This window comes from Rutidosis leptorrhynchoides, chromosome 10 (genome assembly GCF_046630445.1).
Source record: "Rutidosis leptorrhynchoides isolate AG116_Rl617_1_P2 chromosome 10, CSIRO_AGI_Rlap_v1, whole genome shotgun sequence".
NCBI lineage: Eukaryota > Viridiplantae > Streptophyta > Magnoliopsida > Asterales > Asteraceae > Rutidosis > Rutidosis leptorrhynchoides.
In genome coordinates this window covers 325,826,597-325,898,685 of record NC_092342.1, presented here as the reverse complement: position 1 = coordinate 325,898,685, position 72,089 = coordinate 325,826,597, and the positions used below count along the sequence as shown (strand labels likewise).

The 72,089-nt window shown below is 34.3% G+C and overlaps 5 protein-coding genes and 1 non-coding gene across 7 annotated transcripts; 3 read left to right on the top strand and 3 right to left on the bottom strand.

Moving 5' to 3' along the window:
• Window positions 1–3,597: 3,597 nt before the first annotated feature.
• On the bottom strand, window positions 3,598–3,704 carry LOC139874053 (small nucleolar RNA R71). The gene has a single exon (XR_011767756.1). It is a non-coding gene; the product is annotated as a small nucleolar RNA R71 (small nucleolar RNA).
• A 37,676-nt stretch (window positions 3,705–41,380) lies between these two features.
• Window positions 41,381–45,115, top strand: LOC139871313 (secreted RxLR effector protein 161-like). Its single transcript, XM_071859039.1, has 2 exons — window positions 41,381–42,166; window positions 45,101–45,115. The coding sequence occupies exons 1-2, from the start codon at window positions 41,381–41,383 to the stop codon at window positions 45,113–45,115; spliced, it is 801 nt and encodes a 266-aa protein (XP_071715140.1).
• A 1,718-nt stretch (window positions 45,116–46,833) lies between these two features.
• LOC139872686 (peroxiredoxin-2F, mitochondrial) lies at window positions 46,834–49,259 on the top strand. Its single transcript, XM_071860616.1, has 5 exons — window positions 46,834–47,116; window positions 47,213–47,242; window positions 47,928–48,086; window positions 48,421–48,515; window positions 48,973–49,259. Exons 1-5 carry the CDS (start codon window positions 46,922–46,924, stop codon window positions 49,076–49,078), a joined length of 585 nt encoding a protein of 194 aa, XP_071716717.1. The 5' UTR covers window positions 46,834–46,921; the 3' UTR covers window positions 49,079–49,259.
• A 1,212-nt stretch (window positions 49,260–50,471) lies between these two features.
• LOC139873015 (NADPH-dependent aldehyde reductase 1, chloroplastic-like) lies at window positions 50,472–53,988 on the top strand. The gene is made up of 4 exons (XM_071860942.1): window positions 50,472–50,585; window positions 51,874–52,250; window positions 53,512–53,867; window positions 53,966–53,988. The coding sequence occupies exons 1-4, from the start codon at window positions 50,472–50,474 to the stop codon at window positions 53,986–53,988; spliced, it is 870 nt and encodes a 289-aa protein (XP_071717043.1).
• An 882-nt stretch (window positions 53,989–54,870) lies between these two features.
• LOC139872087 (protein BLISTER) lies at window positions 54,871–61,603 on the bottom strand. Of its 2 annotated transcripts, none has more exons than XM_071859897.1 (13): window positions 61,261–61,603; window positions 59,411–59,927; window positions 58,585–59,060; window positions 58,291–58,410; window positions 58,075–58,140; window positions 57,877–57,987; window positions 57,377–57,453; window positions 57,079–57,146; window positions 56,856–56,969; window positions 56,450–56,619; window positions 56,290–56,358; window positions 56,038–56,202; window positions 54,871–55,288 (listed from the first exon to the last, which is right to left on the bottom strand). In XM_071859897.1, exons 1-13 carry the CDS (start codon window positions 61,336–61,338, stop codon window positions 55,211–55,213), a joined length of 2,109 nt encoding a protein of 702 aa, XP_071715998.1. In that variant the 5' UTR covers window positions 61,339–61,603; the 3' UTR covers window positions 54,871–55,210. The 2 variants fall into 2 exon arrangements, with proteins under 2 accessions (XP_071715998.1, XP_071715997.1); XM_071859896.1 differs by having other exon boundaries at window positions 56,450–56,622; window positions 61,261–61,602.
• A 2,652-nt stretch (window positions 61,604–64,255) lies between these two features.
• LOC139872703 (E3 ubiquitin-protein ligase RHF1A) lies at window positions 64,256–67,385 on the bottom strand. Its single transcript, XM_071860628.1, has 8 exons — window positions 67,233–67,385; window positions 66,853–66,899; window positions 66,649–66,711; window positions 66,459–66,543; window positions 66,083–66,384; window positions 65,680–65,787; window positions 65,308–65,588; window positions 64,256–64,615 (listed from the first exon to the last, which is right to left on the bottom strand). The coding sequence occupies exons 1-7, from the start codon at window positions 67,383–67,385 to the stop codon at window positions 65,336–65,338; spliced, it is 1,011 nt and encodes a 336-aa protein (XP_071716729.1). The 3' UTR covers window positions 64,256–64,615; window positions 65,308–65,335.
• Between the last annotated feature and the right edge of the window lie 4,704 nt (window positions 67,386–72,089).

The following is a 72,089-nucleotide window of genomic DNA, read 5'->3' as shown; positions in this document are numbered from 1 at the left end:
AAATACATACATATATGCCACACTACTTCATCTCGCTCAACAATCGTCGTACATTGCTTGTTTAACACGATTTGCGCCCGTAACAATGGTAGCTAATCATTGTTACGCGAGCACATCGCATTAACTTGCTAGTACAACGTCCATCTCGCTTGATGATTGCTAAACACAACACAAACAAATAGCGCATGATTAGTTCACATAAACCTATGCACAAACCAATCCCTATCCGACCCAAAGTTCTACAAGTCCCGCATAACGCACACACAAAAAGTCTAAGTCTAGGCACCTATCTCAAGTCACCTAAATCCCTTAGACCATGCTCTGATACCACTTGTAACAACCCAACCCGATAACCGACCATAAACAGTCCCAAAAAAAAAAAAATTTAAACTGCTGCTCAGGTGTGGTGCGCGGCGCGCTCCACTGAAAGTGCGCGGCGCGCACAAGGCGTTCCAGGCTCTGATCAAACTGTTTTTAATACACAAAAAGATGGACCACTTCCCGACATTTTTAGACCGAACGCTTTTCACAACAAACTTATATATGTAAAACTAACACGAATCAAACATAAAAATGATATTTTACAAGCGGGGCCCACACGACCCAAAATACAAGTTTAATACAAGTTTAGAGTTTCGACCACCAAAAAGTTTAAGTTCCAAACTACACAATGAGCACGGCGTTTGGGATTAAACTACCCAACTACCGGTCAAACTCCAAGAGCTACTAAAGCCAAAAGCGTCCCCTAGCATCAAGCGGGATCTCTAGTCCAATACGATGCCCTTACCCTTGTCCAAAACCGAACCTATAAAATGGTAAACAATGAGAGGGTAAGCAAAGCTTAGTGAATGCAATAATTATACGAATACATATATAATTATACCTACTTGCATACACTTACACAAACCGCAAACATGCTAGCAACACAATTAGCTTATCGTCACATTAACAAGCTATAATCTCCAATACCACAAGCTAGCAACAACCGCATAATAATATAACTCGAAATGATATAATATGCTTACAACACAAGTAACCATGGTTGACCAATAGTACAATGGAACGGCGCTCGCGAAAACGCCATCGGTGTTCATAACATCCATTAGGGCACTTAACACCTCGCACCACTAACCCCTAGGGTGGCACCTTAACACCTCGGCACATCACCCCGAGTGGCATCTTAACACCTCGATGCAACACTCATTATTTTATGGAGTGGTGTCTTAACACCTCGACACTACACTCCTAGGTGACATCTTAACACCTCAATGCTACACCCGAGTGGCATCTTAACACCTCGATGCTACACTCTTCACGTGAAACGTGGTGTCTTAACACCTCGACACTACAGCTTTCACGCTACAACAAATAGATACATTATATACATACGCATATAATTATTCCACTCACCTTAGCAATTAGATGACAATTTCAACCTCCACAAGCTTCAAAGAAAAGTACCTAATATAATAAGTACTTGATCAACACACAAGCTAAGTGGACTCAATACTAACACTTACACATGAGCATTTAATGACTTAATGTATTAAATCGCCCATTTATAACAAAACCGCCCAATTAAAGTCAAGACCACCACTAATCACTTAAAAACTAGTGATTAAGGTCCAACAACACCAACAAATACATAATTAGGGTAATTCATACCCATCTTTCCAAACTAGGTCAATTTATTACCCAAATAACCATTTTAAGACAACACACCCATTTCGGGTCATCCACTAACTAACCAACACCCATTTACTAAATAACTAGGTGTGTTAGCAATTAACTCACCAATTAGGGTTCATAAACATCATTTAATACTTTGAAACCCTAGACTAGTCACCAATTAGTATTCAAGACTCAATTTTACCCAAGAACACCCAAAATCACCAATAATGGGTTTTGTGTTCATCATTTACTCAAACCCTAACCCTTACACTAAATCAAAGTAAGGAAAATAAAATTAGAACATACCACAACTACCACAACGAAGCTAGAGATAAGATGAACGACTTTAATGCTTGAACTTTAACCCAAAACAAGCTCCTTCCTCTTGGATTTAAGCTTTCTCTCTCAAAAATCACAATCTCTCTCTAGAATTAAAGTTAAAGTGATAAGGTTGTTGATTATGGAGTAATGGTGCTCCACAAACTGACCTATCTGTCTCTAACCCGTCCATAAGTGAATTTACCAAAATGCCCATCAAAATATCTAATTTAAAAAGCTGGAACCCGGCTACAGTAAGGGGTGCGCGGCGCGCTCCCATTAGTATGCGCGGCGCGCACTAGGCTCAGCTCACTCAGTGACTTCTGTTTAACTGCACAACATCACCCACACTCTATGTAACATATTTACACTGATGTACAAACTGATTAGGGTCTTACATTAGGCGCTTTGGAATTTTACAGGTCACTTATCGCTTTAGTATTTAAGAGATTTTAGTGCCTAATTAAGTTATTGCCGTTTTGGATACAGACTTCTTTTAAGCTTTAATACCTTTAAACGTAAGTTTAATATTTAGTTTTTAGGCTTTTAAGTTTCGACACTTTACTTTCTTATTATTATTTTTCGACCTTTTATTTTTGACGTTTTTCGACGCACTCTTTTTCTTTCTCGTTTCTACGCTCTAGTTTTTAGGACATAGATTTTATCTTCAAAATTTCGACAAAAAAAAATTTATTTTAAGCGGTTAAATTGATAGACATTCAAATTTTCTGGTTCGTAGTAATAGTTGGATTTGTTAGTGGCGAGTTGTGAGTTTCCGATTTAAAGGGTCCTGGCTACCTGCTGCATCTATTAGCTATTCGAAACGTGGGCAAAATTAGAAAAGTCTATTAATTTGATAACTTATATAATTTTTTTTATTTTTATAACTAATAGGATATTCATTGAATGCACCGAGCAAAACGTTCACCACCTTTTATACGTTCACTACCTGTAACTCGATCAAGACATCTAGCCAATATTGTCGCCGTTGATTTTTCTTTAGAATCATCAACTAGTCGAACAAGTACTCCAATTCAAATTTATGATAATCCATTTTTTGAACCCGACCTCACAATTGAGAACACGAAGGATATTCAAGGACAATTCAGAGATCCTGAACCACTAATTATTCCTCCTGAACCACAAATCATACATCTATAGATTGTCGAGGAAGAAACCATTAAATCAGAATCCCCTAGTGATTCAGATTCAACAAATTCAATCATGGAAAATCAGGAACCTCTAAGTATGGAAGACCGAATGAGAGCTACACGCACTGGCCAAGGTCACGCAATTACTCAACCAGACATTAATGCGTCAGATTATGAAATCAAAGGACAAATCCTACACATGATAACTAATCAATGCCAATTTAGTGGTACGCCGAAGGAAGATCCAAACGAACATCTTCGAACCTTTAATAGGATTTGTACTCTATTCAAAATCAGAGAAGTTAAGGATGAACAGATCTATCTCATGTTATTTCTCTGGACTTTAAAGGGAGAAGCCAAAGATTGGTTAGAATTGATACCTGAAGGGGCGATTGACACATGGGATGTCTTAGTTGAGAAATTTCTTAAAAGATTCTTTCTGGCATCTAAAGCCGTGAGACTTCAAGGAGAAATTATTAGGTTCACACAAAAGCCAAATGAAACTTTATATGAGGCGTGGACAAGATTCGGAAAGTTGTTGAGAGGACGTCCTCAACATGGTTTAGACACTTATCAAATAGTACAAATATTCTACCAAGGATGCGACATTACTACACGAAAAGACATCGACATAGCAGCTGGTGGTTCCAATTATGAAGAAAACCTCAACTGAAGCTTACAAAATTATTGATAACACAGCCTCCCACTCACATGAGTGGCATCAAGAAAAAGACATCGTTAGATCATCTAAAGCAGCTAGAGCCGATTCTAGCCATGTCTTTGATTCCATTTCTGTAAAGATAGATGCTTTCGAGAGACGAATGGAAAAGATGACGAAAGATATTCACGCAATACGAATTAGTTGTGAGCAGTGTGGAGGACCACATTTGACAAAAGATTGTCTCAGTATTGAACAAACAATGGAACAAAGAGAGAATGTTTCATACATGAACCAAAGGCCTGGAAATAATTATCAAAATAATTATCAACCGCTAAGACCAAACTACAATCAAAATCAGAATTATAACCGAAATGTTCCATACAACAACCAACAAGGTCCTAGCAATCAACAAGTATCTAATAATACTTACAACCAGCAAAGACCTATTTTTCCAAATAAACCACCACAAACCGATGATAAAAAGCCAAATTTAGAAGATATGATGTCGAAGCTAGTTGAATCTCAAACGCAGTTTTTCACATCTCAGAAACAAACTAATGAACAAAATGCTCAAGGATTTAGAAATCAACAAGCTTCAATCCAAAATATGGAACAAGAAGTGAGCAACCTAGCAAGGTTGATAGGTGAAAGAAAACCGGGGAGTCTTTCTAGCGATACAAATGCTAACCCCCGAAATGAAATAGCTAAAGCCATTACCACAAGAAGTGGTATTACACTTAAACCACCTGAAATTCCTGTAATTTCTGATGACTCTATTCCTACTACACAGAAACCACAATCTGAGCAAGAAAAGGAAAAAGAACCGGTAGTTGAAAAGGTTAATGAAGATAACACAGTTAAGGCAAAACCTTATGTTAAACCATACCAACCACCACTTCCTTACCCGAGTAAAATGAGAAAAGAAAGACTTGAAGCCGAGCAATCCAAATTCTTGGATATGTTTAAACAAATAAATGTCAATCTTCCTTTCATTGATGTGATTTCAGGAATGCCAATGTATGCTAAATTCCTGAAAGATCTAATCACAAATAGAAAGAAAATGGAAGAACTCTCGGCCGTTACTATGAATGCTAATTGTTTTGCAGTGCTGTTGAATAAACTACCAGAAAAACTCTCAGATCCAGGAAGTTTCATAATTCCATGTTTTCTGTGTAGTCTTAATTCAATAGAAGCATTGGCAGACTTAGGTGCTAGTATAAATTTAATGACGTATTCATTATACGCAAAACTAGACCTTGGAGAATTGAAACCAGCACGAATAAGTATACAACTAGCAGATCGATCAGTAAAATATCCTAGAGGGATAATGGAGAACATGCTAGTTAAAGTTGGTACTTTAGTATTTCTAGTAGATTTTGTTATTCTGGACATGGAAGAAGATTCTCGAGTTCCTCTCATATTAGGAAGACCATTCTTAAACACGGCTAAAGCAATAATAGACGTGTTTGGTAAGAAACTGACCCTAAGTATAGAGGACGAGAGTGTTACCTTTTCTATTGACGGAGCCATGCAACAACCGAAATCTGCAGATGATACATGTTATTATATTCAAACCATAGATTCACATGCAGAATTGTTACAAGAATTTCCAGAATTACAAGGAACAGGAGAATGTTCTTTAGGAGAAGGAACTGAACCGATTGATGAAGTTGAAATGTTCGATACACTCATGGCTAATGAATACGAACCAACAACAGAAGAACTTCAAATGTTAAAAGAGGAAGACAGATATCGATACAAATCATCGATAGAAGAGCCACCGATATTATATTTAAAGCCACTTCCAAACCATTTGGAATACGCTTATTTACATGGTGAATCTGAATTACCTATAATAATATCGTCTTCTCTTACGGAAAATGAAAAATCTCAACTCATTTCTGTGCTAAAAGCTCACAAACCAGCTATTGCATGGAAGATTCATGACATTAAAGGCATAAGTCCTTCGTATTGCACACATAAAATCCTTATGGAAGAAGGTCATAAAACATATGTGCAACGCCAACGAAGACTAAATCCAAATATGTAAGATATTGTTAAGAAAGAAATTATTAAACTGCTCGATACAGGTTTAATTTATCCAATCTCTGATAGTCCATGGGTAAGCCCAGTTCAATGTGTACCTAAGAAGGGTGGCATGATTGTCATCACAAATGAAAAAGATGAGCTTATTCCTACTAGGACTGTAACGGGATGGCGTGTTTGTATTGATTATAGAAAATTAAATGACGCCACCAGAAAAGATCACTTTCCCATACCTTTCATTGATCAAATGTTGGAAAAATTAGCCGGAAACAGTTACTATTGTTTTCTTGACGGTTTCTCCGGATACTTTCAAATTCCGATCGCACCCGAAGACCAAGAGAAAACCACGTTTACGTGCCCTTATGGTACTTTTGCTTACAAACGCATACCATTTGGACTTTGCAACGCCCCTGCAACCTTTCAAAGGTGCATGATGGCGATTTTTCACGACATGATAGAAGAATGCATGGAAGTTTTCATGGATGACTTTTCAGTCTTCGGTGATACTTTTGAAACATGTCTAGTTAATCTTGAACGAATGCTTATTAGATGCGAGCAATCAAATCTATTTCTTAATTGGGAAAAATGTCATTTCATGGTTAAAGAAGGCATCGTTCTTGGTCATAAAATTTCAAAGGAAGGAATTGAAGTGGATAGAGCTAAAGTAGATGTAATTGCTAAACTTCTACATCCCACCAATGTTAGAGGAGTTAGGAGTTTTCTAGGGCATGCCGGTTTTTACCGACGTTTCATAAAAGATTTTTCTAAAATTGCCACTCCTATGAATAAACTCCTAGAAAAAGATGCTCTATTCATCTTTTCAGATAAATGCATCAAATCTTTTAATACTCTTAAAGAAAAACTCACTAATGTGCCGATCATGATAACTCCAAATTGGAATCTACCATTTGAACTCATGTGCGATGCAAGTGATTTTGCAATAGGAGCCGTTTTAGGACAAAGGATTGAAAAACGATTTTAACCTATTTATTATGCTAGTAAGACATTATAAGGAGCACAAACGAATTACACAACTACTAAAAAAGAACTCCTTGCTATTGTCTTTGCTTTTGACAAATTTCGTTCATATCTCGTTCTAGCTAAAACGGTGGTCTATACTGATCATTCTTCTCTTAGATACCTATTTTCGAAACAAGATGCCAAACCACGATTAATCCGTTGGATCTTACTCTTACAAGAGTTTGATATTGAAATTCGAGACAAAAAGGGAGCAGAAAATCTCGCCACTGATCATCTTTCTCGCCTTGAAAATCCTGAATTAGAAGTTCTAAATGAATCGGCCATACAAGACAACTTTCCTAATGAATATCTATTGAAAATCGATTATAATGAAATTCCATGGTTTGCAGACTTTGCAAACTACTTAGTATGTGGATTCCTTGAAAAAGGGTTGTCGTACCAAAAACGAAAGAAATTCTTCAGTGATATAAAACACTATTTTTGGGAAGATCCACATTTATTCAAAAGTTATCCCGATGGAATAATACGCCGATGCGTATTCGGAGATGAAGCTACTCAAATCTTAAACCATTGTCACACAGGACCAACAGGAGGGCATTATGGGCCTCAACTAACAGCAAGGAAAGTTTATGGCGCTGGATTCTATTGGCCTACAATTTTCAAAGACGCACACCTTCTTTGTAAATCCTGTGATGCATGTCAAAGGGCCGGAAAAATAAGTCAACGTGATGAAATGCCACAAAATGTCATTCAAGTATGTGAAGTATTTGACGTTTGGGGTATTGACTTTATGGGTCCATTTCCAAAATCTCATAATAATCTCTACATTCTCATTGCCATTGATTATGTATCTAATGGGCGGAAGCACAAGCTCTCCCAACTAACGATGCACGAGTTGTAGTCAACTTCTTAAAACGTCTTTTTGCTAGGTTTGGAACACCGAAAGCTTTAATAAGTGATCGGGGTACTCATTTCTGTAATAATCAACTTGAGAAAGTTCTCAAAAGATATGGAGTAACTCATAAAATCTCCACCGCTTATCATCCACAAACAAGTGAACAAGTTGAAAATACCAACTGAGCTTTAAAACGTATTCTAGTGAAAACTGTAGGATCAAATCCGAAGGAATCGTCCATGAAATTGGAGGATGCACTCTGGGATTTTAGAACAGCCTACAAAACTCCAATTGGAACCACACCTTTTAAACTTGTTTACGGAAAAGCATGTCACCTTCCAGTAGAAATTGAGCACAAAGCATTTTGGACTTTGAAGACATGTAATCTTGATTTACATGAAGCCGGTCGTCTACGATTAAGCCAACTAAATGAATTAGAAGAATTAAGACATGATGCATATGAAAATTCGTTAATCTATAAGGAAAGAACAAAGAAATGGCATGATAAAAGAATCAGAAGTTCAAAAGAATTTAAGGAAGGAGACAGAGTTCTTCTTTTCAATTCACGATTCAAGCTATTTCCTGGAAAATTGAAATCAAGATGGTATGGACCATTCATAGTCAAAAGAGTTTTCCCATACGGAACTATAGAGTTAATAAATTCAAATGGGATTGAATTTAAGTTAATGGTCACAGAGTTAAACATTACATACATGATCCGATGGAAATTGACAATGAAGTTAATCATAATTTCACCGCCCAAGAAAACCCTCAGAATGAAAACATAAATATGTTGTCAATGACATATGAAAAGCCAAAATTGGAAGACGGGGAGGCTTCAAATTGGAGTGATGAAGAAGAATTTCTATATAAACCTCCCATTCCAAGAAACGAAGAAAAATGTGAACAAGAAGTTCAAGTAGAAGTGAAAGAACTAAGAAAAGATCACCCGAAAAAGATTAACAAACTAACTCTACTTACTAAAGTAAGAGACCTAGGTGAATTTATCATTTCATGCTTCCTTGATGATGGTGCTATGTATAATGGGCTCGCAGATTTAGAAGCAAGTGCAAACGTTATGCCTCTTTTCTTATACAAAAGATTAGGTGTGGGTAAATTAAGACCAACCAGAATAGGTGTTCAATTATTTGATCAAGCCATTAAACACCCGGTTGGAATAGCCAACAATTTACTTTTTAAAGTGGGAAGTTTGACCTTTGCTGCAAATTTCATAGTTATTAATATGGAGGAAGACCTTGATATTCCTCTAATTTTAGGTCGCCCATTTTTAGCAACCACCGAGGCATTCTTTAATGTAAGAGAAGGTAGAATGACACTTAGGGATGGTGATAAATCGGTCACCTTTGTGAATCGAAAGTTTCAATCTCCACCAACCAAAACTGTTGAACCAATAAAAACGCCTAAGTGTGGGGAAGATGAAGAAACACCTAAAGATGACCAGATAACAAAGAACCCCGTTGTTGATACGAAATTAGATGAACCCGTTTTTAACAGTTCAACAAAGAAACTTTATAAACGGATTCAAGATGCTAGGATTAAGGGGAACTTTAAATTATGTAACCGATTAGTATCCAATTTGCCGCCTAAAGAAAAGGCAATGTTAATTGAATTTGTGAATGTTACAGAGGAAATCAACAAATGGCTTGAAGCAAAAGTCAGAGATATGCAAGTTGTTGATGTTCCAATTGAAGTTAATGATGAAGTTAATCACAATTTCGACACCACGGCTAGCTAAGTGTAGGGAGATTCAAATGTTTTAAAGGATAATATAATGTTGTCTAGAGTTAGATTTTCTGTTTTTGTGTAGTTCTCGAGAATGGAATCCGAATGGTCTTTCCCTAGCAGACCCTAAAGAACTAGTCTTCTCCCTCCATTCTGAATTTTTATTTCTTTTAGGTTTTACGAGATGAAGAATTCCTTTGATCTGAACCATGATCTACTAATACATGCTATGATTTCTAAACGTAATAATAACATCTTCCCGAGTGAACTGGTATCATTCATAAGAGGCAAAATGGATGAAGTAAGGAGAGAACTCAGGAACAATCATAATAAGATACATTTAGGTAAAGGAAAGTCAAAATCCGCAACAAAAAGAAGAGCACGACACCTTGAAAGATGTCATAAATGCGGAAAATGGTCACACGAAGGGAAATGTTTGAACAATCAAATACATTCCAATACCGAGTTCGTTACTTTATCCAGAGAAGGACCGTTCATATGTTTAGAAGAAAAGTTATTGAAAATACGAGGTTACGCTTATGTAGCTATGGAAAACCAAATCGAACGACTTTCCTATGAGTCGACTAAAGCAGGTCTCTGAAAATTTTATCTCATAGGTAAGTATGTACATTTTTTATTTTTATTTTATTTTATTGCTTTAAACCTTTTGATAATAAACGCTGAATCGTTCGCTATAAAGTATTAAATTGATATTCAATAAAATTAGGTATAATAAACCGAAATTATTGATATCATACAAAAATTTAATTCATCACTGCGAAATTTACCGTTTATTCATAAGGTATAAAAATCTTTAATCAATCAATCCAAAATATTTCAGAAATTCGTCAGGAGTAAAATTAGGTAATATAGTCGAAATAAATTTACCCAAAAGAGGGACGTATATTTTTGTTAATATTTGATTGATTAAAGTGGGATAAAAGACCAAAAAGATTTTTAATTTACTTTTACTTTGTTTTTTAATTAATATATAATTATATTATTTTAAACATAAGTTTGTAAAACTAATATATTTAAATATTATTAATATTTATATGAAATTTTATGCATTTTAAATTTAAGTTTGGTGTGAATTTAAAAAAAAAATTACTTTATTCCATTAAGTTAAAAAATTGATTTCTAAAATTCTTCGTGAGTTGAAGACTAGGTCGTTGAATGGAAATTGCTTTACCCAAGGGCGAGACGAGAAATTTTGTTATCGTTATTTTTAATCTTATTGAAGTAAAGTATGCCAAAAACATTTTTAAAAAACCCAAAAATCTTTGCTTTTAAAACAATCGCTTTAAAATGACAAATTTTAAAATTTTGTCGAGGGACGGACTAGGTAAATGTACCGAAACGCCCTCAATCTAAGGAAACAAAATTTTAAAAATTAATTAATTAATTGTTTTAATAGTTAAAGGATTTATAAAAAATAAAATAAAAAAGCCGCACTCGCGGAGGTTTGTGTGACCCCACATCCGCACTCGCGGAGCAAGAAAAACCCAAAACAGATTAAAACTAGTCAACAGACCAGTCCCCATTTCCATTCTCCATTTTTCTGCGAAAAAAAACCACGAAAAACACACACAAACTTGCGATTTTTACCCATTTTTCACCAAATCTTCACTAAAATCATGATGAGAAGAATCTTACCAAGAAGTTTTTCAAGAAGAACGGTAATTTCTACACACAAACACTCTTTAATTCGTATTTATAGTGTTCTTGAGCAAAAATTATACCTAATTTGATTTTGATGAATTCTAGCTTAATTGTGCTTAAATTGTTTTGTATATTATGCTTGTATAACCTAGATTGATGCTATTTGACATGATTAAAAGCCTTAAACTTCAAATTTTGAGCAATCTAGGGTTTGTGTTCTTGAGCAAAATTGGGGCTTTTTGATATAAACGTGTTATGGCCGAATTTTGCTATTAGTTCATGCTTAATTAAGTAGTGTAACATGTTTAGGTTACTAAATGATCAAAACTTTGATCCTAAACATTATTTTTGAGCAAGATTGTTGACTTTTTAGGTCAAAAATGCATGAAGTTGATTAATTTGATATGAATGCCATTTGAAACTTGTTTAATTGCTATAATGATTATTTTTGACATGTTTTAGAAGATGAATGCTTAGAAACATTGTATACATTTTCATATATGTTTATTTGTAAAAGTGTAGAATTGTTAATTTTATGAAATTGTGTATAAGTTTAATATTGTTTAAATATGTCATTATGATTGTTTTGATTTATAATTTTGCTAACACTAATGCATATTTGGATGCACAAAAATTGTGTTTAATGTGTTTTGCAGACTGAAAGGGGTGAATCTTCATCCGCTTCCCAGGCTCACAATTCTCCTCCTGAGAATGCAGACGAATAGGAGATTAACGACCAATACAGACAAAATCTACCGCATCAATTCATTTCATATTCAAATATACAATTGGCAGATTTACACCCTAATTTAAGATTTGACAAACATTGGATAGATTATCCAAAATATCAGAGGAACTTACAGATTCTTCAGTCAAAGGATGTTGAAGTACCCAGGGTGATAGATTGGGAACCGCTAGAAACAGTGGGATTAGCCGAACGAATCAAGGAATTACTTTACCAAAGGTATGGTAATTCTACTTTTAAAGATTGAGAACGTTTATTCACCATACGTAGGCCTATATATAGAGAATGGTGTGTAGAATTATTAAGTAGTGTTGAAATAAATGATCGGGTAACTAGTTTAACCGATCGGAGTTTTATTAGATTTTTGTTGGGAGGTGTGATGCGCCATATGTCTCTACTAGATATGGCTCAGGCTTTGTGTATATATACGCCTGAGGAATTAGCATCTACTGATTGTCAGAGGTTAATAAGTAATGGTAGAAGGGTTGACGAAAATTTTGATATGAATGGAATATGGAGTAGAATGACTAGCCATAACCGATTTCGTAGGGGATATTACTCTTATGCCGATATTAATAGAGCTGAGCATAGAGTGATCCATAGGTATTTAGCAAACTCGATTACACAGCGAGGTAGGAATAAAGAAAAGGTGAATGAAAATGATCTATTTTACCTCATGTGTATTCGAGACCCACAGAGCGTTATGAACATACCTTATTGTGTGGGTTATTATTTACCGGTAATGGTTAGGGGTATGCGACCTAATAGTATAATAGGAGGTGGTATCTTTATTACTTTAATTGCTGAGTATCTCAATGTGGATAGAAGTCAGGGGGGATTATTAATTGCAGTACCAGAACCCCGTGATAGAATAGATTTACGCGTGTATCATGGTGCAAAGGTTTTAAAGAAACGTCATAACGCTGCAGTACCATATGATGGCGCACATACACAGGTAGAAAGAAAGAGATCAGGAGCAAGGTAATGCGGGAGGAGGGAATCAGATGACAGAAATGCAAATTTTATTGGCCCAAAATGAGTATGAAATTGTAACGACCCAACTTCGTTTTACCAAAAACACGCCTAATTTTTTTTTCTGATTTAGTACATCTGGACGGCGTCCAGTATCGAAGGCCAGGACGGCGTCCAATCAATTGGGACGGTGTCCAAATGAACTGTAAAATTCTGTCCCCGAGGTCCAACTTACGCGAACGGAAAACCCGCTTCCCGACACTTTTAAACGAAATGACTTTCACAACACATCATATTAAGTAAAACTAAGATATTTTCACAATAATAACAAGTTTTACTACACCGGGCCCACAACGACCCGTCTTACAATAATATAGCGATTTCGACCCACTTATATCTTTAGACGGATTAGGACTCTACAACCCAACCCGATACCAAGAGCATAATCCCGAGGACTACCAAACCCCCAATCCGCATTAACATATCCAAAAGCTACCCCATCGAGCCCAAGCGCTCCTAAGCATCTAGTCTAACAACTAGTTAGCTTCAAAACACGATACCTGTAAAAAGTAAACAACGAGAGGGGTAAGCATAAAGTTTAGTGAATGCAATGATTATACATATACATATATAATCTACTTACTTGCAAACACTTACACAAATACCGCATACATGCTAGCAATCTAATTAGCATACCATAGCAAGTATAAAGCTAATAATCTCCCATACCACAAGCTAGCATAACCAATAGCATATATCCATCACAATATTAAATGCTAAATAAACAACACACACAATATGGTTAACCATACCCACGATATGGTGCTACCTGCTCTTTGGTTCACACCATACGTCACATGCTATGGCGCTACCGGCTCTTTGGTTCACGCCACTACGCATTTGTCATGAATCTACCGGCTCTTTGGTTCACATCATGACATTGAGTCATACTCACGCTAAGGTGCTACTGGCTCTTTGGTTCACACCCTAACAACTCATACTATAGTGCTACCGGCTCTTTGGTTCACGCTACAACACACGTACTATGATGTTACCGGCTCTTTGGTTCACATCATAGCACACTCGCACATGCTATGGCACTACCGGCTCTTTGGTTCATACCATAGCACACAAATAAATACACTATATACATACACGTATAATTATTCCACTTACCTCGAAATGCCCGCACAAGTCATGTATGTAAATCGCCTCCAAACGCAACCGATCAAACCTTTTACCTATAATACGCATATAGATATACAAACAATCAACATACATTCTCTACGAGAGAATTCGACTCCAACACCCTTAACCAAGGGTTTATACCTACCTCCACAAACCGTCCATTTAGATACCTAAAGTGGACTTCACCAATTACCACTACGGGTGGTAATTCCAACCCATCAAGCAAGTACAATTTAACCTAAATTATACTTGAAACCATTTAAACCAACCCATAAGTGCAATTTGACCCAAATTGCACTTAACCACTAAAACAAGTCAAGTTCGACCCTTAAGCACCATTACTAGTGATTATGTCATAAAATCACCAATTTAACACTTAACACAAAAGTTTGACTTCCCATTGACCAAATTAGGTTTAATTCACTCGACTTGTCAAATTACACCCAAAGTACCTACAATCACTAACAACTAGTGATTGTATCTCAAAATCATCATTTGAAACTAAACTTCAATAACACTTGACCCATTTCAACACAAAACCCATTTTGACCCATATTAGGGTTTACACCCCAAAATCAAGTCAACACAACACCAAAATCACTAGTACATAAGTGTTCTAAGTTTTAACTAACACATGCAAGCCCCAAACTTACAATTTCATCAATCGAAACCCTAAGTCACCCATTTAGGCTTACTTACATGAATCTTACCCAAAACCCCCAAATTTCACAATAAATAGGTTTATAACTCTAACTAACACAAACCCTAACTCAAACAAGAAATCAAGCACTACAATTCGGATTAGGGTTTACCTCAAGCACCAAAACGAGCTCTAGTAGTTAGAAACACCAGCAAGCACCAAGAACCACTCCAATTTGGGCAAAATCACCACCTTCATCACCATTTGAAGCTTCCTCTCTCTAGAACTCTCCTCTCTCACTCTAAGATGTGATGAGAGAGTTGTGGATGTGAAAATGATCTAAAAGTGGATCTAAACTGATATTAAAGCCACCAATCAGTCCACAAGTGAAAAGACCAAAGTACCCCTTTTAATTTGAGTAAATTGCAGCTGCTGGCCTGTCAGGTCAGTTGGACGGCGTCCCAATGAACTGTGACTGAAATTGAAACTTGTTTTGGCCGTAACTTTCAATCCGTAACTCCGTTTTCGATGAATCAAGTATCGTTGGAAACGTAATGAGATTTACAATCCAATGGTAAGGTTTTGGAACATCAACTCCAACTTTATTTGGGATCCAAATATACGCTTACATGCCTCGTAATTCGAATGACGTCTAAAACAACGCGTAACAGAAAAACGGGGTGTTACAACTCTCCCCCACTTAAATTGGATCACGTCCCCGTGATCCTCATCATCTACCAATAGTTAAGTGCTCCAAAGCCTTCTCACATTATTATAACAAGGAACCACGCCTCACGATCCTTCGAAACACTAACAAGCCCGTCATCCTTGAATCTTCCGTTAATCTGAATATCTCACCAGACGCTAATAATCACTAGCGTGCATTACCGCAACCAGTGGTATCTCATACACTCAACGTCAAAATACGAAAAACACCATTATCCCTGCAAGTTCTCTCGACTAAAACCCGTAACAAGCTACATCCATAACTACATCACCCAATGCGATCTACTAGGCCCACTACGCCGTGAACCAAGTCTTGCATTAATCCAAATCGAGAAGGATTCATGCAGCGTCGAAACTCAGTACTTTCAATGGTTCATAACCGTACCACTCAACGATCGCACATTCGCTTATGTGCAAGCATTTGTTTTCCACCCCAGAAAACTCGTGATTCGCAATTTTACAAGTTTATGCCAACGGGGCAATCGACACGCTCCTTCGACGAGTACTTCTTACAGTCACCCCAACCGGGTTATTCCTTCAATGACGAAATTTCGGTACCGCCAAATAATTACACTAGGAACACAAACTTTCCCATCAATCGATCCGCACACAACCACCAGTCTCTGGATTAATCCAGGACGACATTAGTACACCACGAACTAGGAAAAACATCAACACTCGACACAAGGCTTCTCCCTTAAACCCTACAACACATCCATACACTACGGCTTCCTAGTACTATCATGGAAACTATTTGTGTACTAGAATCCCGTCAACAGCGAATTATCAACATAACAATTCGCAATTCGCCACTCAACCCCATTCAATTATACTATCCGAGTTTCAAGTCAACCCAGATTTTCACTACGAGAGCACCTGCAATGACAGCTTCATTCTCTCGCTTCCGTTATCTCAAACTTCACACTTGGTCTCATACCGCACCTTGGTGCTACATGACCAACTTACATAAGAAGTCTTACGCTTCATTTGATCCCGTCATCACAACTTCGCACATAACATTTCAGAATCGTAACCCACAATCGTAACGCACGATCTCGAGTCAACATCAACAACCCGTCACTCTTCCTCGTTAGGAACTCCGAATCCCTATTGAGGCCTAGCACTGTACACTCCGATACTTCGGTATATAATACACCACCGGATCTTCCTCGGGCGGCAGTAAAAACTCCTCCACTTAGGAATCATCTCCCCATTCTCACCGCCAAGATGATAACATCCAGCAGAATCGCAATTCCACGTCACACATGACCATTCTCACTGTTGGTCATAAACACCAAATCACTGCAAATTCACTTTAGGCTCTCAGAGCCGACATACACAATCACTTGAGATGTCATACACGCGACGATATTGCACCTTCATACCACGAATCACGATTTAACAGCTCTTCATCATTCGCAAGGCGAACTCCATCAAAGTCCCACATACGCCTCTAAGCCTAGGCATATGCCACTCCGCTTAATCAGTCGTGTATCTCAGTCGAGATCACCCGACCTTCCACTCAACGGACCTTTATCAACAATTGCTCACTCTCATGGAGAAGAGTGACCAATCCAACACAATAATTGCATCGACCGCACTATCAACACCTCATCATAACCTTCGGCCTAACCGACCATTAAGTCAATCACCGGCTCACCGGTCATCTTTACCCGTCTATCACTTAAGAGCATCAAGTTTCGCTTGTCTGTCACTTCATAAGAAGTATTTACCGCAATTCTCTTAAACTTCGACTTTCATATCCGTCGAATTACCATCACCCGTCGATTACTATTGTAGTCTTCGCTACTTCCAAGGGTATCCCAAGGGCACCCTAAGCGCAAAATGATCACACCATCACCGGAGTTGAACATTACACTAGCAGGTATAAGAAGGCACCTGACGCCGTGTCATGCAGACTCCCACCACAATCAACCGAATTTTAGAGACTCGATTTTTAGATTCCATACACCCGATGTCGCCAATCTCTCTATAATAATGACCCGAAGTCATTCCTACCCGACAGTCCTCACGGTTTATTGTCTTATCGAAAGTTCCTAGCGATCACACGCTACCCGCAATTTCCACAAGGCCAACGATATAGCCTCACAACACCTTTCATCTAACACTAAAGAGATGCTTGAAAACACCAAGTCTTACACCCTTCCGTACATCGACACATCCACCACTACAAGGGATATTCCGTTAGGAATGTTACCCTATAACCCACAACATGCTAACATACTAATGCAATCACTGTCATACGGGTCCCACTCCCATGAGTTTAGTGACCCAAAGACTCCTCGGTTTACCGATTCCAAGGCGACTCACAACTAGAATCCTTACACGATTCTCTAACCACACACTCTACCGAGTGTAACCTAATACTTCAAACATTAGACTTGTCGCATTCCGTTACGGAATTCAAGTCCTCGACGTACACACATACACACTAATCGGTTATCCTGGTTACGATAGGTAACTACAACCGATAACAATCTCAATAGTGCACCCACTACTTAGGGTGACTAGGTACGCACCGAACTCGTGAGTTTGCTTACTCACCTTAACTAACCGAACCCACCGTAGCACTTCCCGACTAATAAAGAACCCGATGTGACAACAAGCACGTCACCCGAGACCACTATATCCTAGGAATCAATAAAAGATTCCTAACTCGTCCCGATTCTACCCCAACCATGCCACGTTTCCTCCGCTCGTTACTCGTCATGTCATGCTTGGTGCCAAGATACACGGTTGTAATAATGGTGATCAGTCACTATTACAATTGCGTACCTTACCATTTTCACATGGTCACGCAAAGTACTTTACCCGGACTGGCACAACATTCACACAAGATAATACGCGATAACCCCTAGTACCCGAATGACCAAAGTCCTTACCGTGAACTTGATCACTCAAAATCGCCTAGCATTCGAATCTCTCCAATAGATTCATCCCTAGGACACCGTACCAAATAGATACTTGTATATATACACCTATATACAATATAACAATAAATGTACACAAATACACCGCAACAACAAGTCAACCTACAACTTAGGTGGCTATCACTAAAACAATGTCCAAGTTCACCTACTTACACTAGGCACTATCTGTCTAAGGCACTAATTTACACACGAAATAAGGCCTCACATAATCACACATTGGACAAATGCAAGTCCTAGTTAGTCACCTACTCTAAGGCACTAACAAATCTCAATCCGACCCGTATTCCTACAAGTCCCGCAAATAATGCATAACCGCCAATAAGTCAAAGACAATGCACCTATTCCAAGGTCACCTAATTCCCTTAGACTATGCTCTGATACCACTTGTAACGACCCAACTTCATTTTACCAAAAACACTCCTAAATTATTTTTTTTCTGATTTAGTACATCTGGACGGCGTCCAGTTATCTGGACGGCATCCAGTATCGAAGGCTAGGACGACGTCCAATCAATTGGGATGGCGTCCAAATGAACTGTAAAATTCTGTCCCCGAGGTCCAACTTACGCGAACGGAAAACCCGCTTCCTGACACTTTTAAACGAAATGACTTTAACAACACATCATATTAAGTAAAACTAAGATATTTTCACAATAAAAACAAGTTTTACTACACCGGGCCCACAACGACCCGTCTTACAATAATATAGCGATTTTGACCCATTTATATCTTTAGACGGATTAGGACTCTACAACCCAACCCGATACCAAGAGCATAATCCCGAGGACTACCAAACCCCCAATCCGCATTAACATATCCAAAAGCTACCCCATCGAGCCCAAGCGCTCCTAAGCATCTAGTCTAACAACTAGTTAGCTTCAAAACACGATACCTGTAAAAAGGTAAACAACGAGAGGGGTAAGCATAAAGCTTAGTGAATGCAATAATTATACATATACATATATAATCTACTTACTTGCAAACACTTACACAAATACCGCATACATGCTAGCAATCTAATTAGCATACCATAGCAAGTATAAAGCTAATAATCTCCCATACCACAAGCTAGCATAACCAATAGCATATATCGCTCTTTGGTTCACACCATACGTCACATGCTATGGCGCTACCGGCTCTTTGGTTCACGCCACTACGCATTTGTCATGATGTTACCGGCTCTTTGGTTCACATCATGACACTGAGTCATACTCACGCTAAGGTGCTACCGGCTCTTTGGTTTACACCCTAACAACTCATGCTATAGTGCTACCGGCTCTTTGGTTCACACTACAACACACGTACTATGATGCTATCGGCTCTTTGGTTCACATCATAGCACACTCGCACATGCTATGGCACTACCGGCTCTTTGGTTCATACCATAGCACACAAATAAATACACTATATACATACACGTATAATTATTCCACTCACCTCGAAATGCCCGCACAAGTCATGTACGTAAATCGCCTCCAAACGCAACCGAGCAAACCTTTTACCTATAATGCGCATATAGATATACAAACAATCAACATACATTCTCTACGAGAGAATTCGACTCCAACACCCTTAACCAAGGGTTTATACCTACCTCCACAAACCGTCCATTTAGACACCTAAAGTGGACTTCACCAATTACCACTACGGGTGGTAATTCCGACCCATCAAGCAAGTACAATTTAACCTAAATTATACTTGAAACCATTTAAACCAACTCATAAGTGCAACTTGGCCCAAATTGCACTTAACCACTAAAACAAGTCAAGTTCGACCCTTAAGCACCATTACTAGTGATTATGTCATAAAATCACCAATTTAACACTTAACACAAAAGTTTGACTTCCCATTGACCAAATTAGGTTTAATTCACTCGACTTGTCAAATTACACCCAAAGTACCTACAATCACTAACAACTAGTGACTGTATCTTAAAATCATCATTTGACACTAAACTTCAATAACACTTGACCCATTTCAACACAAAACCCATTTTGACCCATATTAGGGTTTACACCCCAAAATCAAGTCAACACAACACCAAAATCACTAGTACACAAGTGTTCTAAGTTTTAACCAACACATGCAAGCCCCAAACTTACAATTTCATCAATCGAAACTCTAAGTCACCCATTTAGGCTTACTTACATGAATCTTACCCAAAACCCCCAAATTTCACAATAAATGGGTTTATAACTCTAACTAACACAAAGCCTAACTCAAACAAGAAATCAAGCACTACAATTCGGATTAGGGTTTACCTCAAGCACCAAAACGAGCTCTAGTAGCTAGAAACACCAACAAGCACCAAGAATGTAGTGACCCGAACTTTTCCATGTTTATATATATTAATTGAGATTGATGTTTACATGATTAAATGCTTCCAACATGTTAAGCAATCAAACTTGTTAAGACTTGATTAATTGAAATAGGTTTCATATAGACAATTGACCACCCAGGTTGACCGGTGATTCACGAACGTTAAAACTTGTAAAAAACTATATGATGACATATATATGGTTATATATATAGTTAACATGATATTATGATAAGTAAACATATCATTAATTATATTAACAATGAACTACATATGTAAAAACAAGACTACTAACTTAATGATTTTGAAACGAGACATATATGTAACGTTTATCGTTGTAACGACATTTAATGTATATATATCATATTAAGAGATATTCGTACATCATAATATCATGATAATATAATAATTTAAAATCTCTTTTGTTATTATAAACATTGGGTTAACAACATTTAACAAGATCGTTAACCTAAAGGTTTCAAAACAACACTTACATGTAACGACTAACGATGACTTAACGACTCAGTTAAAATGTATATACATGTAGTGTTTTAATATGTATTTATACACTTTTGAAAGACTTCAATACACTTATCAAAATACTTCTACTTAACAAAAATGCTTACAATTACATTCTCGTTCAGTTTCATCAACAATTCTACTCGTATGCACCCGTATTCGTACTCGTACAATACACAGCTTTTAGATGTATGTACTATTGGTATATACACTCCAATGATCAGCTCTTAGCAGCCCATGTGAGTCACCTAACACATGTGGGAACCATCATTTGGCAACTAGCATGAAATATCTCATAAGATTACAAAAATATGAGTAATCATTCATGACTTATTTACATGAAAACAAAATTACATATCCTTTATATCTAATCCATACACCAACGACCAAAAACACCTACAAACACTTTCATTCTTCAATTTTCTTCATCTAATTGAACTCTCTCAAGTTCTATCTTCAAGTTCTAAGTGTTCTTCATAAATTCCAAAAGTTCTAGTTTCATAAAATCAAGAATACTTTCAAGTTTGCTAGCTCACTTCCAATCTTGTAAGGTGATCATCCAACCTCAAGAAATCTTTGTTTCTTACAGTAGGTTATCATTCTAATACAAGGTAATAATCATATTCAAACTTTGGTTCAATTTCTATAACTATAACAATCTTATTTCAAGTGATGATCTTACTTGAACTTGTTTTCGTGTCATGATTTTGCTTCAAGAACTTTGAGCCATCCAAGGATCCATTGAAGCTAGATCCATTTTTCTCTTTTCCAGTAGGTTCATCCAAGGAACTTAAGGTAGTAATGATGTTCATAACATCATTCGATTCATACATATAAAGCTATCTTATTCGAAGGTTTAAACTTGTAATCACTAGAACATAGTTTAGTTAATTCTAAACTTGTTCGCAAACAAAAGTTAATCCTTCTAACTTGACTTTTAAAATCAACTAAACACATGTTCTATATCTATATGATATGCTAACTTAATGATTTAAAACCTGGAAACACGAAAAACACCGTAAAACCGGATTTACGCCGTCGTAGTAACACCGCGGGCTGTTTTGGGTTAGTTAATTAAAAACTATGATAAACTTTGATTTAAAAGTTGTTATTCTGAGAAAATGATTTTTATTATGAACATGAAACTATATCCAAAAATTATGGTTAAACTCAAAGTGGAAGTATGTTTTCTAAAATGGTCATCTAGACGTCGTTCTTTCGACTGAAATGACTACCTTTACAAAAATGACTTGTAACTTATTTTTCCGACTAGAAACCTATACTTTTTTTGTTTAGATTCATAAAATAGAGTTCAATATGAAACCATAGCAATTTGATTCACTCAAAACGGATTTAAAATGAAGAAGTTATGGGTAAAACAAGATTGGATAATTTTTCTCATTTTAGCTACGTGAAAATTGGTAACAAATCTATTCCAACCATAACTTAATCAACTTGTATTATATATTATGTAATCTTGAGATACCATAGACACGTATACAATGTTTCGACCTATCATGTCGACACATCTATATATATTTCGGAACAACCATAGACACTCTATATGTGAATGTTGGAGTTAGCTATACAGGGTTGAGGTTGATTCCAAAATATATATAGTTTGAGTTGTGATCAATACTGAGATACGTATACACTGGGTCGTGGATTGATTCAAGATAATATTTATCGATTTATTTCTGTACATCTAACTGTGGACAACTAGTTGTAGGTTACTAACGAGGACAGCTGACTTAATAAACTTAAAACATCAAAATATATTAAAAGTGTTGTAAATATATTTTGAACATACTTTGATATATATGTATATATTGTTATAGGTTCGTGAATCAACCAGTGGCCAAGTCTTACTTCCCGACGAAGTAAAAATCTGTGAAAGTGAGTTATAGTCCCACTTTTAAAATCTAATATTTTTGGGATGAGAATACATGCAGGTTTTATAAATGATTTACAAAATAGACACAAGTACGTGAAACTACATTCTATGGTTGAATTATCGAAATCGAATATGCCCCTTTTTATTAAGTCTGGTAATCTAAGAATTAGGGAACAGACACCCTAATTGACGCGAATCCTAAAGATAGATCTATTGGGCCTAACAAACCCCATCCAAAGTACCGGATGCTTTAGTACTTCGAAATTTATATCATATCCGAAGGGTGTCCCGGAATGATGGGGATATTCTTATATATGCATCTTGTTATTGTCGGTTACCAGGTGTTCACCATATGAATGATTTTTATCTCTATGTATGGGATGTGTATTGAAATATGAAATCTTGTGGTCTATTGTTACGATTTGATATATATAGGTTAAACCTATAACTCACCAACATTTTTGTTGACGTTTTAAGCATGTTTATTCTCAGGTGATTATTAAGAGCTTCCGCTGTCGCATACTTAAATAAGGACAAGATTTGGAGTCCATGCTTGTATGATATTGTGTAAAAACTGCATTCAAGAAACTTATTTTGTTGTAACATATTTGTATTGTAAACCATTATGTAATGGTCGTGTGTAAACAGGATATTTTAGATTATCATTATTTGATAATCTACGTAAAGCTTTTTAAACCTTTATTGATGAAATAAAGGTTATGGTTTGTTTAAAAATGAATGCAGTCTTTGAAAAACGTCTCATATAGAGGTCAAAACCTCGCAACGAAATCAATTAATATGGAACGTTTTTAATCAATAAGAACGGGACATTTCAGTTGGTATCCGAGCGTTGGTCTTAGAGAACCAGAAAATTTGCATTAGTGTGTCTTATCGAGTTTGTTAGGATGCATTAGTGAGTCTGGACTTCGACCGTGTTTTCTTTAAAAATGATTGCTTAACATTTTTGTTGGAAACTATATATTTTTAACATATGAATATTATGTGATATATTAATCTCTTAACGTGTTTGATATTATGTGATAGATGTCTACCTCTAGAACAAGTCCCATTGACTCACCTAATAATAATGAAGAGTCAAATGTAAATTGGAATGATTTGTGGACTGATTCACAAGTTCCCGAAGAGGAACCGGAAGAAGAGTCGGAACCGGAAGAAGAATCGGAACCGGAAGAAGAATCGGAACCGGATGAAGAAATAGAACCGGTGGGGGAAATAATAAAATGGTTAAGTAAAAGAAAATCCTCAACCAACCGACCAAAGTTAATTATGGTCAATGGTGTTTCCGCCAAGGAAGTAAAATATTGGGAGGATTACCAATTCTCCGATGAATCGGATTCCGACGAGAATTCCGATGATGTTATAGAAATTACCCCAACTGAATTTAAAAAGGCAAAAGAAAATAATAAGGGAAAGGGCATAAAAATAGAGAAATCTAATTCCAACCCCGATGAACTTTATATGTATCGTCAACCCCCGAAGTCCTTAAGTTGTAACAATGACCCGGGAACCTCTAAACCACCAGGTTTTTCTAAACCAATGTGGACAACGACGGCTCGTATTAGGGGAACATCATATATCCCTAGAAACTTGGCAAAACGAACCAAAACTGAAGAAGAAGAAACGAGCGAGTCGGAATAAGATAGTTGTATTCGTGTGGTGTAATATATGGAATATAGTGTTCTTATGCTTTATGATATATGTAAAAATTGCTTGTATTAATAAGTATATTTTTTATGAATCTAACTCTTGTCTATTTTACAGTTTAAAAACACAAAATGGATAGACAACCCAATATTTTAAGAGACCTACCCGGAGACATGATTGATGAAATCTTGTCTAGAGTCGGCCAGAATTCTTCGGCACAACTATTTAAGGCGAGATCAGTTTGTAAGACATTCGAAGAACGTTCCAAGAATGTCTTGGTTTATAAGAGACTTTCGTTTGAAAGATGGGGGATATCACATTGGGAAACCCATAAGTTACGATGTGTTTACTTTGACGCATATATTGCGGGGAACCCAAATGCTATTTTACGCAACGGGTTAAGAAATTATTTTGACTCAATATATCCGAATATTGGACTTCGTGATTTAGAAAAAGCGGCTAACATGCAACATAAAGAAGCATGTTATGCTTACGGATTAGTAATGTTCGCTTCTCACCAAAGTGAGAACAAGAACATCGGGCTACAACTATTAAACAAAACGTTTCCACAAGTGACGGAGTCGGTAATTGGGGTAAGAAATGAGGTTTTTAGATTATTACGGGACTGTTGGACATTACGTAACCCTCGTCCCTTTGATGATGTTACAACACGCTGTCTTATCAACGGCCATAACGGTTATGTTGCACAAGACCAAGGATGGGAAGTAGTCCTAGTAAAACCAGAATGCATGACTTGTTTCTGGACGTATGAATTACGTGTCTTTATTGCCTTTGCTGAACGACTTGTGTACTAGCTAGAATTGTCTTCACAACTATCTTGTATCAAAGTTATTGTGTGCTATATTTCATGCTTTATGTAAAATAAGCGGTATTGTAAGTTTGTAAAATATTGTATAAAAGTTTGAACGCGAAATATTATTATAATCAGTTTTTCATATAGAATTGTAGTAGTTGAATTGTATATTAGCTACTAAGTATGAACTTAACGGGTAGGTACTACCCGAATTTAAACTTATAAAACGCTAATATGAAGAAAAAGCTTTTATAAATGAGTTCATATTATGCTACGAAATACTATTAACTACTCTTAATATTCTGTATGATTAACTTGTTCCATTTAACTATTTTGAAGGAAATGGCACCGACTACTCAACACACCGTGAATATGAATGAAGAGGAATTCCGTACTTTTCTAGCTTCAAACATAGCCGCAGTACAGGCTGCGCTACATACCAACAATAACCTTGGATCTAGCAGTACAGGAAATCGTGTAGGATGCACCTACAAAGAATTCACTGCCTGCAAACCTTTGGAATTTGATGGAACCGAAGGACCGATCGGATTGAAACGGTGGACCGAGAAGGTTGAATCGGTGTTTGCCATAAGTAAGTGTACTGAAGAGGACAAAGTGAAGTACGCTACGCATACCTTCACAGGTTCTGCGTTAACATGGTGGAATACCTATCTAGAGCAAGTGGGACAAGATGATGCGTACGCACTACCGTGGTCAGCATTCAAGCACTTGATGAACGAGAAGTACCGTCCCAGAACCGAGGTCAATAAGCTCAAGACAGAACTTAGAGGGTTACGAACCCAAGGATTTGATATTACCACGTACGAAAGACGATTCACAGAATTGTGCCTATTGTGTCCGGGAGCATTCGAAGATGAGGAAGAGAAGATCGATGCGTTTGTGAAAGGATTACCGGAAAGAATCCAAGAAGATATAAGTTCACACGAGCCCGCCTCCATACAACAGGCATGTAGAATGGCTCACAAACTAGTGAACCAGATTGAAGAAAGAATTAAAGAACAGACTGCTGAAGAGGCCAATGTGAAGCAAGTCAAAAGAAAGTGGGAGGAAAACGGTGATAAGAATCACCAATACAGCAACAACAGCAATTACAACAATAATCGCAACAATTATCACAACAATCGCAACATCAATCGCAACTACAACAAACGGCCCAACAACAACAACAACAACAACAACAGCAACTACAACCATCATCCCAACAACAATAATAACCGCAACAACAACAACAATCAGAAGCAGCTATGCCAAAGGTGTGAAAAGAATCACTCGGGGTTCTGCACCAAATTTTGCAACAAGTGTAAAAGAAATGGTCATAGCGCGGCGAAGTGTGAGGTCTACGGACCAGGGGTTAATAGAACGAAAGGAACAAATGGTGTCGGAACGAGTAATGGCGGAGCAAGTAGTGTCGGAGCAAGTTATGCCAATGTAGTTTGTTATAAATGTGGAAAACCAGGCCACATTATTAGAAATTGCCCGAACCAGGAGAACACGAATGGACAAGGCCGTGGAAGAGTTTTCAATATTAATGCGGTAGAGGCACAGGAAGACCCGGAGCTTGTTACGGGTACGTTTCTTATTGACAATAAATCTGCTTACGTTTTATTTGATTCGGGTGCGGATAGAAGCTATATGAGTAGAGATTTTTGTGCTAAATTAAGTTGTCCATTGACGCCTTTGGATAGTAAATTTTTACTCGAATTAGCAAATGGTAAATTAATTTCAGCAGATAATATATGTCGGAATCGAGAAATTAAACTGGTTAGCGAAACATTTAAGATTGATTTGATACCAGTAGAGTTAGGGAGTTTTGATGTGATAATCGGTATGGACTGGTTGAAAGAAGTGAAAGCGGAGATCGTTTGTTACAAAAATGCAATTCGCATTATACGAGAAAAAGGAAAACCCTTAATGGTGTACGGAGAAAAGGGCAACACGAAACTACATCTTATTAGTAATTTGAAGGCACAAAAACTAATAAGAAAAGGTTGCTATGCTGTTCTAGCACACGTCGAGAAAGTACAAACTGAAGAAAAGAGCATCAATGATGTTCCCATTGCAAAAGAATTTCCCGATGTATTTCCGAAAGAATTACCGGGATTACCCCCACATCGATCCGTTGAATTTCAAATAGATCTTGTACCAGGAGCTGCACCAATAGCTCGTGCTCCTTACAGACTCGCACCCAGCGAGATGAAAGAACTGCAAAGCCAATTACAAGAACTTTTAGAGCGTGGTTTCATTCGACCAAGCACATCACCGTGGGGAGCTCCTGTTTTGTTTGTCAAGAAGAAAGATGGTACATTCAGGTTGTGTATCGACTACCGAGAGTTAAACAAACTTACCATCAAGAACCGCTACCCACTACCGAGAATCGACGACTTATTTGATCAACTACAAGGCTCATCTGTTTATTCAAAGATTGACTTACGTTCCGGGTATCATCAAATGCGGGTGAAAGAAGATGATATTCCAAAGACTGCTTTCAGAACACGTTACGGTCATTACGAGTTTATGGTCATGCCGTTTGGTTTAACTAATGCACCAGCTGTGTTCATGGACCTTATGAACCGAGTGTGTGGACCATACCTTGACAAGTTTGTCATTGTTTTCATTGATGACATACTTATTTACTCAAAGAATGACCAAGAACACGGTGAACATTTGAGAAAGGTGTTAGAAGTATTGAGGAAGGAAGAATTGTACGCTAAGTTTTCAAAGTGTGCATTTTGGTTGGAAGAAGTTCAATTCCTCGGTCACATAGTGAACAAAGAAGGTATTAAGGTGGATCCGGCAAAGATAGAAACTGTTGAAAAGTGGGAAACCCCGAAAACTCCGAAACACATACGCCAGTTTTTAGGACTAGCTGGTTACTACAGAAGGTTCATCCAAGACTTTTCCAGAATAGCAAAACCCTTGACTGCATTAACGCATAAAGGGAAGAAATTTGAATGGAATGATGAACAAGAGAAAGCGTTTCAGTTATTGAAGAAAAAGCTAACTACGGCACCTATATTGTCATTGCCTGAAGGGAATGATGATTTTGTGATTTATTGTGACGCATCAAAGCAAGGTCTCGGTTGTGTATTAATGCAACGAACGAAGGTGATTGCTTATGCGTCTAGACAATTGAAGATTCACGAACAAAATTATACGACGCATGATTTGGAATTAGGCGCGGTTGTTTTTGCATTAAAGACTTGGAGGCACTACTTATATGGGGTCAAAAGTATTATATATACCGACCACAAAAGTCTTCAACACATATTTAATCAGAAACAACTGAATATGAGGCAGCGTAGGTGGATTGAATTATTGAATGATTACGATTTTGAGATTCGTTACCACCCGGGGAAGGCAAATGTGGTAGCCGATGCCTTGAGCAGGAAGGATAGAGAACCCATTCGAGTAAAATCTATGAATATAATGATTCATAATAACATTACTACTCAAATAAAGGAGGCGCAACAAGGAGTTTTAAAAGAGGGAAATTTAAAGGATGAAATACCCAAAGGATCGGAGAAGCATCTTAATATTCGGGAAGACGGAACCCGGTATAGGGCTGAAAGGATTTGGGTACCAAAATTTGGAGATATGAGAGAAATGGTACTTAGAGAAGCTCATAAAACCAGATACTCAATACATCCTGGAACGGGGAAGATGTACAAGGATCTCAAGAAACATTTTTGGTGGCCGGGTATGAAAGCCGATGTTGCTAAATACGTAGGAGAATGTTTGACGTGTTCTAAGGTCAAAGCTGAGCATCAGAAACCATCAGGTCTACTTCAACAACCCGAAATCCCGGAATGGAAATGGGAAAACATTACCATGGATTTCATCACTAAATTGCCAAGGACTGCAAGTGGTTTTGATACTATTTGGGTAATAGTTGATCGTCTCACCAAATCAGCACACTTCCTACCAATAAGAGAAGATGACAAGATGGAGAAATTAGCACGACTGTATTTGAAGGAAGTCGTCTCCAGACATGGAATACCAATCTCTATTATCTCTGATAGGGATGGCAGATTTATTTCAAGATTCTGGCAGACATTACAGCAAGCATTAGGAACTCGTCTAGACATGAGTACTGCCTATCATCCACAAACTGATGGGCAGAGCGAAAGGACGATACAAACGCTTGAAGACATGCTACGAGCATGTGTTATTGATTTCGGAAACAGTTGGGATCGACATCTACCGTTAGCAGAATTTTCCTACAACAACAGCTACCATTCAAGCATTGAGATGGCGCCGTTTGAAGCACTTTATGGTAGAAAGTGCAGGTCTCCGATTTGTTGGAGTGAGGTGGGGGATAGACAGATTACGGGTCCGGAGATTATACAAGAAACTACCGAGAAGATCATCCAAATTCAACAACGGTTGAAAACCGCCCAAAGTCGACAAAAGAGCTACGCTGACATTAAAAGAAAAGATATAGAATTTGAAATTGGAGAGATGGTCATGCTTAAAGTTTCACCTTGGAAAGGCGTTGTTCGATTTGGTAAACGAGGGAAATTAAATCCAAGGTATATTGGACCATTCAAGATTATTGATCGTGTCGGACCAGTAGCTTACCGACTAGAGTTACCTCAACAACTCGCGGCTGTACATAACACTTTCCACGTCTCGAATTTGAAGAAATGTTTTGCTAAAGAAGATCTCACTATTTCGTTAGATGAAATCCAAATCAACGAAAAACTCCAATTCATCGAAGAACCCGTCGAAATAATGGATCGTGAGGTTAAAAGACTTAAGCAAAACAAGATACCAATTGTTAAGGTTCGATGGAATGCTCGTAGAGGACCCGAGTTCACCTGGGAGCGTGAAGATCAGATGAAGAAGAAATACCCGCATCTATTTCCAGAAGATTCGTCAACACCTTCAACAGCTTAAAATTTCGGGACGAAATTTATTTAACGGGTAGGTACTGTAGTGACCCGAACTTTTCCATGTTTATATATATTAATTGAGATTGATGTTTACATGATTAAATGCTTCCAACATGTTAAGCAATCAAACTTGTTAAGACTTGATTAATTGAAATAGGTTTCATATAGACAATTGACCACCCAGGTTGACCGGTGATTCACGAACGTTAAAACTTGTAAAAAACTATATGATGACATATATATGGTTATATATATAGTTAACATGATATTATGATAAGTAAACATATCATTAATTATATTAACAATGAACTACATATGTAAAAACAAGACTACTAACTTAATGATTTTGAAACGAGACATATATGTAACGTTTATCGTTGTAACGACATTTAATGTATATATATCATATTAAGAGATATTCGTACATCATAATATCATGATAATATAATAATTTAAAATCTCTTTTGTTATTATAAACATTGGGTTAACAACATTTAACAAGATCGTTAACCTAAAGGTTTCAAAACAACACTTACATGTAACGACTAACGATGACTTAACGACTCAGTTAAAATGTATATACATGTAGTGTTTTAATATGTATTTATACACTTTTGAAAGACTTCAATACACTTATCAAAATACTTCTACTTAACAAAAATGCTTACAATTACATTCTCGTTCAGTTTCATCAACAATTCTACTCGTATGCACCCGTATTCGTACTCGTACAATACACAGCTTTTAGATGTATGTACTATTGGTATATACACTCCAATGATCAGCTCTTAGCAGCCCATGTGATTCACCTAACACATGTGGGAACCATCATTTGGCAACTAGCATGAAATATCTCATAAGATTACAAAAATATGAGTAATCATTCATGACTTATTTACATGAAAACAAAATTACATATCCTTTATATCTAATCCATACACCAACGACCAAAAACACCTACAAACACTTTCATTCTTCAATTTTCTTCATCTAATTGAACTCTCTCAAGTTCTATCTTCAAGTTCTAAGTGTTCTTCATAAATTCCAAAAGTTCTAGTTTCATAAAATCAAGAATACTTTCAAGTTTGCTAGCTCACTTCCAATCTTGTAAGGTGATCATCCAACCTCAAGAAATCTTTGTTTCTTACAGTAGGTTATCATTCTAATACAAGGTAATAATCATATTCAAACTTTGGTTCAATTTCTATAACTATAACAATCTTATTTCAAGTGATGATCTTACTTGAACTTGTTTTCGTGTCATGATTTTGCTTCAAGAACTTTGAGCCATCCAAGGATCCATTGAAGCTAGATCCATTTTTCTATTTTCCAGTAGGTTCATCCAAGGAACTTAAGGTAGTAATGATGTTCATAACATCATTCGATTCATACATATAAAGCTATCTTATTCGAAGGTTTAAACTTGTAATCACTAGAACATAGTTTAGTTAATTCTAAACTTGTTCGCAAACAAAAGTTAATCCTTCTAACTTGACTTTTAAAATCAACTAAACACATGTTCTATATCTATATGATATGCTAACTTAATGATTTAAAACCTGGAAACACGAAAAACACCGTAAAACCGGATTTACGCCGTCGTAGTAACACCGCGGGCTGTTTTGGGTTAGTTAATTAAAAACTATGATAAACTTTGATTTAAAAGTTGTTATTCTGAGAAAATGATTTTTATTATGAACATGAAACTATATCCAAAAATTATGGTTAAACTCAAAGTGGAAGTATGTTTTCTAAAATGGTCATCTAGACGTCGTTCTTTCGACTGAAATGACTACCTTTACAAAAATGACTTGTAACTTATTTTTCCGACTAGAAACCTATACTTTTTTTGTTTAGATTCATAAAATAGAGTTCAATATGAAACCATAGCAATTTGATTCACTCAAAACGGATTTAAAATGAAGAAGTTATGGGTAAAACAAGATTGGATAATTTTTCTCATTTTAGCTACGTGAAAATTGGTAACAAATCTATTCCAACCATAACTTAATCAACTTGTATTATATATTATGTAATCTTGAGATACCATAGACACGTATACAATGTTTCGACCTATCATGTCGACACATCTATATATATTTCGGAACAACCATAGACACTCTATATGTGAATGTTGGAGTTAGCTATACAGGGTTGAGGTTGATTCCAAAATATATATAGTTTGAGTTGTGATCAATACTGAGATACGTATACACTGGGTCGTGGATTGATTCAAGATAATATTTATCGATTTATTTCTGTACATCTAACTGTGGACAACTAGTTGTAGGTTACTAACGAGGACAGCTGACTTAATAAACTTAAAACATCAAAATATATTAAAAGTGTTGTAAATATATTTTGAACATACTTTGATATATATGTATATATTGTTATAGGTTCGTGAATCAACCAGTGGCCAAGTCTTACTTCCCGACGAAGTAAAAATCTGTGAAAGTGAGTTATAGTCCCACTTTTAAAATCTAATATTTTTGGGATGAGAATACATGCAGGTTTTATAAATGATTTACAAAATAGACACAAGTACGTGAAACTACATTCTATGGTTGAATTATCGAAATCGAATATGCCCCTTTTTATTAAGTCTGGTAATCTAAGAATTAGGGAACAGACACCCTAATTGACGCGAATCCTAAAGATAGATCTATTGGGCCTAACAAACCCCATCCAAAGTACCGGATGCTTTAGTACTTCGAAATTTATATCATATCCGAAGGGTGTCCCGGAATGATGGGGATATTCTTATATATGCATCTTGTTATTGTCGGTTACCAGGTGTTCACCATATGAATGATTTTTATCTCTATGTATGGGATGTGTATTGAAATATGAAATCTTGTGGTCTATTGTTACGATTTGATATATATAGGTTAAACCTATAACTCACCAACATTTTTGTTGACGTTTTAAGCATGTTTATTCTCAGGTGATTATTAAGAGCTTCCGCTGTCGCATACTTAAATAAGGACAAGATTTGGAGTCCATGCTTGTATGATATTGTGTAAAAACTGCATTCAAGAAACTTATTTTGTTGTAACATATTTGTATTGTAAACCATTATGTAATGGTCGTGTGTAAACAGGATATTTTAGATTATCATTATTTGATAATCTACGTAAAGCTTTTTAAACCTTTATTGATGAAATAAAGGTTATGGTTTGTTTAAAAATGAATGCAGTCTTTGAAAAACGTCTCATATAGAGGTCAAAACCTCGCAACGAAATCAATTAATATGGAACGTTTTTAATCAATAAGAACGGGGTGTTAAAGAAATGGCTAGACAACGAGCATTTGCAGATTGGCAATATCATCAAAGCCAAATCATAAGCCATTGTGCCTACATAAATACAAACTACATTCCTACTCAACCGGCCATATTTCCTACCTGGACTATACAGACCCGACCACCGTTCCCTACATATAACCCAGCTCAAGCATTCTACATCACTTACGGCTATGAATGGAATCCCTACTGGAACCATCCTCATCAACCGTAATTTTCTTTTATTCCTATTTTTATTTATTTTGTAACTTGTAATTTTATACTTTTAATACTTCTTTTGATACTGTAATAGTTTTTATAATTTTCTAACTTTTATTATTAGATTTTAATAATTTTTGAATGTGGGGTGATATACCCAACTTCAAAAATATGTATATATATGTTTGTAGTTTATCTCATGTACAAAACAGGGTAAAACAGTGCACTTTCAAAGACTGGCATTAAGTTCAGCAAAAGCAACTAATTTTGACGACAAGATGAAAAATAAATGTGATATAACAACTGCAAGAATGAACAAATGATGTGCACCATTTATCATTCAAACAAACAACAATGTGTTTGAAAATGTTGGTAAAATTTAATCATTTTTCTACGCTAATCACCCTTAATAATTTAAATTGTTACTGATTTCTTGCAAATGAGGGCATTGCAAGATCTTAAATGTGGGAAATGATTAAATTCTTTCGGTTTAAAAAAAAAATTTGACTTATACACTTGGTTTAGTAGCCACCGTTAAACTTTGCTAGTAACGCAATAGTTGTATTAGAATCTAGTGCTCTCTGATAATAAAGAACAGCCCTAGTCTTATATACTGACTACCCACTTCTAGTAAAATTTTTAAAATTTTTTAACTAAATGAACTCAAAATCATGTTTATACATATTTATGAACGATAAAACTAGGTGTTAACACCGAAATTATTGTTACCTCGGAAAGGACATAAATTGAGAAACAACCCAAAACGCTTGAATTCATTTAAAATGGAATAGAAGAAAATAAAAAGGCAAAGAAAGAAAAATAAAAGCCAAGTGTGGGAAAAATTTGCCAAGTTATTTAAAACATATATCACATATTTTTGTACAAATAATTAAAGATACTTTTGTTTTGGACGATATTAATCAGTTTTACCCAGTTTATTGTAATATATATGAAATTTAAAAGGAAGTAAAGTCTTTCGAGAAAAAGACACGCGCTTCTTGATTTAGGTCAGGAAGTTGTCGTCCAGACCAGTTGTAGAGTCTACGAAAAACCTTGAAAAGTTTTCTCGAAAATCAGCTGGAAATCTACGGACCTCGGCATCAAACATGGTCGCAAAGTGGTCAGACTTATCCTAACCATGATAGAATCTGTCTCGTACAATGGGGGGCACCGTGAAAATTAGCTTATAAGACTAATGAATCAGATCCCCAGAAAGGATAATCTCCTTAAAAGATTAAAAATCAGCATTTAAGCCTAATATTACTCAATCCTTGAGTTTGGCCTTAAAGATTGAGAATTCAAACTCATGAAATTCGATGATATCTAAACTCGAGCTTGAACGAGAAAATATTTTGATCAAAATTACAAACCGATTTGTTTTCTGAAACACTATTTTCAATGCGTTCATTACCATTGAACGTAAAATCCTAGTAATTCACCTGGAATTCATTAGGTCACCTGAACCAAATCGGGTGTCAACCATAAGAACGGTGGTTGCATAGCATGGTCGAAGACAGGACCTTGTGCCAGACCGAAAAACTATAGGGTGATCTTTACTATTGCTCCTACAAGGGATAGTAATTGCATCCGACACGTTGTGGACCATGAACATCTGCATGTCATTAGACATTGCCTTAACAGTTGCTTGTTCAACGCTTTCCTTTACAACCGGACGGTAGTTTACCAAAAGGTAATATACAGAACAAGTAAACTGGACGTATTGCTTTCCTAATACAAGCTTAGTAAGTGGGTGACACAAAACCATAAGTTTTGAGCTAAAATTTTAAAATTTGAAACCCACAAAAATATTTTGCAAACACCGATGAAGGGTTATTCCGGAAAACTTATCTAGGGTAAAAGCTAGATTGAATTTTAAAAAGATCAAATGTTTTCATAAAGATCAAATATTCTAAAGTATCTAAATTTTTATAGTCATGTGGGACTGTAAACCACATCGTTATTACCATTGTTCATACCGCCGTATTAAAATCACTGATGTACAAAGTGTGAAGAATAAAGAAGTGATTCTAGTAAAGTTATATTCAAGTTATATATTGCTTGAGGACAAGCAACGCTCAAGTGTGGGAATATTTGATAATGCTAAAAACGAACATATATTTCATAGCATTATCCTTCAAGAAAGACAAGATTTTAGTTGCAATTGTTCTATTTACAAGTGATATTCGTTTAAATAATAAAAGGTGAAGACAAAAGATAGATTCGACGATTTGAAGACGCAAACGTCCAAAAAGCTAAAATCCAAGTGGTTCAAATTATTGATGAGAAACGTCTAGAAAATACAAGAGTACAAGCCGCAAAACGCAAAGTACAAGATATTAAATCATACGAAAAGGCGTTTGAAAATCCAGAAACAAGACATGAACCAACTATCAACGTACGACTCAGCGGACCTGAAATTACAAGTTAACTATGCACAAGAATATAATATAATATATAATTAATTATATATATATTATATTATAAAATAATCAGCAGCCCACGTTTTAAATCAACAAATGAGCTGGAATCCAAAGCTCCGCGACTGCGGAGCTGTGAGGAAGAGAAATACTACAATCGCAGAGCTGCACAGTACAAAATGGGCCTATAAAAGCCAGCGCATTATGCTCGATTCAATCATCCCTTTTTCTTTCTTTCTATCTACGTAATATATATATATATATATATATATATATATATATATATATATATATATATATATATATATATATATAATTATAATTTTAATATTAAGTTAATAATAATAAGGTTATAGTGGCGAATGTTTTAAGTTTGTAAGTCGAAATTCTGTCCGTGTAACACTACCCGATTAATACTCATTGTAAGTTATGTTCAACCTTTTTAAATTAATATCTCATAGCTAAGTTATTATTATGCTTATTTAAGCCGAAGTAATTATGATGTTGGACTAAATATTAAGACGGGGTTTTTGGGTTTTGGACCATAATTAGGGTTTGAACAAAAGACGGACACTTGTGGAAATTGGACTATGGGCTATTAATGGGCTTTATATTAATTAAATGATATCTCGTTGATTTAATATAGAGATTTATAATTTGACGTATTTATATATAACCACATACGCTTGACTAGGTACGGTGGGCGGTGTTACATCCCGCCTTTTTTCGTTTACTTTCCGTTTATTTATTTTAAAGTCCGTTATATATTTATAACATCTCCCGTTGATACGCGTTTTAAATTATCTCGTTTAGGTAATTCATGCACCCGAATGAAAGTTGAGGGACCAAACTCGCCAAAGGATCAAACCTTTGACTAGGTCAAAGGGTCAAACCCCTCCCATCCATTCATTATCATCTCTCTTATTTTACTACTTCCTCCATTTTCTCTCAACACCCAATTTCAAAGAATCATCATCTAAATCTGAGCTAGCGGGTGTTTTACAAAACAAATTACATTTTTGGAATCCTTGCAACTTCCTCTTCGATTCCATACTGATTTCATTACATTTGGGTAACTTTCTAAAATCACTAGATTTTTGTCTTCTTGATGTTTTTAACTTATAAAGTTGTTAATTAGTGTCTATGGCTCAAGTCTAACATGAATATATGATTTATATGCTCGATCTCGTTGTTTTAGTGTAACTAGCATGAACATGAAAAGTGTGTGCTTGATTTTGAGTTTTGGATGATTTAATGTTGTTGTTATGATAAAGTGCAAGTATTAAATGTGTTCCTAGTATCACTAGCTTCAAGTTGATGTGTAGGTTGCTTTAGAAAACTTCATGAACTTGATTATTGATTTTGGTGAATTTGGGTTAGGGTTTGATGAACTTGAAATGGACTTTTGATGCTTTGAATGACATGAGATGTTATTAGTAAGTGTTAGGTTGTATTGTATGCTTGATTACCTTCGAAACGGCATATCATTCATGTAAATTGGTTGCCGAATCATTTATTTGCATTTATGAATTTGAATGCATTAAATGATGAGCTTTGAATGTGATTTTGGTTGTTGTAAAGGTAAATGTGATTGATGAAATGTGTTTAGATATTTTCCTCGTCAAAATACCTTTCCGATGATATAAGATACTTGTCTTGTTTGTTTGCGGGTCATAAATTAGGATTGTTTCAGTTTTGGTTCGTGCACTTGTGTGTTTTCAGCAAAATGTTTTCTGCCCAGATGTTTGGACGTTGTCCAGCCTTTTGGATGCCGTTCAGGCTTTCACACTTGGACGCCGTCCAGGCCTTTTGGACGCCGTCCAATTTGCCTATTCTGTGCTGTTTTGATTTGCCATTTTACAAAAAATGTTTGCTATGCTACGCACCTCCGATTCACATGTAACTTGTTCTAACATGCTAATATATGATTAAAAACCTCAGAAAAATAGTTCGGGACCCGACCCGAACGTGTTGACTTTTTCGTTGACTTTGACCCGACCAAAGTTGACTTTTAACCAAACTTAACCAAATACTTATGCAAGCATTCTAACATGCTTTTATACTTGTACCTTACATGAAACATGACAATTTGATTCACATGCTATTATGATCGAGTCTTAACGAGCCATAGGACTAATTGAACACTTTGACCTATCGTGTTTACCGTTATTGATACAAACCTATTTGTTTAGGTCAAGACTAGCATTCGTTCTTGCACACGTTTACTTGTTGAAGTACTTTTACATACGTGCACTCAAGGTGAGATCATAGTCCCACTTTTACTCTTTTTGAACTTACATTTGGGATGAGAAAACTAAACGTTTCTTTTACTAAGTGAACACAAGTACAGAAAAACAAACATTCTACATACGAGTTTAGAACAAAATCCTCAATTCGATTATCATTAGTTACACTTGCTGGGTGTAAGCGAGAACTTATGTTGTATGGATCCATATGGGTTTGACAAACCCTCATTCAAACGGTTCGCTACCGTTTACGAATGGAATATATTTTCGAGAAACAGTGTATGTTCTAACACTATTGTGATGGGGTTCTATGGAAGGAATGTTAAGCATTGATAATTGGGTGCTCGTGAAACAAACTTTTGGAATGTATTACTATTATATCAATGTTACAAATCTTGTGGTTCACTTGTACTTACTTACTTAAACCTATGATTTCACCAACGTTTTCGTTGACAGATTTCTATGTTTTTCTCAGGTTCTTGAACATTTTGTGATACATGCTTCCGCTCATTACTTTTGATACTTGCTTGGATGTCGAGTATACATGCATACATGGAGCGTCTTTTGGCTACTTTCAAATTGTGTCGCATATGTTTCAATTGTACTTTAAACTTTGTTATGTAACTAGTTTTCGAACTACTTTTTAAACCTTAAAACATCTTTACTTTTGAAATGAATACGACATACTTTTGGTCAAACATTGTTTTAAAGACTTATGACCACGTAACGGGACCTAAGTAGACGGCGCCGTCAATGACGATTTTGTCGGGTCGCTACAGGCGGGATATTTATAAATACTAATAATTATTCATTTGACCGGACACAGGGATGGATTAATAGTCATTGGACTCATTAAAACAGGGGTAGATTACATTCAAGGGTAATTGGTGTAATTGATAACAAAGTATTAAAACCTTGGATTACACGCAGTCGATATCCTGGTGTATTCATTAAACAAAGTATTAAGACCTTGTTACAGTTCGAATCCCCAATTAGTTGGAATATTTGACTTCGGGTATAAGGTTAATTTGGCGAAGACTCTCGCACTTTATAATTATGACCGATGGACTATTATGGACAAAACCATATGGACATATCGAATAATCCAGGACAAAGGATAATTAACCCATGGTAATAAATTAAAATCAACACGTCAAACATCATGATTACGAAAGTTTAAATAAGCATAATTCCTTTAATTTATATCTCATCGTACTTTTATTTATCGTCATTTTATTTATCGTCATTTTATTTATCGTACTTTAAATTATCGCACTTTTATTTATCGTCATTTACTTTACGCTTTAAATTAAGTTGTATTTATATTTAATATTTTACATTAGGTTTTAATTGTGACTTATGACATAAAATCGACAAATCGGTCACTAAACGGTAAAACCCCCCTTTTATAATAATACTACTACTACTTATATATATATATATATATATATATATATATATATATATATATATATATATATACATATACATACATATATACAAATATAGTGTTTAAAAATATAGCGTTAAACTCAGCTAGCTCCCTGTGGAACGAACTGGACTTACTAAAAACTACACTACTCTACGATTAGGTACACTTCCTATAAGTGTTGTAGCAAGGTTTAGGTATATCCCATTCTATAAATAAATAAATAACTTGTGTAAAATTATATCGTATTTAATATTATTTCGTAATAAAATATAATAGTATTTCGTATTACCCCTCGCACACATCAAGATCTATCAAATGCATTTTTGTGGGATACCCCCAAAGGATTCTATGGGATATTATTTCTACAATCCTACCGATAACAAAGTGTTTGTTTCTAGACACGCTACTTTTCTAGAAAAAGAGTTTCTATTAAATAAAGCAAGTGGGAGAAATGTATAACTTGAAGAAATTCAAGAACTACAAAATATCACACCTGAGGTTGGCACTAGCTATCAACAAACTGTTGAAGAAACTGAACAATTGGTTGCTCAGGAGCCTGAAGTAACACAAGACATTCGTAGATCTAGTAGACCTCATCATAGTCCCCAAAGATATGACAACATTTTCTTAGTGGATCAAAGTGAGCCCACTAACTACAAAGACGCTACATTAGATCCTGAATCTAAGAAATGGCATGAAGCCATGAATGAAGAGATGCGGTCCATGTATGACAACCAAGTATGGGACTTAGTTGATTTACCTCCTGACAGCAAGGCTGTAGGGAGCAAATGGGTTTTCAAGAAGAAAACTGATATGGACGGAAATGTACATACATTTAAGGCAAGACTAGTGGCGAAAGGTTTTACTCAAACTCATGGTATTGACTAGGACGAAACTTTCTCTCCAGTAGCCATGCTAAAATCAATTAGAATACTCATTGTCATAGCCGCATATTATGACTATGAGATATGGCAAATGGATGTCAAAACCGCATTCCTTAATGAACACTTAAGTGAAGATGTCTATATGGAACAACCAGAAGGTTTTGTAAATCCTAAGTATCCTAATAAAGTGTGTAAACTTAAAAGAGCCATTTACGGATTAAAGCAAGTATCTAGAAGCTGGAATCTTCGTTTTGATGAGAAAATAAAAGAGTTTGATTTTATCAAAAATGAAGATGAGCCATATGTTTACAAAGGGCTAGTGGAGCATAGTAGTATTTTTAATCTTATATGTAGATGATATACTACTTATTGGAAATGACATCCCAACTTTACAAAACGTCAAGTCTTAGCTTGGGAAGTGTTTTCAAATGAAAGACCTTGGCGATGCTGCTTATATTCTAGGAATAAAAATTCATAGAGATAGATCAAAGCGGCTAATCGGCTTGAGCCAAAGTGCATATATTGAAAAGATTCTAAAAGGATTCAAGATGCAAGATTCCAAACGCAGATTTTTGCCAATGTCACATGGTACAATATTGAGCAATTCTCAAAGTCCTAGCACAAATGATGAGCTTAGACGAATGAATGGAACTCCATATGCTTCTGCAATTGGATCCATTATGTATGCCATGTTATGCACAAGACCATATGTATCGTATGCTTTGAGCATGACGAGTAGATATCAACAAAATTCGGGTGAAAGCCACTGGATGGCTGTCAAGAACATCCTAAAGTACTTGAGAAGGACTAAAGATATGTTCTTGATTTATGGTGATGTGAAAGAAGATCTTACTGTAAAGTGCTACACAGATGCTAGCTTCCAAACTGATAGAGATGATTCACGATCACAATCTGGATATGTCTTTATCTTGAATGGAGGAGCTATAACTTGGAAAAGTTCTAAGCAGAAAGTAGTTGCACAATCTACTACAGAAGCTGAATACATTGTTGCATCGAAGGCAGCACAAGAGGTTGCGTGGATGAAAAAGTTCATTGCTGATTTAGGGGTGATGCCAAGCATAGAAGACATCATAGAAATATTTTGCGACAACAATGATGCTATTGCTCAAACAAAAGAACCTAGATCGCATCACAGCACCAAACATATCCTTAGGAGATTCCACTATATACGACACATAGTGGGAAACGGAGATGTTTGTATTCGCAAAGTTCATACAGATTAAAACCTTGCTGATCCTTTTACAAATGCCTTGGCACAATCAAAACACGAGGGTCATGCTCGGTCCATAGGACTACGTTATGAATGTGATTGGATTTGTTTGTAATTTATGTATTTGAATATTTGGAACATTTATGTAACATTTATATTAAATGATATGATGTATTTGGAGATAATCATACTCATTAATAATTGTTGTGTTCTTTATTAGTATGTTTAAATCCTTGAATAACATCGTTATTCTAAAACGTCCATAGTCGATCACAACTATGGGAATAGTTGTGAGTTAAGGCTAATGTGAATAAGTTAGTTAACTTTCATGGAGATGAAAGGGGAGCAAGGGAGTTGTAGCCAAATTCACGTGTGTTTATTAGAGAATAAACATTGGACATGACCCGCTTTCAAGATCACTTCATGGATCGATGTCATACGTGATTCTTGAAAATGGTAATATCTTTATATCCTTAGACCGTAGATACATATTGGGTCTTAAGTGTGAGGATTGTTATACATTGACATAGTCAAACGTTGTTGTTTAGCCAGACAATCATAAAAGCTATTGTTAAGTATAATATGAGACACATGAGAGACGTGTGTAGTCTAGACGGAATTTGTTCCTTTCATCTGGATGAGAGATTGACATCTATGGGCCCCTCGATGATTTAAATTGATTAAGATGCGTGGCCACGCTCAAACTATATTGATGTATTCAATGGTGTTTGTTTTATCACTTTCAATCTTGATCGAGTAGCATAATGTATGAGCTAAATATGAGATTGATTACTATCCATGTCTCATGCTCAACGAGATGCCGGTAACAAAGGGATAACGGATACCTTATCTATATATTGATTTGAAGTTTTAACTTGAGAATCAATGGATGCTCAAAATGACATTTTTCATGTGTTGTTAGGGGCAGTGGCATGTTGCTAGACGTTTACCACTGTCTGTGTTGACATATGTTGAATCTTGTGCAAGTGGGAGATTGTTGGTTATTAATGCCCAAGACACAACTTATGTCTATACTACTAATAACATTTGAACCTATAGGGTCACACACAATGAGCAAATAAATATCAATTACATATTTGAATATGATTCTTATATTACAACCTTATTATACATATTGTGTCAATGTTATTTAATAGAAATAATAATACTACAATTATATATAAACAAATATCCATACATATGTATAGAGATGTCTATGTGTTGGATAACAAGTAACATCCAACAAGTAACCTTTGTTACTTGTTTCTATCTTGTAATTTATATAAAATGTACAAGTATACATTATCAAAGACATTATTAAAAGCTATCCATACACATTGTTTTATTCAATATGTTTAATAAATAAATGTGCATTATAGACTTATAATGGAAGTCATTATGACCTTACACTAATTGGTGGAAGAAAAGAAAAAGTGAAATGATGAACCATGATGGTTTAGTTGTTGTAGTTTTCTTTAAAATGTAAGAGAACATACGTATACTACTTACAAGTTAGAAAACACATACACATTTACAAGTCTCAAGATGTTATCTTTCTTTATTTAAAAGGTTCTAAGTATTCTTTCATATTTGAAAGATTAATAAGAAAACAAGATAGGATTAAAACAAGAAATAATAAAGGTTGTTTTTTATACTTATTTTCAAGGATTGTGAAGGACTAGCATCCGGTTGATATTGGAGTTTGATTTCGTGTGGATTACCGATAGAGGGAGGCTACTTTGGTTCCTAAATTCTTAGCATCCATAACTTCTCAAGTTCAAAGTCTTTAAAGGTTGTAGTCTTTAAACTCACTGTTTATTATTTAGTTTTCTTAACAACATGCAATTGGATCCTTGGTGGGGAGTTTTTGAAAGGTTTAAAAATTGTTGTACATGCTTCCGCTGCTAAATAGTTTTATGAAATTTCATACAAACCCCTTCAATCACACCTATATATTATTCCGTATATATATATATATATAATATATATATAACTGCTCATAGATACTTGAATTGTACGTATAGAGTTGTAATCACTTGAATCCAATAATTTGCTTGAAATCTAACGGACCAATTAGAGTGTGACATGTGACGCGACAATCACATGTGATTAAAAAAAAAATTAAAAATTTTAAAAAAAAATTTTGAAAAAATTTGAAAAAATTATTTTTTTTAAAATTTTTTTTTAAAATTTTTTTTTTAAAATTTTTTTTTTAAAATTTAGCATGTCAAATCCAATCACATGTAATTATCAAACCCAATCACATGTGATTGTAAAACACAATCACATGTGATTGAAAAAAAAATTTCAAATTTTAAAAAAAAAAAAAAAAATTTCAACAGGAAATAGACTTTAATTCGGTAATTTAATTAAGTTTGTTAGCGTTTCGTGATCATATGTTCAAAATTTCAGACTTTAATTCGGTGATTTGATCAAGTTTTGATCAAAAACTTGGTGTTTAAAGGTTTTTAGCACAAATTTACTGAAATTCAAAATTTTACTAAATAATTTTTTTTTAAATCATATGTGATTAGATTTGACATGCAGAATCACATGTGATTGGGTTTTACAATCACATGTGATTGACATGGAGAATCACATGTGATTTACTGCATGTCAAAATTCAATCACATGTGATCGGAAAAAAATTCGAAAAAACAAAAAAAGAATTCGAAAAAAAAAATTTATATTTCGAAAAAAAAAAATTTAATTTTTTATTTTTCAATCACATGTGATTATTGCGCCACGTGCCGTACTCTAGTTGGTCCCTTGGATCTCAACTTAAAAGTTGATTTCATTTGAATATTTCTCTGTACGTATAAAAGATGCATATAATTTAGAAGTGTACACTTAAAATTTTCTAAGAGTAATGTTGAGATCTTTTTTTTTTTTTTTTTTTTTTTTTTTTTTTTTCCAGGCGGAACAATTGTAAATGGTTAGTAAATCCTTATAATGAGGTCCTTGAATTTCATAAAATTTATAAATGTAGTGAAGCATATGTACCTATAATAAAGTGATTGAGAACCGTTGTAATAGAATGTTGATTATCAATGTAACCCTAACAATCCATTGCGATTAAGCCTTTCAAAAAAAAAAAAAAAAAAAAAAATTCCATTGCGGTTAAACTCTATTAATCGATTATGATAACTCTATGTATTTTGCATATCACCGTGATTAGAAACCGTTTTATATTCTAATGTATAATATATTCTTCATACTACACATATAACGTGATACTTCGTTCTATTCATGTTCCTTTATTACTCTGCGATTAATCTAAGACATAAACAATTTCAATGACCGAGCATCATGGTTAGATTTCGGAAAAAAATAAAGATTAATGAAAGCTTACACTTCGAGCACAACAATAAAACCTTCGACCTGGATTCTTTGATGTCAACGAAGTACGAATAATCGACAGACTACCACAAACACAATACACAATCATTTTGAATTAGGATTGAAGGTTGATTTAAGGAAGTTTTGTATGAGTATAGAACGAAGACAAACTCAATTAGGGCTCCCTTCATTATACTACGTATATATTACTAGTGGCGGATCTAAGATTGGTGGTCACTGGTGTCACCAGTTAATACTCAATTTTTTTCTACTAGATGTCTTATTTCAGTGGTGTTACACAAAATAATTTACACTATCAACTAGTATCACTAGTTAAAGACCCAAAAAAAAAAAAAAAATTCACTATATCGCATATTTCAGTGGTGTCCCGTGTAACCACTAGTAACACTCTAGATCTGCCCATGTATATTAGGTAGGGGTTTATAATCACGTGATATGTACGAGCCTACATTAACAGACAATTTAACCACTCGTTAACGCAAGAACTAAATTGTGACACATTTACGCTATTAAGGATGAAAATTGTAGTTTTTAACAAACAAGAATGAAAAGGGCAAAAATGGACAAATATGATGACTATATTAGCAATTTTGTCTTATACAATATCTATAGTTTCTATTAAAATCCTATAATGATGATGTTATTATTAGGTTTATTCCTTTGTTAAGAAAAAATTTAAAAAAAAAAATCTAAACCCTTAAGGTGATGTCATTAATCTAATTAATGACTAATTAAATTAAATCTACTTATTTACTTATTTAATTTTTTTTTTTGGAAAAAATCCACTCTCTTTATTTATTAATTATATTATTATTTCAAATTCAAATATGAGTTCTCTTTACGAGATTAATTACGTTATATATGTATGCAAAATACACGTTTCAATAAAAGGTTCTAATGTAGGCTTTTATGACAAAGAAAAATAGTAATTGTGATGAAAATTAGAAGATGATGGTGAGAGAATAAATGTAGTTCATATATCCTGACCAAGTTAAGTACATCAATGTGTTTGTAAAAACAACGAGAAGTTTCTTAGTCGGAATCCGTCGGGTCATTAAACTAAATGACTTTAGCGCTTAAATTCACTTAATACTTAAAATATATCATTAAACTATTTCAGTTAAACATACTCGTGGTTTTACGGGTCATTTCACTAGTTTATTTATATATATTTATATTTATATATTTATATTTATATACTCGAGCTACTAATATAATGGGCTCTGATATTTTAAAATGAAGCCCATATTTTGAGCCCAATAGCCTCTACATCACATCTTCTCTGTAAAATCACGCCCTAAATCTATCTGCCAAAACCTCAACCTGAAACTCTCTGTAAATTATTCTGTGTGGACTAATACTAATACCATCAATCAAAATGGCGTACGCTGTTATGAAACGCTCATCAATGATGAAGTCAATCGTCGGTCAATCATGGAGGCAGTTTGCTTCAGTTGCAGTTGGGTCGGATCTTGTTGCAGCCGCACCAAATGTTTCTCTTCAAAAAGCCCGTTCATGGGATGAAGGTGTTTCTTCACAATTTTCTACAACCCCAATTTCTGACATTTTCAAGGTCAATTTTTTTATCTTTTTTAGCTTATACCCATGAATATTATAAAATTAGGGTTTATGAGATTGATGACCATGATTTGTTTTTTATATTATTCAGGGCAAAAAAGTTGTCATCTTTGGGCTTCCTGTAAGTTAATTTTTGTAATTGTTTTAATTTCAGCAAGCACTATATTGTTTTTGGATTGAATTTATTTGGGGATGACATTAAAACTTTAATTTTACACTATGTGTTAAGGATTAAGGTATGTATGCAATATAAAGAATTAATTATGCTAAGCATTAGTAGAATAAAACCAACTTAATTTCACTAACTGAACTATTCTTACTATTAAGATAATATGTATATGTATATTTTGGATTAATGTCATTAATTTCTACTATGAGCTACTTTTTACTCTTATGTTGCTACAAAAAAGTGTCAGTTTTATTTTCTATCCAAACTATGATTATTTTCTTGCTTAGATTATCATACTAGTAAGGACTTTAGGAGTAGATGCAATAAACATGTGACACGGAATATTATACAACATATTATAGAAACTATTTGATTAACATGTTAAAGACTAATGATTATAAATAATAACAACTCAGTTAATCTTGGTCAGGTGGTCTACTGTTCTAAAATAAATGATTTTGGTTTGTCTTAGTAGTTTGAAATGCTAAAAAGCAAGCTAATAAATTACTTAAAAATTTTTAAGGTTTTGGTGGCTAAGCTAAAAATAAAGTAGGATTACGCGGTTATAGCATATGAGCCTTGATCTATCACTGTTTTGGTAAATTGGCATTACTTTGGGAATGTGTTACATGTGCAGGGTGCATTTACTGGAGTTTGTACCGCTCAGCATGTTCCAAGTTACAAAAAGAACATTGATAGATTCAAAGCTAAAGGTGTTGATTCAGTAATATGTGTATCTGTCAATGATCCATATACCATGAATGGCTGGGCTGAAAAGCTTGAAGCTAAAGATGTTGTAAGTTGTTCCTTACATTTTGTCTTTATACAAAACACAAAGTAGCCATGAGCCCATGATACTTTGCTCCACATAATTTTCTAGTATGTTATTATCCTTGCAATTGTCGGTTACAACTCGTGTGATATTTCGAATATTAACAATGAAAGAAATGATAAAGATATAGTACTCGTGTGACGTCTCTTAATGGGACTTGAGTTAATATAAGGGCTGTAGAGATCCATTGATACCGTTGACCAAGAGCCATTATTTGTATGTTGATCATTGCAATAAATTAAATAAGCGTCAAATTACCTTATTGGATAACTAAATGTTTGGTGATATAATCGTGCAGATTGAATTCTACGGGGACTTTGATGGTAAATTTCACAAGAGCTTGGACTTGGAGTTAGATCTCAGCTCTGCTTTGCTCGGACGTCGCTCAACTAGGTACAAGTCTGATTTTCGGAGTTCTTTAGTCTGTATATATTGATATTACTATTACTATATCCATTAAAAATGAACCTAATTTCATTTTCTTTGTCCAACTAACACTTTTTAAATTTAAAATTTATTCTAACTTTCTCAATCCCGGAACTTTTAATGTCCTGTATTGAATACCTCGTGGTCAACGTAATAAAATTCCTTTCTTGAATTTAGTTTGTTTATAAAAAGTTGGTTTTATTTCTATTGTAAATTGTAATTGCATAGGTTTTGTGTCATATCTAGTACTTTTTACATTTAATAAATGGAGAAAAAATGGTTTTGGGTCCGACAGTCAGACTACCCATTTTACTCCGAGTAATTTGACCTATTTTGACCTTAACCCAGTTTAGCACATTTAATCATGGGGGAGAGTGATTCTTAAAAGTGGCTGATTTAAATATTTTTTGACATAAATTGGCAGATGGTCGGCTTTCGTTGAGGATGGCAAGGTCAAGGCTTTGAACGTGGAGAATGTTCCTTCTGACTTCAAGGTTTCAGGGGGTGAGGTGATATTGGACCAGATCTAGAGCGAGTGCTCGTTTTCTGTAGTTTTACTGTCGAAAAACTTCAATCACTGAATAAGGCAAATTATTTGCTGTCATCCATGTTATTATATTATCTTTCTTGTAACAAATGGGATGTAAATTAACAGTCTTGAGTGTAAGAATCAATGGACTAGGTCCTAAATTGAAGATACTTTTTTAACTAGTGTTATCTTATCCATGATTTGCCACTTTTGTCTAACCATTAAATCCGGGAATGAGTTTACATGATTGGAGCATATATATGCCGGATTGGTCGGGATTTCCTTCAGGGCAGTCGTTGAGGCGAGTTATGCTACTGCGGGAGATGATCGCGTGAATGGTTTAGTCCCCCTAACCCAATCTGTTTAAAAAAAAAAAAAAAAAAGGAGTAGCTGGTTACATCTGTGAGTGCATAAGAGGCCCGAGTTTGCTGTAGATGGGCTGGGCTATAGTAGGCCTGAGGCAGCCCACTTTAAAATTGAGCAGGTCCAACAGCTGTACTTGGACTTGGATTTTTGTGAAGGCTGGTGGTATTGATCTGTAAGACCAATTTTAACCATGCGTCAGTTAGGTCCGTCAGCTTACATGGGCAAAACTGAAGGAGCCTAATGGGGCGTCAGTCAGTTTCGTCAGCTGGACTTTCGACGCAAAAACAAAATTCGTCACTTTTGCCTTCAACCAATCAGATTTTTTGCTGATTTAATAAATATATAATTTTTTTATTATTTATTTTCCGATCCAATTTCCAATCAGATTTTACCAAATCACCCTATCCAATATTTGACAAAAAAACTGACACAACGGTTCAAAAATGTCGAAAACTACACTGCCTAATCACATACTGTATTCACATGCAGTTTGCACTTTTTGACCAAAAAATGCATAAACCGCCCATGATATCACATGCATTGTTGAAAATTGTCTAAGTCATTAAAAAGTAGTGGTGAGTATTTGTTTGCAATAAAGAGTTTGGCCATGATCGGTATGATCGGTTGTGAAGCTGTATTAGTATCATTTTTTTATGAATGTGCAATATATATGCACAGAAACCTTTTTCTACATTCATAAAAATAGTAATATGTCAATTTAATGAAACGGGAGATACACATGCAACTGATAAAATATATCCATCCGTTAACACTTCTAACACGTGCATCATAAAAGAATGACACATGTATCGATCAAGTTCTGTTCATTAACATCTTTGTTTTTTCACATTCTTCATCAACATGTCACGCGGTACCACCACGTGTCAATTGCACACCCACTGCATCCTTTTATATACCATGATGATCATACTACTCGAATCGACATATTCTTTCTATCGTTTGATCTCTTTGTTTTACCCATTCATTAATTGAAAGTTGAGTTTGAAATTTTGTAGTTTGAAACAAAAATGGCACAACAATTTCTACCTCAGAGACAAGAAAGACAACCAGGAAAAGAATATGTCATGAATCCAACCCCACAGTTTATTAACTCTAATTACAAACCTGCTGATAAACTCAGAGTAATTAATTTTCTTCTCTTTTCTTGATTTTGTTTCTTCTTGTTTGCTTCTTTTCATCTTTATGAAAGTTCCTCGCAGTTTTTTGCCAAAAAAATATTAATATACGAATTGAACAAAATGAAATTAATATATATACTTTTCTAAGATTGATAATAAAATTGTTTGACTTATATGCATTCGAAATTCATATGATGAATGTGTTTGCAATTGAATATCATGTTTTGTATATATTTAAATACTCGTATATGCATATGATGTTCGATGTGTTTGCATCCGAATTACATATATGCGTAAGGTGTAAGAAAATGGGTATGAGATAGATTATCTGGATTGTTCCCGAATCGTGAAACATTTTTCTAATTAAGTATTTCGCCCTTCAAAAGTATCGGGTTTACACGAAATCCTAATTGGGATAGGACAAGAACGATTTTGTTTATAGGCAAGAAGAAATCAAAATCAAGTATTAGAGAGTTGTATGTTTTTGTATGAGTTTTCTATGTGAATGCAAAAATGCCAAAAATGAAATTAAAACTAGTTAATGGGAGTTAACATGAAGCGAGGCAACCCTTCAGTTTTGGCGGAAAACCGGTTGACAAATAGTCACACCTTTTTGGCGGGAAAAATTGTTGGAATGCACATTTTCCTTAAAACGAATAGTGTCTTTCAAGGAGCGCCGCCCCTTGAGGGGCGCGACCTGCCTTGACAACCGCAACTTCCGCGACAGTCGCTAGCCAACTCTTACGATACACTCTCCGAACTCGTTACTAAGTATAACCAGCTAACTCTTGCAAAGTAAATTTCAATCAACTAAAATAAATAACAAAAATAAATGTTAGATCCAGCGTAATCGCCAGCATAAGGAAGTAGCTTTCTTAGGGCAGGGAGAGAGCTATGCCCTCAATAGTAATGAAATTTGTATCCCTTTCAATTTGGGCATTTAATTCAAATAAATCAGAGTGTGTATAATGACGAAAACGGTGGCAGTTTATTATATATTTCGTATGTAACATCAATCAAAAGTTCACTTTATTATCTTTTGGACGTAAACTAAATTATAAACTAAAAACATATCGAAAGTTTATGAAATTAACGTAATATGTATATCCGTATTTTTTTTAAGGAGACCGTAGTATAGTGATATTGGCATGTCTTTATATAGGTGTCAAATAGTTATTCTTACCAAATACTAAAACAAGAATCTTCTTACATGATTACACTTATATATTCTTTTTTGACTAATATATCATATGTCAGTTTGATTGATTATTAATTAGTGTTTTAAACATAGGGTAAAGTTGCGTTGGTTACCGGAGGAGATTCGGGCATAGGACGGGCAGTTTGCTACTCCTATGCTAAAGAAGGAGCAACAATTGCCTTCACTTATGTTAAGGGTCAAGAAGACAAAGATGCAGCAGACACTTTAAACATAATTAAACAAGCCAGAGTGAAAGACTCGCAAGATCCTATTGCAATACCAACCGATTTAGGATACGATAACAACTGTAAATCGGTGGTTGATCAAGTCGTTGGACAGTTCGGACGTATCGATATCTTGGTCAACAATGCAGCTGAGCAGTACCAATCTCGTTCCGTTGAAGAAATCGATGAAAATTGGCTTGATAGGGTGTTTAGGACCAATATTTACTCCCACTTTTTCTTGACGAGGTAAAAATCAAGTATTTTTTAACTTAAAAGTTGATAATTTACTGATGTTTTTGGCCGAGTGGTTCACCTACCTTGAGTATCGGGTGGGTAGAGGTCATGGGTTCAATCCTTGGGTCTACCATGCCTCCTAAGAAGTTTCAGTGAGAGGTTTTACCATTTTGCATTCTGAAATTCGGCCTGGGCCACATGCCCTAATGGTTTGATTATCGGGTCCCTATCATGCGGTTCGGGTTTTCGTTCCCTATCATGCGGTTCGGGTTTTCGTTCCCTGTCATGCGGTTCGGGTTTTCGCCTGAAAGCGTGCGTGCGTGAAAAATGATCGATTAGGTGGTTTCTATCCCGTCAGCAGGGGCGAATTTAGAGGGAGGGCAGGGGGGCGCCCGCCCCCAGTCGATTTCGAAATTTTAGTGTAAAAATTTGGATTTTTTTCATTTTGCCCCAAACACAAAAGCCATTTGCCCCAAAACCTACATATTTTGCCTCAAAACCTTCAAATTTTGCCTCAAAATCTTCAAATTTTGCCTCAAATTCTTCAAATTTTGCCCACAATTCTCTAAATTTTGCCCCAAAACCTTCAAATTTTGCCCACAAACCTTCAAATTTTATCCAAAAACCTCAAAATTTTGCCTAAAAACCTCCAATTTTTGTCCCAAAAACTCAGTATTTTGCCCAAAAAAGTTGCTACGGTATTAAAAAAAAATTTCGCCCCCGGTGAAGAAAAATCCTGCTTCCGCCACTGCCCGTCATTGATTCCAAACCTTGCCTTTTTGTTAAAAAATAAGATTCAATATATTTTATAAAATAGTACTATCGGTTTAACTATGACAAATTTTACACGGCTTAAGATAATTGTATTTGTTTTTTTATTTACTTTTCAGATTTTATCTCTTTTTTTAAAAAAAAGGCAAACGTCACACACAATTCACACGATTTTACATGAAAATATACATAATAATGTCCAAATGTCCACATCAGAACTTGACTTTAGACCAATGACTTCAAGGTCAGAATGAAACCTCAATACTTTAAGGTTAAATAGAATTTTTTTAATCTGAAAATAAACAATTAATTGAAATGAATCAAAATGAAATACTGACAATGAATTTGGGCAAAGAAAATACTAGTATATTGTTTAAGATACTTTCACTAAAAGGGCAAAAGTTGTCACTATTTACATCCTTTGTGATACCTTATTTTCACAAATTATAGAAAGTACAACTCAATAATTACACGTTCTAATATTGTTGCATTATACATGTAGGCATGCACTGAAGTACATGAAAGAAGGAAGCAGCATCATTTGTACAACTTCTGTTAATGCCTACAAAGGTCATACCACATTGTTGGACTACACATCAACAAAGGGAGCCATAGTGTCCTTCATTAGAGCTCTAGCATTGCAATTGGCCGAAAAAAACATTCGAGTGAACGGGGTAGCACCGGGACCGGTGTGGACCCCTCTGATCCCGGCCTCTTTTAATGAAGAACAGATATCAAAATTCGGGTCCGAGTGCCCGATGAATCGAGCAGGGCAGCCGTATGAAATAGCTCCGGCTTATGTGTTTCTGGCTTGTGAGGACTCTTCTTATTATACAGGCCAAGTCCTCCATCCTAATGGTACATTTTTGGTCACTAATTAAAATATATGATCTTTTGACATATTTTTTAAAAATATTTGTGTTGCTAATTGTTTTTTCTTTTTCTTTTTTTGGTAGGTGGAATGATTGTGAATGCTTGAAGACGTGACAAATAATTAAATATGGGTAGTTTATGAAGATATATACATGTGATGCAGTGTTAATTATGATATTATTTATGATATAATAATAATAACCAATAATAATATATAATATATAATTATAATATTTTAGTAATGTACATGCTATATGAATGAAAACTGGAGACTAGCTTTACAGTATTGGTATTCGTTAAGAGCTTTTGTTATTTCCATGGACCATGATACTAGAAGCAACAATAAAAGAACGAGTATAATATAATGATTAACGTTAATCGGATTGGTATAAATCTATTAAGATGCTATTTTTCTTGAAATGGGCACTAATAATCAGGGGCGGAAAACAATTCCAGGTTCTGATGTAGTTTGAATGTGCTTTAACTACTCATCCACTTGCAAATTTAATATAAATACATGCACTACTAAAAATGAGAATCAGATATTTCAGGGGGCAGATGCCCCTCCTAGCCTTCACTATGTTCCAACCCTGGCCGATTTCAAGGGGTCCCGAATTTTTTCCAGTACTAATTATATTCTCAATGCTATTTTACTAGTTGTAGTTAAATTTAGTGGAGCATATATATATATATATATATATATATATATATATATATATATATAATTTAAAATAAAAATAAAAAGGGTCCTGTAGTAAAATTTTTAATATCCGGTGACCACACACTCGCCGGTGCTTATGACCCTACTAACAAAAAAAAAATGTTAAATCTTTCATAGCTTTGCGCCTTTGCACTATGCATCAAGAAAACCATGAATAGTTCGATGAGTAAATCTGAAAAACACTACTATACATTAAGTTGACATTATCATCTTTAAAATATTATGAATGAGCTTTGTTTCCAAAGAAGAAAAGAATAAGTACACATCTGACAAAAACAATGACTACCTTAAAAACATTCCAAGATAAACTCACTGTCACACATTATAAACATATGAAAATTACCTGTGTAATCAAAAAAGAAAACGGATTTATATCTTTAACAAAATAAAAATATGATTAAAAAAAACATCGATGTTACACTCTTCTATCAGTACCAGTGTACTCACTTTGTAATCCCACATCCATAATAACATGGAAACACTCTATTTGCCAGATTTTTCCAAGGAGATGAAATTGCATCTCCATTGATTATGACCAACGGAAAAAAGAGTTCTGAAGCGTGACACGTCAAAACTATAATGACCAAACCTTTTGAGGTGTCGAGACTCAAAGATGCTTAGTTTGCCGCTTTGATGGCCCTCCGGGAAAAAGCTTCATTATCCATCCTAAAACTCTTTCCACCACCTACGCACAAAAAGAGTTAATCGAGGTGTGGTGATTATTAGAAATAAAGTCACTAGAGGTTCCAAAATGGGTCACACCCGTTGACCCAACAATTATGTTCAATACATTATATGATATGTAGATTATTATAAATTATAAAGACTATATTATTACACAAAAATATATAATTATTATAATTATTAACTTATCGTGAACAAAAAAGATTTGAGAGGTTTCTTCCACTGAAAATACCCTTTACCAATCTACTTTCAAAACATTTTTTTTTTTTTTCATTTTACCCACTATTGTAAAAAAAACCCGATCACTCCTTTTTAAAAACAGTCCGTTCCAATTTTCATATTCCGTTTAAATAACCGTCAACATTTGTTAATGGGTCAAAATCGGATCTGTTGGTCAAAGTAAAAATCAGTCAACATTTTAACATGAATATAAACTAAAATATTATAGTTTTTAAATAAAATGAGCGTTTATATTTACGTTCTTAGCCAATTATATTTAAGTTTATGTTTATGTTTTTCCTTCTATATTTACACATAATTTTGAAATTTATTATTTAAATATATAAAAAGCCCAATCCGGTTAACCCCCGAATTGCCGATTATTCCCTCCAAAATCCCAACCAATTACTCCCCGAGCAGCGAGTTTTGCAACTTTGATGTTACCGCTATACCGAATCGACCATATGTAAATGGGTCGAAATTACCACCTTTGGATCTAACAATTTTTGTGAAAGGGCAACGTTAATGTACCTCATCACCTTCATCAGCATACGGAGTGTTGTCAACCACAGGGTGAGGAGTTGACTTTCTTGATGGGATATTATTATTATCACTCATCACCATACTCTGAGAAGTCAATAACTCTAATCTTTGCGTTTGAACTTCAAGTTTATGCGATAATTCCTTGTTCAACTCCTTCATCACGAAAAAATTAAACATTAAATTATTAATTGGTGGATTACAAATTCATACACATAAGATATCAATTTGACTACACCTTACCTTCAACTTGGAACTTAGTGATGATTCAGTTGACAACGCTTGCATTAATTCTTCTTTCTCCAATGACAACTATTACAAAACAAATGTGATAAATTAAAATGTATAGTAATAAAAAAGTTTGTATATAAATAAGATCGATTTTAATGAATAGAGCAACTACCTCAGAAATTAATGTGTTGATGTTATGAATCATTCTCATCTGATCTTGTGGTATACTTGAAGATGTAACATCAAAACCAAGATTCCTATTTAGTATTATACCAGAGGCATCACTTTCACCAACTGTAGCTTGTACGTTCGTGGTACCAGCTAAAGTATCTTCGTTCTCATCTACTGTATCAAGAACAATGTATGATTAACCGGTAAATAATAAACAACTAGGGAAACATATGTTTAGTTGTTTACTATAATATCGTTTCTTATAAGATCTTTTTCCTTTAATCATATTTATATAATTATTCAGTATTGTAATTTTCTTATTCATTTTGTAGTTCATACACTGATATATGTGATCAATTTATGAAAAAATAAAGTAAAATAGACCAGTATCGCAATTGATCACATACCAAGATCGTCTGTAGAAGTTGATGCTTCCTTTTTAGCGGCAAAACTCTTTTTAATATCTACCGAATTCCCAGTTGCGGGTACTTTCCACAACTTGGATTGCATTAGCTTTTTCTCTATGCAAAGTGGAAACAAGAAAATCATCTCAAAATGCCAACTTACGATCATAACTTGTGTGCTTTATCATGTCAAAATAATAAAAACATAAAATTTATAAGTGTATACCTTCTTGTAAAGCTTCAATAGTGGACTGGAGATCTTGACGCTCCTTTTCCAGGCTAGATATTCTTCTCCTAAATGTTTTATAAATACAAACTTTCAACCAGGGTGACACAATAACAGTAACAGTGAATATATAAATAAAATCCGATGATTTAAACCGAAGAGGTTAGACAAGAAAAATTAGATATTACTTTATTCCTAGTCATTAAACAATATTGTTATTTCTTCAACTAATACAAAAATGTAATACTAAAATATTAATAATAGAATAGTACTTTAAAGTTATAAGCTCAGACCGTACTTCTGTGAGGACATTTCAGCTTCTAAGTTCTCCAACTGTCTCTCCAGTTTCAGCTCGTTAGACCTCAGTCTTAGTGCCTACAAAGAAACAAGGGTATAAATAACAACCAATAAGTGCACTTCATCATTAATACAATCCTGAAAACTAGATAAATCGAGAAGTATGGAGATATCAATGTCAAACTAATTCACTTATAAATGGGTTGATTCAGGTTATGTTTTATCTTTAATGGGACATTGAAAACTAGCTCACAAGGAAATGAATGGATTTGTTGAACGTCGCCCAAAGTGTATTTCAAGGCCTGAAAACTCCTAAATCATTTCAAAGAAACTCTTTTTTACTTCTTTATATCATATTGCACAAGTGTTCAAGGTGAATCTAACCCTACCCATTTTGACTATTACCAAAGCAACAACACATTTGACTAGTTACGCAAACCTGCTTGACCCGCCTATTTTGCCATAACTGTATGTTGATAAAATAACATAGGTGTATAGTACCTTCTCTTCTAAACCAATAACTTCAGATGCTAACAACTTGGCACGTTCATCAGCTGCACCACATTCTAACTGAGCATTCCCGTACTCAATCCTCATAGCCTCAAGTTCCACCTAGTCACAAAAAAAACATGTGCTAACGAATTAAAAATATATTCAGCTCGAAAAAGTTAATATTATAATATTTTACAACATACTAACCATCTGAGCCTTAATTTCTTCCTGCAATCTCTCCATATCAGCCTTTAATTGGTTGACAACACCTCCCTGCAAGCAAAAGAGAAGTCATAGATAAATTGAAAATAAACAAATAAATAAAAGAAAAATCAATGGAAATTAATGAACTTTCTTTAAATAAAGTAATGCTTGCAAATCGACAAGAGTTGTATCAAAGAATGTCGCAGCTAAATTTAAAACCTGTTGGTTATAAGTATCGGTGAGTGCTGAGTTCTCAGTTGCTAAAGACTCTGCAAGAACTCGTGAAGCCTCCAAAGCTCGTTGCAAAGAGAACTTTTCTTGAGTTAGGTCTTCAATATGCTGCTCAAAGAAATGGAAAAAAAAAATAAAGTAAGTAATTGCATGTACACGTACAAAGTTTGCAGCTTTATGACATATAACAAGTTAAATAGACCATCAAGGGATAATTAATAGCCAATAATGAAAATAACAATGTTACAGTTTAGGTGATAAGAGCTACTGAAAAGATGAAACCTGTTCCAAAGCAGCAAAATCTTCATTCTGTTTGGTAGAATTAAAATCGTTCCTCCTATCGATATCAATTTCATTCCGCCTAAATGGGTCACTGTGATTAGCAACCGAAGAGCTCATGAAACTTTGTGTGTTATTATATGATGAAACAGGAGCATCCACAGGGTAAACTTTTGAACTGAAAGGATTTGCTTTATCTGTTTCTGCATCTGAAAGAGAATTTGAAGAGTTTTTGGACACATTGAGAGAATCAAGGAAAGATGGACGTGATCTTCCAGCTAAGCCTGATGACATGGACGTCTGATTAGCTTCAGATCTAAAGCTTGTTGATATAGACTCAGGTGTCCATAAAGATGAGCTACTTTCAATGGCGGGTTGATCGAAAAGGTTCTTATGGTTCCTGTTATCCATTGAAGATATTGGTGGATAACGATTTGCCAGTATATCTTGTATAGATTTCCTAGATTCAGATGAAGAATCTGAAAGTTGAAGGTATATGTGAATTACAAGTCAAACGGTGTAGCTTTATAACGAGTCAGGTTGGGTTTTTATGAAACAACTTTTGTCTATAAAAAGGTGTAACATTTCAAACAATTCATAAATCATGTAGGGCTACACAAACTATATTGTCAACATACACAATATCTTATGATTAAAACAGTTTTGGAAGTTTTATACATTTAAAAATGTTTTAGGCAAGTTTTGACCCCTTTGACCCATTACTTTTTACCTGATAGATATAATACATAACCCAGATTGACACTTTCATAAGTAAATAGGTTAAAATTAACACGTCTATATGTACCATGTACATAGAAAATTGGATTACCTCTGTATGTTGGTCCATTTGCAGGTTGATCATACTGACCTAAATTGCTAGTAACTGAAACTTGAGTTGTAACAGGATTTGCATGAGTAAAATCCTTTAGATGACCTTCGTTAATATTTTTAAGGGCATCTTCAAGCTTCGTACTACTAAAATGATTGGAATAACTATCAACTTTCTCTTCTGAATTATTAAGAGATTTACTTTTTTCGGGATCCACCGCATACGGTGCATCATGGCCCAACTTTCCATCAGTTAAATATGCCTGCCCTAAACTTGCAGAAGAGTTATTGAGACTGCTTATAGGATTCAAATGAGTTTCAGCTTCATTAACATCCATTGTTATCTTTTCATTTTTTCCAACTTGAAAATCTAAACCTGAATCAGATGTAGTATCTGGTGTCTGAATAGTATCAGAAACTAAAGATTTGGTCACTTTTACATCTCCGTTAGAAGAAGAGGCGGGATTACTTGAAGAAGCTTTTTTGGCTGCTGCTTTCTTCTTACGGAACTCCTCAAGCTATAAAAGGAAATCAAGCATACAGCTTAAACAAGGGTCAATTAAAATAAATAAGATCACAACAGAAATGATTATCTATAACTAGTGACGAAACCCCTATAATCAGAAACAGAATCTGTTTGACCATAAAAGTGTACACTAGTTATTGTGATTTCAAGTCAAAGTAATCAGATAACACAAATACGAACACCCACTAATAAAAAAACCAGTAAAGCGAACTACATTCAGTACATCAATCACAACTATGTTGGCAACAGAGTAGAGCATAGAGTAGCTTCTCAAAGCAAAATACCATTGCACTTGAAATATAATATGCCCAGAAAAAAAAAAATTAAAGGATTCCATGCACCGAAGAATAGCGTTACCTTCTTTCATTTTACACCGATCTAAAATAGCTAAATGTGTTGGATTAAGCTGTCAAGAATGTGATACTTTCACTGATGTAGTATAATGTTGTATCGTTCAGCTGTTCAATAGAAATGGGATGAAAAGGCATACAGAAACTACAATTAAAATTCATCCACTGAACCTAATTTCGTAATGGGATTGGTTGACATAACAGTGTCAAAAAAAAAAAAATTAGGTTAGTGGAAGTGTGGGACTTTGTACTTAGGCAGGAGAGTTTATTCTGGTACTTGTTATCTTTCTTCGTTACTAAACTCTATGTACTAAACTTGTATTATATGACCTTGCAATAACTGATTACAACAAAAAATTTAGTCTCATAATCTGACCCACTTACAGAAACATAAGATAGAAAAAACCCAAAGCAAATCATCACCCATCGATCCATCCATCCATCAAATTAAAAGAAACGTATATATAAATAAGTCTTGTACTTGGTAGTTGGCACTCATAACATAAACCATCAATATCACATAACTAGAAGAAAAAGTAAGATCCCTTAATTCTATATATAAAAGACTGTTAAAAGCTTCTTCAAGATAAGGCTACTTCAAAGTTTAAAGTCACTATCTTAGTAAAGCATAAAGCTTTAATCAATACTTTAACACTTAATTGAAATCTGAGCTAATTCAATATGCAAACCAACTTCTTCACAGCATGATCATTCATCATAAAAAAAAATGTGTACACCTGAAAAACTAAATTTTAAGTTCACATAACATGCAGGTTTGTATTAGGTTTATCCCATTTCAGACCCAATTTAACTAATAAACTTCAAATTTTAATTAACCTAAAAATATTTATAAAAAAAAATTAAATTACCAAATGAGATAATCAAACATCACAGAATGTCCAAATTAACAACATACATTCAGAATCCAAATAGAAAAAGAGTAACCTAATGCAATTAAGAATCGATACAACATACCCGCTTCTTCCCAGCTTCCAATTGTTGTTGCTTTTTAGACGAAGCGGTTGAATTAGGCAGTACCTGATCGGATGCCATTAAATTGATGATGATGATACAACGACAATCGACCTAATTATGGATTTATATACACATAAAATACAAGTATTATGTAAAATCATTCAAAGGATATGTGATGATTGAAAAAACATAAACCCTAATTAAAATTGCAGAGTCCGATTAGATCGGAAGGGGGAGCCGGTGTGTATAATCGTTTTGGTATATGTCTTAGATCTCTCTCTCCCTCCAACCGATCCCTCTCTCTCTTCGAATTTTCCTTTTTTCTTTATTTTTGTTTAAAATTTCCGTTACTGTTACGTATCTTTTGTTGGAAGGACGTCAACATTAATGCTGGTAAATGGTATATCACGAAACTAGTGAAATGACCCGTGGAATCACGGGTTTGTTTAAATAAAACAGTTTAACGATGTTTTTTTTGTATTAAGTGAACGTAAATGGTAAAGGCTTTTAGTTTAATGACTCGTGGAACCACATATTCCGACTAAGAAACTTGTCATTATTTTTACAAACATATTGATATACTTAACTTAGTCAGAATAAATGAACTACATTTATTCTCCCACCACTTACTTTCAATTTTGATCACAATTATTATTTTTCATATCATAAAATTTACATTACAACATTTTATTGAGACATGTATTTCGCATACATATGTAACATAATTAATCCCGTAAAGAAAACATATATTTGAATAATAATAATAATATAATAATACTCCCCCCATCCGACTACAAGTATCCAGTTACTTTTTGCACAAAGTTTTAGAAAATTCCACTAACTTCATTCTCCACCAATCAGAAATCTTCTCTCTCAAGAATAACCACCTCTGATTGATTGAAATATCAAGTAGGTACTTGAAATGGGACATTCCAAAATAGAAAGGTGAATCATTCTCATTTTCATTATTGTAGTAATATCGTTGTATATGTATATAAATCAGTATTGTTATCACATCATATTGTTGGTCAAAACAATAACTGAAGTGCTACTGGTGATGTGAGCAAAAGAAGTAAACAATTGTAATTAGTTAGATATACATATCAATTTTTTGACGAAACGTGATTTATAGTATCCGTAGCCTATCAATTAAGAGAAATTAACAACAATAAAAAAAATTCAGTCGGCTAAAGATATATAAAGATAACTAATAGTGATCACATTATATATTCTCACTTATAATAGCTTTATACCGTTGATGAGAATTAGTTGATTAACATGTATCGATTATGGTAGTTAATATCATAGTACATAGCTCGGAGAAGGAAAAAAAGCAAGCATGAATAATTGCCGCTAAAAAAATTTAAAAAAATTAGACCATAAAAACGTATCACATTAAGAGTGAATAAATGAGTAAATATGATGAGTTTATATGTTTAAAATGTGCTCATATGATATAATCATATTTAATTGGGTAAATAAGTTATTATTAAAGTTAAGAAGAGTATATATGATAAAAACCCTAAATAAATAATAAAATATTTAATTAATGTTAATGACATCATCAAGATGGCTTAGATTTTTTTATTTTTATTTTTGATTTTTTCTTAACAAAGAAAATAGCCTAATAATGACATCATCATTTTAGAATTTTAATAGAAACTATAGATAAATAAATAAATATAAATATTAAATATTAAATATTAATATTAATATGAATGTAAGAATAAAAAGTTATATTTGGTACAAATAAACAAAAATCAAATTATCTAAATAAAATTTGTGTAATTGTAACATTGATCGATTGACGGATTGCATTGAAACATTGATACAAACTAATAACATTGATACAAATCTAATCTACAAGCATGAGTACCCGATGACAATTGAAACTTATATCCACCTGCGCCTTCATGCACTAAAAAAATTCATCACATAACTAAAGGCAAAGCTTGTGAGATTTCATTGAAACTGGTGTTCGACCATAATAACAAAAACACGATGTGACCGGTGGAACATCATGGCACGACGTGAAAATCATGAGGATGAAGCATTGAAACGCATACTGATAAACAAACAATCAAACCAATTGAGAGCCTTAATAACCCCGATCATCATTCATGTAGTCAACTAAACACCATCAATTCTCTAAGTCTACAAATAAAAATAATGTGGGTGGTGAAATCTAGTCCAACTTGAATCAAATGAAGTCTCCTCTTGGCGAAAAAACATAATTTAAAATAGAAGCGATCTAAAAGATTGAAAATGTTTAACGTATGCTCTTATTAGTTTACTTGAGATGATTCTACGTTCATCTTGACATACATACTATAATTAAAACAACGTACAGGACTAACATCTAATACTAACCATAACAAAAAAAATTGAACGTCCAGACACTAGATGGTGATAAACAATTGTGTTGTGAAGAATACGGATGACAAGCATCCAAAAACACTCTAAGCATGTATCCCACCGAACGCCTCCAACACAAAAAGGGCAAACACTCGATTTAAAGACAATAACCGAGGAAGCTAAACTAGCAAACTAGACGCATCTGAACCATGTGGTGATTTAACAAGATATAGGATAGGAGACCAAACAAGAAAAACTCGAGGAAAAGGAAGGACCACAAGGCAAAACCGCAACTAAAAATACCAAACAACCCCATTGAAAACCAAAAATGTTAAAAAAAAAAAAAAAAAAAAAAAAAATTACAAGTTACAAGTCGGTTTTTATTCAGGTCAATATTCCAAAAAATGAAGTGACTCGGACTCCACTCTTGGATGAATTTGACTAGACGATTCGTTCATTAACTATTACGAGTTGTTTATTGGCTATTTCGAGACCTGTATCGCTGCTCTGAGTCTTGTCCAGCTTAGTAGTCCGAAAATGAGGCAAATTTTAGAATAATGTAAAAAATATACACAAGAAAGATAATACTAGCTTCTCTCGTTAAAAAGGAAAACAAATGTATAACTTTCAGATAGAACCACGTACTAAATACATCATCAATAGAACCAGATTAATAAAAGAGGTTACAATTGGGCAAAGAAGGAAGGATTTCTTCAACAAGTCTCTTTCCTTATCCTCACCCATCATGTTTTCGAGTCCTAACAAGGCATACATAAAGATTATTTAGTCTTACAAGAAAAACAAAGGTTTCAAACATGTAAATAAACATGGAACACCATCAAATATAGTTATTTCAGGACAGGACGCAAACAAATCCCGTCCATCGATGTGACGGAAGATTCATTCATCAGCATACGTCACTTTTCTATTATAACTCATCTGTAGAAGTAAGTCACTTCAACTTCCTTTCCTACGTGCAACAGGCATTCGACATCAGATCCTGTTCCCAAGGAGAAAATCAAAAAAAAAAAAAAAAAAAAAAAAAGACATAACGGGTCAGTCTACCAACAGTTAATGTTTATGTTTGCTAAAAATGTAGTGATATTCCACTGATATAACGTTCAGCTAAAACCAACACATTCACCTTAAGGTAGCAAAATGGGTATGTAACCGCTATTCAATATAGTTTGAGAAAGAAATTAAATATTTGACAAGTCATGTTAGGTTAACCTAGAACACTTTCTGTAGAAGAATATTTATTTACAAAACATATATTTAGAATCATTATTCTGCCAAATACCATTAAAAAGAATATATTAGTTCGATATTAATATAACTTTTTAGTTTATGTTTTTACAAAGTTTTAATATGTTTTATGCATTATATACACACACTGTTAATCCATTTGATTCATTGCCTTTAAAGCATTCCTTTTTTACCTTACCCTTTTGACCCCTTTAAAAAAACCATTTTCTGAACCGACCCTCTCAAAAGTAAATGGGTTAAAATTGCCACCTTTAAAACCCTTGCACACAAGTTCACAACCCAGAAACTTCGAACATGAAAGACAATAAAGGACTCATTCATTAAACTTCAAGACAAAAAATAACAAGCCAACCGTTGCATTACCAATTACTTTATAACTGAATTTATTATCGCAATGGTAATCAATCAAAGTATAACATGGCTAACCTGCACAGATACCGAAACCAGAAGCCACTTAGAGATGCATGACCACTACGTCTGGGCCCACATTATCTTGGCTATGTTGTTTCCCTTTAAATAAGTTTGAGTTTACTCCATCGGTGTTTCTTTTTAAAGTAGTATCCAGACGTTCAAATATTTTAGTAACTCCAGCAATTCGTGCACTCATTTCTCTTTGAACTCCTTTGCCTAATTCCTTAACCGGGGTTTTTTTAGCAAGTAATTTCTCCTTTAATCCTTGAGTGCCTTTCGAGATCGATTCCTTATACCTGACAAAGGTGTCACACAAAGTCCATTAAAAGAAATTCAACATAAAAATGTGATTTAGTTTATATAAAACAAGTTTCAGATTTTTCTTACCTGGCTGAAGCAGCAGAAAACTTAGATTTAACAGACTCTGAGAATGCATGAACATCGGCTACTATTTGTATTCCTGGGCTACCATTTAGTGACTCGCTATTAAGATCTCTGCAACATCATCCTTATAGGTTACATCGATCCATATAGGTTAAAATAAAAATTATAAAAAAAACACTAGTCTTGAAACTTTTAGTTAATTTTATTTAGAAGATTTTAAGCATATACTCTGGACAAATTTCGACCCATTTTACATGCTTTTAGCTAAAAAGTTATGTATTACCCCTTTGAAACATTATAACCTGAGAGACCTATTTAAAAGTACATGAATTGAATTTCCCACCACTAGTTCAAGTTAAAAAAAAAGAAAAAAAAAAAGTCACATTTTCTTAAGTACTATATATACCTGAATTTACTGGTGCAATCTTTATTGTCAGGTGTCAAAATACCACTCGAACCCGCAGGTGATGAAGTTTGATCAATGAGGGTAGCCATCGAGCTAGAACTCTCTAAACTATCATGCGATGAAACATAACCTGAACTGTGAAAATCTTCAAGTGAAGTATACATTTCCTGACCAATCGGCACATTAGGATGAACTGGTGACAAACCAACTTCTGAGACTCGCTCCCTGTTCGTTCGACGATAGCGCACCTCAAAAGTTCTTATAACTTGTTCTTCAAAATCAGAATCATCATATTCAACATCCTGAAATAACAGATTTACATCAGAGAGAAAAAGAATGTATATTTTAAAATAAAATGAGGTGCCGTATAACGTACATGATAAACTTCCGGACCATTGTATATTTGAGGAACCCGAGACCTCCTCCTCCTTTCATCCTCCATCATAGATAGCAGTTCTTGACTACATTTAAGACCGAAAAAAATAATAATTCAGATTTATTAAGTTTTGTACAACAAACTTCACTAAAAAGTCAATAAAGATGTGAATAAGCAATGTTTGGACTACCTGGCTGGATCCTTTAACACAATCACCTGCCAACATATTGGACATTCTTTGCTTCTTTGTGACCTGAAAATAATAAATAATCACCAACAACCAAAAAAACTATTAACATGATAAAGCAAAAAATGTGATTATTTGAAGTGACGAAGACGGTAGTCCGATATGGAAAAATTATCGAAGTTGTCAAGTTGAAAAAATGGATCATACCATTCAAGTATACATTGGAGATGAAACTCATGCTTGCAAGTGCTTACCTGGATGTGGAAACAAAGCATACAGATACAAATTAAAAACATAAATACTAATCCAAAAGTGAAATTACATCTTGAATCATCAAAAGGTATCGTAATTCAATCCATATTAGATACAGGTATCCCCAATTTATTGTTTTCATATCAGATCATATATCATCGTCACAGATGACACAAACATTTAAGTGAACAGTTCAAATTTTACTCAAAGTGCAAATAAAAAGTAATTTCCACCGAGAAAATAAAGTTTGATCGAAGTATTAGATTCACAAATTTAGTAATATATAAAATTGAATTAAAATTTATAACAGAGTATATGTGTATATATATACATACAGTGGGAGGGTTATGATTGGAGTCAAATTCATCGAGACATATACTGCAAACATCCTGATCATCATCATAATTATAAGCAGCAATATCAACATCAATCTGATGCATGATCGTAGTGTTTGTGATGGATGAAATTGGTGCGGTTACTGAATCCATGTGTTTGTGTGTGTAATAAGCAATAGAACCCTAGAAAACAGTTGAGAGAAAGAAAGATGGAAAAGTCAAGTAAACGGAGTTATGGTGAAAAATAACCCGATTCGTACGCACACTTGGTCAGCAAACACAGTTTCTTTAAAATAATAATAATAAAAAATAAAAAATTTGATACGGAGTATATCAACATCTTTTTTAACATGTCTACCATAACTACGGGCTAAACAAATGAAAACGTATACTCTACGAGTATTTTCAACTCATCCCCGATCACCACTAAATATTCGTGATAGACAATATTCGAATCTAAAACTTCTTACAAGGAACTCATGGCCACAAGCCCACAACCACTAACTTATCTTGATAGATATATCCCAAAATAGTGAATATATCAACAGAAATAAAAAGATGTTGCTAACGATAACCACAAGATTTCTTAACACGCTTAAAACACTTGTAAATAACAATTGACTATTAACAATTGACTATTAATTTTACGAAGACGATCACCTAACCCAGTGTTATAAATTTATTAACGACAACCCTTAAAACTACCATTAAAACTGTTATTATAAAATTAAAAAAATGACTTTTATAATAAAAGCGGTATTTAAGAGCCATATTTAAGAAATGAAAGCATGCATAGTTTCTTTGTACATTTTTTTTTCTTTTTTTTTTAACGGCAAAAGGTAATTTCTTTGTACATAAAAAATAATTTTAGTGTATCTAACGATAGTCCTAAATGTACTTATACCTAAGAAAATATTTTAAAGTATTAGAGTGTTGTAAACACATATTTTGAGTAAAGCATATTTTTTTTTGAACGGCAAGCGAGTAAAGCATATTTGAAGATGTTTAAAATGTAATGTAGCGATTAGCGCATATAGCATATTTGAAATTGTTTTAGCTAATACACTTCGGATTAATTTGTTTTATTTTATTTGTTCGTAAAACACACTTATACCGTATTGTGGCATATGGATCACTATCCACATAAACTCGGATATGGGTCTGGGTCTCCTACTCCTACCTAAGGAAATGCATATTTGTTTGAAAGTGTTTTTGTTTGCCTCTTAATTGGATGATTCAATGGTGAATATTGAACTATTTACCATTAGTGCGTTTATTTTTCACATCTGAATGACATATGGTGTCAACAATTAAGACTTGAAATACTTTCTTAACCATTAAGCACATAAAATTTCTGTAACATGATATCAAAAAAACTTAATAAAGAAGTATATTGAATTATTTATTCATGTTACATGTTAACTAGTGAAATGGCCCGTGGAATCACGGGTTTGTTTAACGAAACATTTTAACGATATGTTTTAGGTATTAAGTAAACGTAAATGTTAAAGTCATTTAGTTTAATGACCCGCGAAACCACAGAGTCCGACTAAGAAACTCGTAAGTTGAACATTTCATCAAACACTTCAAAATGCATATTAAACAATCAACTTCCAATCATAAGAGATAATATTGGTTGTCATATTATTTTAAAAGTGTAAATTAAAATATAACTTTAGAATTGATTTCCTTCTGCCTTATAATTTCTCGTACTCAATTAAAAATAATTAATTAAAATAATTCAAAATTATTTAATTTTAATAATTAAAATAATTATTAATAAGATTTAATAATAATAATTAATTAATAAGATTTAATTTTAATTCAAAATTATTTATATTAATGACATCACCCACCATGCTTAGATTTTTTTTCTTTTATTTTTTGATTTTTTTTAACAAAAGAATTAGTCTAATAATAGCATCATCACTATAGAATTTTAATAGAAACTGTGACGACCCATAAAATTTTGACCAATTTTAAATCAAACTTTCGATACGATTTAATATCCTTGACACGATGTGACGATCGCTCCAAATCCATATGGACGAACACGTCATTCATTGATTTCATTGCGAGGTATTTGACCTCTATATGATACGTTTTGTAAACATTGCATTCTTTTGAAAAGGCACACCATAAATGATTATTTAAATCAAAGGTTTTCGACAGCTGATGATTTCTACATATAGACAATCACCGTAAATAATAGTTTACAATAGTACTTCAGTTGACAATGCAGTCAAAATAAGATACATGGTGATGATTTGGTGAATGCAACGTTTCCTTGAAAAATATGTCATGTAAGACTCCATGCACATAGCTTGTCTAACATATAAGAAAACGGCGGAAGACTTCTAGGGAACCTGAGAATAAACATGCTAACAAGTGTCAACACAAAGGTTGGTGAGTTTATAGTTTTAATGTTTTGCATAATCTGTACATAAATGTGGATCACAAGATTTCAGTTGTTTCATCCAGAAACGTTTATCAAATTATTCTACAAGATTGAGCACCCTGGTAACTAAACTTTAACGTTATAATAAGTACCCCTGTTTTAACATACATGCAACCAACATGTACAATACACGCAAACCAACGTGTACTAATCTCAACTAGTATACGTCTGTTTATAGTTCAGGCTAGGGTTTCTATACCTGGAACAGACGGGGATGTCAAGCCCTATGGATCCATATACCACTATTCGTGCCCACCAGTTCTTATAACCGGCAGTTACTAGTTACCAAAGCTAAGGGATTTTCGGTTCAAACTCGGTGTAGAATTTAGTATGTACTTGTATCCATTGCGTTTAAAATAAAGTGCATGTATTCTCAGCCCAAAAATATAGATTGCAAAAGCAATTAAAAAGTGAGCAAATGAAACTCACCTTAACAGCATATAAAGTTGTTCACCAAAATGTGACCGAAACTCAGAATACCAAATAACCGTAGATCTCAACCTAGAGAACATATGTTGGTCAATAAATGTCTATCAAGCTAGGTCAGGTCATAGTGTATAACAATCCTAATGCTCGAGATCGACATACAAAAGTTATCCAAAGTTGTTTCAAAAAGTCAATTTTGACAATAGTTCAACAAAACGAGACGTGCTTTATATAAGAATTCATTTACTCGGCTAGTAATATTTAAAAATCCATTTTATCAATCTCGTAAATAAGTTGTTTAAATCTTAATTGCAGATTCAAAAGCAATTTCAATTAACGTCAATCATAATTCAGTTGATCATATCTTTTAATCCGTTCATTAAAAGTATTCGATATCTAAATGAAAAGTTATTGATTTTTCGTTAGCTTTCCAAAAACATGTATATCATATACCTTTTACCAGTAATATATTTATTTAATTCGTGATTCATTATAAACTGTTTAACGACGAAATTTAGTATACAAGCATGCATAAACATATATACTCAAGCACTAGACATGGATACACAATTAATATATAAAAGATAAGATATGAATGCTCACGTATCAATATTGTGATTCAATATTGCAGGAAAGTACGTAGACACAACGGAGATGATAAACACTAGGTTTGACTTGCGAATAGTACCCATGAATATTACCCATAACCTTCATAGCTATAACCCAAAGTTTCCTTAGCTCTATCCCGCTTGAAAACCCATTTTGAAAGTGACACGCTCATAACATCGTCGTAATATTTTATGTAATAATATTACTAAAAATAATACTAATAATAATAATAATAATAATAATAATAATAATAATAATAATAATAATAATAATAATAATAATAATAATAATAATAATAATAAGAATAATAATAATAATAAGATTAATAATAAGATTAATAATAATATTAATCTTAATAATTATAATAATAATAATAATAATAATATATAAATATAATACGGAGCAAGAGATAGATTGAAGAAATATATATTGAATTCGATCACCAGGCTTCGCATTTTATAGTACCTGACTTGTCCCAGCCCACCATGCGATCGCATGGTTTTTGGGCATCAAGGCCATGCGATCGCATGGCCCTCTGATCCAGCTCACATTTGTTTAACTTTTAGCTTGTCGACATATTTTTATATAATATATATAATATATTTAATTTAAATAATTAATTATATATTATTTTAAATTCACGTGCATAGTTGACTTGTAATTTTTGTTCCGATAAGTCGTACGTCGTCACTCGACTCATGTCCCAGTTCCGGTTTCTCGGACGCATTTCCGTACGCTTAGAAAACTTGCATTTTACGTTTCGTGACTCGTACTTTTGTCAAAATATAGTCTTAAATTACCAATAATTTATCTTATTTGAAATGTAACTTATACATTTGAGTATTTTGGTCATTTACTTCTATAAATCATTGTCTCGTTATTTACTAATGTAATAATATTATAATCCTTAAGGGACTCAATAAATATCTTTTAATTCAATTATTTGACATAATCTTTTAACTCCGTAGTTAAATATATCAATCAGGTAATCAAACCAATAAGTTTAATGCACAGTAACATATACTCAACACTTAGTTACGTTTTCAAGTTATAGTATGTATCTATTTACATATAATTGTTCGCGAATCGCTGAGAACAATCGAAGGGTAATTGAATAGTTCAAAATTTTGGGATTCAATTTCATAGACTTTGCTTATCATGTCGAAAATATTAATTCATTTATAGAATTTGGTTCAAAATAAGTCAAAATTTTCCGGGTCATCACAGTACCTACCCGTTAAAGAAATTTCGTCTCGAAATTTGAGTGAGGTCGTCATGGCTAACAATAAAAATGTTTTCATGACGAATATGAGTTGATAAATAGAGTTTTATCACCTTTGAATAATATGGATAAAACAATCCGT

Coding starts and splice junctions, on each gene's coding strand:
- LOC139871313 (XM_071859039.1), top strand. CDS start 41,381: ATGAAAGACCTTGGCGATGCTGCTTATATTCTAGGAATAAAAATTCAT.
- LOC139872686 (XM_071860616.1), top strand. CDS start 46,922: ATGGCGTACGCTGTTATGAAACGCTCATCAATGATGAAGTCAATCGTC. Junction 47,117..47,212: donor CAATTTCTGACATTTTCAAG/GTCAATTTTTTT, acceptor TATATTATTCAG/GGCAAAAAAGTTGTCATCTT. Junction 48,087..48,420: donor AGCTTGAAGCTAAAGATGTT/GTAAGTTGTTCC, acceptor ATAATCGTGCAG/ATTGAATTCTACGGGGACTT.
- LOC139873015 (XM_071860942.1), top strand. CDS start 50,472: ATGGCACAACAATTTCTACCTCAGAGACAAGAAAGACAACCAGGAAAA. Junction 50,586..51,873: donor AACCTGCTGATAAACTCAGA/GTAATTAATTTT, acceptor TTTTAAACATAG/GGTAAAGTTGCGTTGGTTAC. Junction 53,868..53,965: donor CCAAGTCCTCCATCCTAATG/GTACATTTTTGG, acceptor TTTTTTTGGTAG/GTGGAATGATTGTGAATGCT.
- LOC139872087 (XM_071859896.1), bottom strand. CDS start 61,338: ATGGCATCCGATCAGGTACTGCCTAATTCAACCGCTTCGTCTAAAAAG. Junction 59,928..61,260: donor TGGAAGCTGGGAAGAAGCGG/GTATGTTGTATC, acceptor TTCCTTTTATAG/CTTGAGGAGTTCCGTAAGAA. Junction 58,411..58,584: donor ATTTTGCTGCTTTGGAACAG/GTTTCATCTTTT, acceptor TTCTTTGAGCAG/CATATTGAAGACCTAACTCA.
- LOC139872703 (XM_071860628.1), bottom strand. CDS start 67,385: ATGGATTCAGTAACCGCACCAATTTCATCCATCACAAACACTACGATC. Junction 66,712..66,852: donor CTCCAATGTATACTTGAATG/GTATGATCCATT, acceptor TATTATTTTCAG/GTCACAAAGAAGCAAAGAAT. Junction 66,385..66,458: donor ATGGTCCGGAAGTTTATCAT/GTACGTTATACG, acceptor CTGTTATTTCAG/GATGTTGAATATGATGATTC.